At 43.5% G+C, this 72,089-nt stretch overlaps 1 long non-coding RNA gene across 1 annotated transcript; it reads left to right on the top strand.

Annotated features, from left to right (window-relative positions):
* Nucleotides 1-32,389: 32,389 nt before the first annotated feature.
* LOC137201609 (uncharacterized) lies at nucleotides 32,390-58,996 on the top strand. Its single transcript, XR_010932264.1, has 4 exons — nucleotides 32,390-32,508; nucleotides 53,853-53,987; nucleotides 57,134-57,189; nucleotides 58,653-58,996. It is a non-coding gene; the product is annotated as an uncharacterized lncRNA (long non-coding RNA).
* Nucleotides 58,997-72,089: the final 13,093 nt, after the last annotated feature.

Raw genomic sequence — 72,089 nt, 5'->3', positions numbered from 1 at the left:
GGGCCGGTCCACCCTACAGGCTTCTGCCCGATGCCTCGGCCCCACCGCAGGCCCACAGGGTCACAGCCAAGCCCACCTGTGCCTCTGGGGCCGAGTTAAGGACTTCTGCTTCCAGAGCTTTCCTCTGCCTCTCACAAGCATTAAATTCACATCTTTTCATCCCCATTTTCCAAAAAAGGCAGCAGACTCTCCTCCCCCACAAAGCAAATAGAAAACAGCACATTCTAGGAAGGCCCTCCCTGACCAACGTTTGCGCCCATGTCATTACTAAATATTCCCGCTTCCAAAGGCTGCTCACCTCTCCTTAATGACTGCTCTATTTCAGCAGCCGGCCCTCCATAAATCCTTCCGGGCGTTCTACTCTAAACAGGCCTCTTCTCACGCTGAGGCCAGCCTCCTTGCCAGCCGTGTAAACACTCCCCAGCTCCCGGGGGACGCTCTGACGTGCCCAGCCTGGCCTGGGCATTTACGATCAGATCATGGCAGCCAGCGACGGGGGTGGGGGGTGGGGGGCTGGTGGGGGGGGGGGGGCTGCCTCCTGCCCAGGGCTTAGAGACGAGCAGCTCCAAATGGGAAGAGTGCCCCAGGCAGGCTTGTAATGAGGCATTTATGGTGTGGAGCCGGCCCCAGGCAAAACTGGGCAAAAGGTGTGGCCCGAGACATTTCTGAGGTATTAATGTATGTTTCCTTCTCTGTGTTTTTCCCTCCTCCACCTCATTTCCAAGCAAGTAGTCAGGCCTTTTGTAAGTCTTTACCTCAGGGATTTTTGCTCCACTGAAAGCTCAAAGCATGTGTGTCTGGGGTAGGAGGATCTGGTCATGAAACCCTCCCAGCTCACTGGACGGGTTTTGCTGGAGGTCTTTACGCAGGAGCAGGAGAAAGGGCAAGGCTCTTGGGGGTCTCAGAAAGCTGGATCTCCTCCACTAAGGTTTCCAGACTGGACAATGCTACTGAAACTGAAAGGCCCCCTGCAGAGATGTCACAGCTTGAGTGATGCCATCATTATGATGGACAGGAGTGTAGTGGGCCTCCCGTCATGCCCCTGGGGCCCTGTGGGCCTCTCTGATCTTTGTGAGGCAACGGGAGGGAGCTTCAATTCTGAGTTGGGTGAAATGTCCCCTCAATTCCACCAGCTGGGGGGTCAGAACTGTATTTAAGTTTATTAAAAGATGTTGGCAGAATTACAACTCCTCCAAAGATGTCCCCATTCTAATCCTTGGAACCTGTGAATATCCTGTTTTACTTGCAAAAGATAATTAAGGTTGCAGATGGAACTAAAATTGCTGATCATCTGACCTCGAGATAGGGAGTCTATTCTGGAGGATCTCAGCGGGCTCAATGTAATCGTAAGTGTCCTTAAAAATGGAAGACGCCTTCAGAAAAAGAGAATCCTAAAAAGATCTGAAGATGTTATGTATTGCTGGCTCTGAAGAAGGAAGGGAACCACAGGCCAAGGAATGCAGGTGGCCTCTAGGAGCTGGAGAAGGCAAAGATAGTATTCTCTCCTAGAGTCTCCAGAAGGAATGCAGCCCTGCCAACACTTCAATCTTTGCCCAGTGACATCCAGTTGGATTTCTAACCTAGAGAGTTGTAGGAGAATGAAGCTATTGTTTTAAGTCACTAAGTTTATAGTGACTTGTTACAGCAGCCATAGAAAACTAATACAAAAGATAATAAGCGGGATTGATATTTATTACACGCTGGCGCTCTGACTTGGCCCCCTCTTGCAGGTTCTCCCCTCCCTTGCTATGATTCCTCAGGACTGGCCAGGTTGCTCACGTCTCTCTCAGGAGCCCCACCAAAATTCAGTTCCATGTATTTCAATTCCATAAACATTCTCTGTGTGCCAATTATGTGCAGAATGCCACAAGAGTGCACTGGGGATGGAAACCGGGTTACGATATGGCCACTGCCCTTGGGAATGGTGAGCTAGAAGGAGAGATAGGCGCACATGGAACTGGTTCAGGCATGGGGCAGGCTGTGGCAAGTATGGTTCCAGAAGTATGAACCAAGTGCTATGAGTATAGGGGAAAGAATGAGATAAATATCAGTGGAAAGAATCTGAATTACTCAGCTCATTTGAAGAAAAAGCCAAAGGCAGGATTGAACTCAAGCAGGGATGAGAGCTAGCTGGCATCCATACCTTAGTTACCTATACCTTGCTCATGGCAGACATCACTAATCAATCACTAATTCCTTTTTTTTTTTTTTCTTTCTGCAGAGAACAGATTTTGTCTTGGAATTTTTCTCAATTTAGTGCAATAGCAGTTGAATGGATTTGGCACTCATGGTGAAACCTATTTGCCACATCTGTGGTTAGGGTATTTATCACACTGAGATGGTGTCAGGCAAATAATATAGAAAAGAAATGTTTGAACTTCAGTCACTCCTTTCCTCTTTATTGTTGCATGGAGATGCCCCACTTGGGTTACCTGTACTCTCTATCCATCCTTAGTCATCCAAGATTGTCTGGTATCTGGGGTTTCTACCCCTAAAACACTTCTGGCTTGTATTGCAATCCCTCAGAGCAAGGACAATTAGGAATGTTCCTCCCGGGGCAATAATGAAAGAATTCGATGACTCTTTCTGGACCTCATGTCCCAAGCTAGAGGTGACAGAGATTGGCGTGAGGTATAAGCAAGAAGGTTCAGGAACTAAATATTCAAAAATGAGCTTCCAAAACTGAGGTCCTTTCTACCCACATGTGCCCTGGGGTACCAGGGGGAAAATGACCCAGCATCCTAAAAATTCCACAAAGGTGGAATGAGCAGTGGTGAGGTGGACCATGGATGCTAGCACAGCCCTGCCTGCACTACCTATCTTTAATATTTTAATTGTAAAGTAATACCTTCTCACTTTTTAAAAATCTAAGCAGTAGAAGGCTGTGAAATTCAAAGTGAAAATTTCCTTTTCCCCTACTTCATTCCAACTCCCCAAAGGTAATCTTGAAGTTTTGGGGTTTTTTTAATCCTTCTAGAAAAATTGAATGCACAGAATGTATATGTGAATATGTTTGTGGTTAAGTGCCTTTCCCCGCTGTGAACATAAGTGGAGTCATGATCACGCTGAGCCCACTGTTCTGCAATATCTTCATCTTCACTCACTAATCTTTCCAGGAGGGCACATTTGGGGCGGGGGCCAGCCTGGCTCTGGAAACAGGCCTCCTGGGATGAAATCCTGGCTGAGCACTTCCCCTTGAGTGCCTCTGGGCAAGTTCCTTAACTTCCCTGTGTCCCTGCTACAAATGGAGAGACACCACCAGAAATACTACTGAAAATACATTTTCCTTTACAAGGTTATTATTTGGAGCCAATATAATATGGTATATTTGTTCATATAATAATTTTTAAAACTCTGTGATATCCAGTACATGTCACTATCTCAGTTTGGTGCAGGTTCAAAAGAGATGCCAGGCACTGGGGTTATATGGCTCCTCTTGAGGGTCGCACACTTTCCCAGTTCTCCCTCCCGGGGCTGGATTACTGACCCACCATGGCTACTGTCTCCAGTGCCCCAGGAAAATCCCCCTTATTGGTAAACTCATTGGCTGCTGTCACCCCCCGAGACCCAGCTCAAAGAACTCCCCTCTCCTAAGCATCACCACTCCTCCCCTCCCAAGAGAGGTGGTTGTCCCTTCGGTTGGGCACGGCTGGTCCATCAACACACCTCTATTATGTCACTGATCACCCATGTCATGACCCTTTTCCTATATGTCTGCCTCCTCTACTAGACTAGGAATGCCTAGAAAGCAGGGACTCTGGCTCATTTATCTTGATGACCCGAGTGAAAATGTTTGGTGTCTAGAACAGAGGGCACAAATTTCTAGGAGAGTCGAATGGATGAGTGAGTGAATGAATGGATGAGTGAGTGAATGAATGAATGAGTGACTGACTGACGGACTGAATAGATATCTCAGATTTAACGTGTCCAAAATAGAATTCTTTTTTTTTTTTAAATAAATTTATTTATTTTTGGCTGCGTTGGGTCTTCGTTGCTGTGCATGGGCTTTCTCTAGTTGCAGCGAGCGGGGGCTTCTCTTCGTTGTGGTGTGTGGGCTTCTCATTGCGGTGGCTTCTCTTGTTTCGGAGCATGGGCTCTAGGAGCACGGACTTCAGTAGTTGCAGCACGTGGGCTCAGTAGTTGTGGCACACGGGCTCTAGAGCACAGGCTCTGTAAGTGTGGCACACAGGCTTAGTTGCTCCGCGACATGTGGGATCTTCGCGGACCAGGGCTCGAACCCGTGTCCCCTGCATTGGCAGGTGGATTCTTAACTACTGAGCCACCAGGGAAGCCCCAAAATAGAACTCTTGATTCCCCACACCTGCTCCTTCTACCCTCCTCCCCACCCTGGTAAACAGCACAGCCATCTATCCAGTTGTCCAAGTAAAGAACTTTGGGGTCAGGTTTGATTCCCCTCTTTCATCACCCTCTCCACATTGCACCCACCATTGCATCCTGGGGCTCTCACTCCATAGTATGTCCCCAGTCACGCTTCTTCCTGCCACCTGCCTCACCACCGTCCAATTCAGAGCCACCACAGTCTCTAGCCTCCATTATGCAATACCTCCCTAACCTGTCTCCCTGCTTCCTGTCTGCCCTGCTCCCAGTCCCACCTTCACTCACCTGCTAGAGTGACTTTCCTGCACAGCAAAGGGCATCTTGCTACTAGCCTGCTTCATGCCCTCCCTCCCCCCAGTGACTTTCTGTGGCTCTTACAATAGAATCCAAATGTTTTGCCATGGGCTACAGGTGAGCTAATCCAGATCCTGACCAGCGGTCACCCCATCACATACCACACTCTTCACCGAGATCACACTCCTGCAGACCCCCAGCCTCCTCGAAGTGCCTTCAGCATGACAAGCTATGTCCTCTCTTACACCCTCTCTCTGGAATTCTCCTGACCTCAGCTGCTCCCTTCTCTTCATCTGGAGCTCGGTGTAAATTCACCTCCTCTAAAAGGCCTCCCTGATGCCATTCTAAGAAGACCCTCCCCAGGCACTCACCAGCACATCACCCTGTTTTATTTACTTCACTTACTACTTTGAAATTATCCAGAAGGTCAGCCCCAGAAAGTAGAGACTTTCCCTGTCCTGTTCAGTGCTGAATCTCCTGTGCCTAGTGCAGGGCCTGGCACAGAGTAGGTGCTCAAAAAATATTTGTGGGATAAAGGAATCCATGGTAACATGTTTGGGCCACATTTCTGGAGAGGTTGTGCACTGATTTCAATGAGCTGCAATCCCAGTGATGCTTGCTAGAAGGAACGTTGAATTTGAAGAATATTTGATATGATGGTTTTTAAAGCTTATGGTTTCTGCAGTGCTTAATATCACTTTTCCTATCTTTGCAAGTGACAGAAAGATTGGAGGAGGTTAAAACAGTGGAGAAGCCTCTTTAAAGGATGGAAACATGTTAGAGCCACAGTCCCATCCAAAAGCCACTTTGAATCCTTAATGCTTCGAGACAATCAAGGGAGCAAAAAGTGCCTACATAATTCTCCTTTCTAAATCAGCAGTCTTAGGCTTCAAAGCATTGATGGTGTTAACAACTAATTAAGAAATCTTGACATTACTCAAGATAGATAAAAGTGAAATGGTATCTGAGAGGCTTTAGATATCTATATCAAGCTGAAAGTCAAGGACTAAGAAAAAACGTTCCTGATTAACAGTCTTCCCAAGGAAAACCAGGGGACATTCAAACTGATGTGTCCTCAAACCATTTCAGTAGGGTTGCACTGCCACTAAAAATAACAATCATCTGTCTGCTTTTAAGTGTGGAATTATTCACAGCCAAAAATATGGTCATAGTATCAAGGGAGGCCAGGGCACCCCTTGGGTTTGTAAATTGCTGAACTGCACTTGAAAAACTTTATCCAGGGAGCAGTGTCTGGGTTTAGTGTCTCAGTACTGTTAAGACACTCTTTGTGAGAAAACCAGGGGATGGGCCTGAGGTGGTATGTTCTATAAAGTATGCTCTCAATACCATCTTATCTGGTATTTGGAACATAACCAAAAATCTGAGTTCTGTCTAGATAACTGCCAAAACATCCAGTTGAAAATAGTAAAATACAATATCTATTAAGCTGATTATTAAACCCCAGCAAGCTCAGAGGTTTCCTACCATTTTCTGCCCTAGAATACTTGAAGAATAGCCCTTATCCCTGACTCTAACAGTGGCCCTTATGGGGGAGGGTTGGAGGAGGAAGGGAGCATAATCCTTGAGGGGGTGTAGACTGCAAAGCCTCATAATTCTTGTATCCTCTCCGGGGGGATCATGGCCTCCCCCGCCTTTGCCCTTTGACTCCCCACCAGGGAATCACTTCATGTATCATTTTATTGAACTTATATTTTTAAAAGGGGATCTGACAGAAAGCAAATCCGTGATTCCCTAGAGCTAGGGGTGGAAGGGAATTGACTATAAATGGGCATGGGGGAACTTCCTGGTACAGTGGAAGTCTTCCCAAACTAAATAATGGTTGCACAGCTATGTAAATTTACTAAAACTCATCCAACTGTACACTTAAAATGGATGAATTTTATTGTATATGAATTACACTGGAACAGCACTGCTAAAGAAATGGATCAAGCCAGACTGTGTGTGCAGATATAATGTTTGGGACAATGTATCCAAACCAAGCTTGCCTTCGTCACCCAGCTTCTCTAGCACTTCCTGTCATCTCAGGGAATAGTGTCACATCCGTCCACGTTCCTGGGTGTTTGCCATCTTTAGCCACTTCTCTTTTACCGCCTCCACCTGACCAGTTCTACCCCTCTAATCTTTTGAATCTGTTCACTTCTCCCCATCCCTGATGCCACTGCCTGTCATAGTTTCTCCTGAAAGGCTGTCATCACCTCTTAATGACGCCCTGCCCTCACCTCCCAGTGCATTTCCTTCCCCCTCTACCTCAAGGATGAAATTCCTTCATTGGCTCCCCACGGTCCTCAGGATAACACTCCAGCTCCTCAGCAGGGCACAGTTTACAAGATCTCCCACAACCTACATTGGTTTATTTCTCCAGCCCGATCTCTTGGCAAACCAAACTCTAAACCGAATTGACCTACTTATCTTTATCTATTCCCTTGAAACAATATAAGCTTTCCTTCCCTCCTTTGGTCACAAAGCCTTCTCTCCACCCACAATTACTGCTCTGGCAGAGACAGCTGGTTGCTTCCCAATAGCTCCTTTTCTTCCTTACTGACAACCTGACTTTACCAGGGCATATTGCCAGATACAGTTAAAGACCTCATTCCCTAGCCTCCCTTGCAGCTATGTGGAACAATGTGATAAATTTTGATCAGTGAGGAAAGTATGGCATATCAAGAGGCCTCCTTAAAATGAGAAGGCCTTCCTTCTTTCTACCTTTATGCTGCCTGGAATGAAGCTGTCACAGCTGGAGCTCCTGCAGCCATCTTGGGCCAAGAGATCAACAAAATAGAAGGACCCTGGGTTAAGAACACCATTGAGCCTCCATATCACCTTTGGACTTTGTTTATGTGTGAGAGAAACTAACTTCTACCTGTTTCAGCCACTAATTTTTTTTTGATCTTGGTTATTTGTAGACAAATAAGATCTTATATAAAAAATGCTTTCAAGTGCCATCTTAACTGACTGACCCACTTTTCTGTCCATTGACCTCTTGTTTTTCCTCTAACACTCAGCAGAGGTGCCGCCTACTCTAGGAAGCCATCCTGACCTTCCAAAGGCAGGTCAGATGCCCCTGCTCAGGCTTCCATAGCCCCTGGCACTGCTTCCCATCATGGCACTGTTATAGATCAAATCTGTTCACATTTTACCCTCATCACCAGATTCCTGAAGGAGCACTAGGTCTGGTACTGTAGGTTCTCAGTGTGCTTGCTGGATGAGAAAATATTTAACACCCAAGTGATTAACCCACAAGGAACAATCATGCTGCAACTTTGAAAGGGAGCCAAGTGAGCAGTTATTTCAGTTTTATATCAACATCACCTCTCTGGACATATCTGTAAATGACAGGTCTGGATATATTATGTACATCAATAATTGTCACAAAAACAATCAAAACTTCACCTCCAATATTAAGAAACATGAGCTGTGCCTTTGAATTTGTAAAAGCTTAGATAAATCAAAATCTTTCTATCAGAGTACCTAAGGACATGCTAAAAAAAAGTTACTGACCCAGAAGGAAAATACCGAGATGAAAAGAAAAAATATGTGACTGCTCTCTGACAATAACTTGAGAAAACAGAGAATACATGTTCAGACACAATATTGATTTAAAATAGATTCCTATCTAGTTAAAGATTCCACCTACCTGAAGACACATTAGGCACACAAATCTCAGTATTCCTGATTGGATTTTAAAACCAGACTTGTGGTTTCATAATCCAACTAGCTTTGGGGACCAAAGTGGAAATTAAAGATCTTAAAGGCCAAGTGAATCTAAGATGGAGGTGGGAAAAGAATTAAAAAATAAGGGCAACTATGAAATAAAACTGAAGGCTGAATCAGAGTCAGGTTGGAGAGCGGGAAAAAAAGAAATTGTGAAAAAGACAAATTCTGAGAAATAAAATCACCAGCTCAAAACTCATTCTGTGTATACTCCAGCAGTTAAGAAGCCTTGGACGTCACAGTGCTGCTCACAGCAGCAGTGATCTCATTTGGAAGTGACTGTTTTGATACTGACTTGCAGTTGGATTTCGTGGGAAAGAAGTTTTTCTTCCTTACAGAATTTCAGCATCCATGTCAAAAGCCTGAGTGCATGCCTCACGTGTGAGCTGACGCTGTGATATTTTAATGCACCTAAACTCCATTGAACATCCCGGAAGGCATCGCGGCAGGGAACTGAACCCCAGGGAGGCTATTAGCAATTTAGCATCTCATTTCATATGGGAATGTGAATGCCATGTGCTCATGTACCAACAGTGGTGTTCGGGGCCACAGTGGATTCCATATTTCTAATTATCCACCCTGATTATTTGACTGCTTCCTCCCACCCCCCGACTCCTGGCCCTTTTCCCTTCTATGGCTCTCCAAGCAGCAGGGAGTCTCTAGGAGGGCTTGGTAAAAGCAGGTGCAAAGGTGTGACTTGCAGCCCTGTTTGCTGAAAATACAGGGGAAGCTCTTTAGGCATGAATATCACCCATTTAGGGGCCCAAAGGGGGCAATGTTAAGCCTCAGATTGAAGTTTCAAAGATCCATTCGTTCTATGGATATCTGCCCTGGATGGAGAGGGGGCGGGAGCCCCGGTAGGAGTAACTTACCTAACACTGGCCCTGTCCCCAACAATTGAAAATGTCGGTTTTAAAAAGCAGGAGAGAGACTGAGGGAGCCAACTCAGGATATGTATTTCACAAAAGCTCTAAAGCGGCATCTCAAATCCTCCTGGTTCTTGGGCTGTGACTATTAGGCTCATAAACAACCATGAAGTCCAATGCACTTTACCTATTTGGAGTAATTAGGAGAAAATGCTTCGGAATCAGAGAAAAGCGTGAGGTTTAAGTGCCTATATTAAAAAATAACAAACAACGACAACATTTCCTACACACTAGGGTGGTGAAAAAGTTATTTTGCATTAGATGTCAGAGGTATTGGGTTTGAGGACTAGCTCACCTGCTAAATAGCACAGTGGCCTTGACCATTAATAATAATGGCAATAACATGACACATACGCAAGCCTGATGTGAATCATGGGGCTTTCATACATTATGTATAGTTTTCATGATACTGCAGCAAAACAGACATTGGTACCATTTCACAGATTAGGAAACTGAGAGAAATTTAAGATTCCACTGCTAACCAGTGGTGGAGCTGGGGTTTGGATGTATCCAGATAGTAACACCTGCTTACAGGAATGCTGGCCTTCCCAGCTCTCCACACAAATCTATCTGCCTTGCTGACCTTCGTTTCTCACCTGTTAGGTGAGGTTTGGGCCTGTCTCCGTGGTCACCTCCTGCTGTAAAATGCTTGATTTCCAAATTCCTGGAGTGAGCCACCTTTGGTTACTAATTTGAGGCGCTCATGTGTTTCATCATGCACAAGGATGGATGTTATGATTTCTAATGAACAGGAACGTTTGTAAATGCGTGCTTCTACAATCCCAGAGCATTCTTGAGAGGAGGTTGGTCTTCCTGACATCTTGTTCACACTATTAATTTGTTTGGTAAACGTTTTTTAATGGAGGAAAAAATGTAACTTGCAGCCCCACCCCCGTCTATAACAGTGGTTTGACAGCATGGGCAAAACTTGGTAATGGGCAGTAACGCACATTCCCGGGGCCCCTCCACACCTACTGAGTATAACTCTGGGGGTGGGGCTCAGCACTCTGAGTTTAACACACACACACACACACACACACACACACACACACACACACACACACACACACACACACACCGCCCCCTCGAGGGCCTTCTGAGGCGCACTCAAAAAAGTTTGAGGACCACTGGTCTTGGATCACTGATTTTCCACTTGAGTTAGTGAGCGGTTCCTAGATGTTGGTTTGGAGGCAGGGCAGGCACGCGGGACATACATTAGTTTAATAGTCAAATACCATTTTCAAATAATAGTGCTTTTCTGGGTTCCATCCGTTAAGCAGAGGAGGACTGGAAAGAAAGGGAAATTTGAGTAGACTAGGGAAGGCGGAGGGTGGGGCTTGCGCAGCGAGGGGACGGTGGGAGGAGGAGGAAGCTGCCGGGCCTCACAATCCATCTGGTTGGAAACGTAGTGCAGTGCCCCGAGCCGCAGGAGCCAGAGCCAATTACAAGTTTATATAAGAGACCAAGTCTCTCCCGCCTCCACGGCTCCGCCCCGCCCTCCCCGCCCCAGTCGGCGTTGGGATGGGGGAGGAATCGCTCTGAAATACAGGATTGATCTAGGATGGAGGGTGTCTTTTCTGGGTTGACAACTCGGGCCTATTCCCTGCGTGAGAAACTTCTTGGGTCCAGCTTTTGTGCTCGGAAAACCTCAGATGCCCCGCAGACCTTCCTGTGAATCCGGGGAGGCCGGGGAGTCCGGGTCGGGGCCTGCCCCCACCTCGGGCCTGAGCTGAAAGAGGAGGTGTCTGGGTGGCAGGGTTCACGCGGCGTCCCCACGGCGCGGTGCGAACTCGCTGGCGTTTATGTAACTGCTGCCCTTCGCGGAGGACCGTGTGATACACTGAGTCACGGAGGACGGGAGAGGGGGCGGGCCGGCCTCTCCCGTCCACGTGACCCGTCAGATGACTTGTTCTGAGTCGGCACGGGCTCATTTACCGTAATAAGGCTGAAGGCTTCTAATCAGCATCCAACGTTAGTCATCCCCGAGTGACATTAGATATGAGCAACAGCTCAATACTAGGACATGACCGCGTGGATGGCGATGGACTGGAGTAAATGCTGCTCCGGTCGCCTCTGATTTTTGCTGCAACCGGAGGAGTTTATGCTGAGTCAAGGAAACCTACTGCGAAAATGCCAGGGGAGACAAGTCACTCTTCTAGACAGATTCTTAGATTCTTCTGCACTAGGAGCAGGGAGTCCGGGAGAAACTGTTTATAGGGTGGCTGGCAGGCAGCAGACCACGCAAGCTCCGCTTCAGGTTTGTGGGTTTGTTTTAGAGGTTGAGGGACCCCTCCCGGTTTAAAGGATACAACTATCACGTGGATTATCCCTCGCAGCTTCTGCAGTCTAGCGTGTGGCTCTGGGACCAGCCTCGCCCTCACCTAGGCCTCCAGAACCCGAATCTGCATTTGAAAGAAAATCCAGCGTAGGCGCCCGAGGAGCACGTGAATACGGAGAACACAGGTGTCCTGGCTCTGAGTGAAGAGCATGGTAAACACTGCAGCGTCCTACACGCTTAGCGTTGGGGGTCGGGGGATGCAGAGTCACGGTCTTTGACCTTTAGTTGATGCAATGGAGACATATCAAAAGCCTAAATTCTATCCAGGACTGTGAAACAATCAGCTTCTGTTGATAAAGGAAAACAAAACTAAACTAACCTAAAATCTAGAGCCGACCCAGTGTGAAAACAGGACTGAATCTGGCATTCCTGGTTATACTGTGACCTTGCCCTTGATTGCAAGCACACTCCAGCTTATGCACAACTTACTTGTGAGAAAGGAAGGAAAGAAGAAAGGAGACAAGGTGTTTTAACAGTTAGAAGGGAAAAAAAAAACAAAACTTGTTGCTTTCACTGGCAACAGTTAACTCCATAAGCAATTTCCTCACTTAAAAACAAACGAAGTTGGGTGGTAGGCTTTGGAAAGGAGGAGCAGAGGGTTCGGATGAGTGGGAACCTGGCTTTATTTACCTGTAGGGCCTTGTTAAGACACATTTGCCTTGAGATAAAAGGTTTTCTTTTGGGACAATCCCAAAATAACTTTGCTTCATTCAATTAAGCAAGGCCTAATGAAAGAGAATTCCAGCTTAGAGATATGCATCATCTCACCAGGTGAATTGTAAATACATTCTGACCAGCTTTAAGAGGCAAGCTCTTGAAAATTTAATATATTTTAAAAATGCATATCCTTGCCACAAATCGCTTTGAAGAAGATCCTGTGCTGATTGCATGCTGAGATAATTATTCTGTATCACCACTTAGGGAACAAGATTTTTTGATAAAGACTACAGTGTCAGCCTTTGTTAATGACTTGGGAGGGGAAGGAGAGAATCAGATACAGCTGGGACTGTTTTTTTTTTTTTTTTTCTCCTGCCTCCTTTTCATGAACTCCTTCCCTTCAGACTCAGGCTGTGGGAAGCTGGGAGAGTCTTGGTTTGTGAACTTTGAACCCCCTGTCCCCACATGAAGGTGAGAATAGTAGTGAAACCAAAGTCTTCACCCTCTTGAATCTGAGCAGCGCCCTACTAGAGCAGCAGTCACCATCCCTCCTCAAGGGATAGCTCTGATGTGCACCCCTGAGGGCCTAGCTCTCCATCTCCAGAGAGAGAGCTGAGGAACCCCACCAGCGAATGAGCCTATGCTCGTGTGTTGATGGGTGCTGATGAGGGGAGAGCCCTAGCCCATACCTGTTTCGGATAACATGGCAGTATAGGGCCCACACATAGAGGTGTGCTGCCCCTCCCCACATCCTGTGCAGGCAGGCATGGCTCATCTCTCACAGTACAGTCCCATGGAGCCTGAATGTGACCTCAGAATCTTTCTTAGCACAACATTACTAATCCTTTCATATTATCATTATTTACATAACTTAATAATAGTTTTTAGGAACCTATTATATGCCTGGCAGTGATCTGAAAAGGGAGGGAAGGAAGGATGAAGATAAGTAGATAGACACAGACAATGAGCAAAATCAATGCTATAAAATAAATGAAACAGGGCAATGGTTAGTGATTGTTTAGTGGTTGGAAAGTGTAACTTTACATATTTAAAGAGGGTTTCTTTGAGGAGATAGCATGAGAGTTAGTTATACCAAGAGCAGGGGATGGGGGGGAAAGACCCTGAAGCATGAATAACATGGCATGGTCCAGGACCAAGTCTGGAGGAGGATGAATCCAATGAACTGCCCTGGAAGCAGTGTCCTTGGCATTTGCAGTGTTGCCTGCTTATGATCCAAATCCTTGGTGATGAGGTGAAGTGTGAGTTTGACTCACAGGCGTGTAGATCAGGGTTCTGTATCCCCATTGGCCATTCATCTTCAACTGGGCAGCATTTCTGGTGAAATTACAATTGGATGGCATTTCCTGGACAACTTTAGTTTTAGTAGTAAGTGTGCAAAGAAGGAATATAATATCACGGCTGAGAGAGTGGCTGTCCCATTAGAAGCTTCGGGGTCAGATCCCAGCTCTTCTTACTGGTGCTCTGACTGTAGGCAAATTATTTCACATTCTGTACATCTCAGTTTTCCCAAGGAGATAAATGGAGATGACACTGTCCATCTCATAGGGGTGAAGACAACTCCCTGAGTGGCTAACTCACCAAAGAATTGATTCAAAAATTTAGCAATTTACCACAGCCCAGCACTGAAAAATATTTCTCCTGGATATTTTAAATAAAAATGAATATTCTTCAAAAATATATAACCTTATTATATGTTCAACATACATTCAAAATATTTAGGAATATAGTCAAAAACATATGTAGCCCATTAATATATCCTTCATGAATATTACTAATTTAATCAAATAGAGTGGGGAATATTAGAAAATAATCCCCTCCTCTATATGACTAAATTACTTTCAGCAATAATCACAAAATCAAATGAATAGCAAAATGGCCAGCAAAGAAATGCAGACACTGAAAATTTCCTTGTATTCAATATTTGTTTACATAATCTTGCCAGTAAAAAAGAATAAAAATAAAGTAGATATTTTGCAAAAAGGAAGAATCTGATTGTCCATTAGTTTTTATATCTATTTGAGATTAAACTTTGATCCTTTGGTTACAGTCTCATATAATATTATTTTATGTAAATAATTGTTCTGTAACTAATAAGTGAATTTTAATAAAACCATAATGTCTGTAAAAGGTACAACTTAGGCAACTACCATATGGTAACACTGTTGTAACCATTTAATTTTCTTGATTTGTTCTTTCGTTTAAAACAAACAAAAATTAGAAATGAAGAATACATTTCAGTGTCAAATTCAGTAAAATATTTCACGTCTGAACTAAAATTTGCACTCACCAAACGAAAATATTACACCTTGCTTCTCACTTTCATTGTTTTAAATTTTAAAACACAAAAACTTCAATAGAATTGAAGTACTGCAAGTTCTGTTCCTGTCTTTATAATCAGTGTGCTATCTGTGTTTATTTTGAATCTATGGTTTAAAGGTAGGTATTTGTAGTAGCACAGGGCTGGAAACACCAACTGAGCCATTTGGAGCTGTTACAGTGAAAAATTTATCTCAAAACGAAGCCCTGCAGCTGGGTTCACCTGTGGGGGACTGGCTGTAATTGGCAATTCTCTGAATTAACTTCCACATAGAATACAATGTTTACTAAAGGATAAGTAGTAAGAATGTGTTCATTTGAAGCTTACACATATATCACTTAAACTCAATAGTCATCCCTGATTGTTTAGCACTTAGACCAAAAAAAATTGTTTTTTTGGAGTGGGGGATGTATTTTATCATTGACATTATTTAGAACTGCCAGGGTATGGCATAGTAAAGAGATTAATTTTTAGTTGGTATTATTATCGCTTTTAAATTCTCTATAGATGTACCCCTCCCAGCACCTTGCCCTCAGTAAACCACTGCATTTAATAACAAGTGACACAATTACTCTTTTTAATTGTGATACCTGTCAACAGGTATTAGAGGGTCCTCTGAGGCAGTAGGTGTCTGATGTAACCAGGAAGACTTCCTTGAAGAAGGATCTTTTTTTAAAAAAATTATTGAATATAATTCACATACCATAAAATTCACCCTTTAAAGTGTACATTTCAGTGGTTTAGTATTTTCACAGAGTTTTGTAACCATCACCTCTAATTTCAGAACAATTTCATCAAGCCTAAAAGAAACCCTGTGGCCATAAGCAGTCACCCTCTGTCCCCCACTCCCCCAGCCCCTGGCAGCCACAGATCTGCTTTGTGTGATCCGCTCTTGAGCTGAGACCTGATGGATAAGTAGAAGCCAACTTGTTGAGCAGTTAGGGGAAGAGGATTTCTGGACGACAACAGTATGGACAGCATCCAGCAGAGGGACAATGCACAGTCAAGGAATTAATGAGGGACCTGTGTTGTCAGAGTACAGAATACAAGGGTGAGTGGCTGGAGCCAGAGTGTGCCAGGCTGGTCATGCAGCCCACTCGAAGATCTTGGCTTCTCCCCTAGTGCCGAGGGACCCGCAGGTCTGACACAGAACCTTCCATCCAATACATGCCCCCAAAATGTTGAGTGAGCAAACAAGTAAATTTGGCTCTCATACCCTTTTAAAACATCATAAAGGATTGCTTTATTTTAAGTATTTATAACATAAAGCCAGACATACAAGAGACATATATATGTGTATTCCCACAGTCATGGTGTAATCTTACTGTTTGTAGAAATCTGGTTTGGGCTTTTATACTAAGCAAATAGCTGAACTAAACTTGGAAATCAGCTGTAACTTATCTTCTCAGGAAACAGTAACTCCAGACTTGGTGGACTTTCTTATTGACGTTTGACAGAATGGAGGATGGAACTCAGACTAAAGATTTGGGCTAGCTGGAGATCAGAGCAAGTTCTTTCTCATTAGAATTTCTTCCTATTACCTAAAAAAAAAATTGATTTTATTTGAAATTTAATACATCTGCTTGGTTTCCCTGGGAAGGTTTTGAACACATGTCATTTGAGGGGCCACACCCAGACTAAAAGGCTCAGTCCTCCCACCTCTGACTACTCTATTCTACTCCATGTCCCCCATAAGCACTTTTACTAGTTTCCCGGGTAATCTTCAAATGTTGTTTATGCAAATACATGTCAATACGGATAGGCAATCTTATTTACCCCCCCCACCCCCCCCTCCCCATTCTTTCAGGAAAGGTAGCATACTGTTCTAAAACTCGCTTTCTCCACTTACTATGTTATGGAGCATTTTCCATTTTAGAATATAAAGAGCCCCTTGATTTTTTTTAAACAGCTGCATGATTGTCCCTGGTTTATTTAACCACTTTCCTATTGATGGACACCTGAGATATTTCTAATTTTTCCCCCTTACAAATGATGTTACCATGATGAATCTTGTTCATGCATAATTTTGCACATGTAGTGAAATTTCCAGAGGTGGGATTGCTGGGTAAAATTAGTGCATTAGTCATTTTGATAGATTTTGAGCACCAGATTGCCCTCCAGGAGATTTGAACCATTTTGCATTTCCACCAGATATGTTTGCCCACAGCCTCACCAGTAAAGTGTGTTCTCAAACTTTTGGGTTTTCCCAGCTAATGGGTGAAAAGCGGTATCAGTGTAATTTTAATTTGCCTTTCCTTCATAAAACATTTTTCATAAATTTAAGATCCATTTTTGTTTGTTTTGGTGAACTCTCTTCAAATCCTTTGCCCATTTTCTATTAGATTATTCATTTTTTCATAATTCTCAATTTCTAAGAACTCTGTATATTAGGGAGGTATGAGTTGCAAATATTTTTTCCCATTTGTCTTTTGTCTTCGCTATGCTACTTTTCCTTTCTAAAAAGTTTTTGTTTTATATAATAATTTTTTTAATGATTTTGGTTCTTTAAATCATAAGCAAGCTCTTTCTACTCCATGTTTCCATAGAAATTTGTTCATGTTTTCTTCTTATGCTTTTGTGATCTCATTTTCACATTTAAATTTTGATGCATTTGGAGCATATCCTCATGTACAATTTGAAGTATGGATCCAGCTCTATCTCTTTTGGATGTTTATCCATTTGTCCTAAGACCATTTATTAAAATGGTACCATTTACCTCCACTGAAATGAGATACCCCTATTATCAGAAGTGAACTGCCTGTATGTGTCTGAATCTATTTCTTTCTTTTTTTTTTTTTTTTTTTTGCGGTACGCGGGCCTCTCACTGTTGTGGCCTCTCCCGTTGCGGAGCACAGGCTCCGGACGCGCAGGCTCAGCGGCCATGGCTCACGGGCCCAGCCGTTCTGCGGCACGTGGGATCTTCCCGGACGGGGGCACGAACCCGTGTCCCCTGCATCGGCAGGTGGACTCTCAACCACTGCGCCACCAGGGAAGCCCCTCTGGATCTATTTGTATTATTCTGCTGGTATGTCTGACTATTTGGCCATTTCCATACTATATTAATTATTGAGGCTTTGCAATATGTTTTATCTGGAGGACTAGTTCTCTCACTGCACTTCTTTTTGACAGTTTTCCTATCCATTCTTGCTAGTTATTTTTCCCACATAAATGTTAGAACCAGCTTGTCTAATAGCAGGATGAAGAAGTAGCTATCTTTTTCAGGCTTCTATTAAATTCTACTGTTTTTTCTTGATTCATTCACCCCTTAGTTGCAGCTCTCTGCACACTGGGGCTCTCCATCTGCTCTGGTGAGCCTTTTTTCCTGACCAAATCCATTTCTTAAGCCAGGTCTACACGAGGTCCCCCCTCATCGTCTTCCTTCACCAGTTTACCATATTCAGGGATATCGGGTATCTGCAAAGCCTGGAGACATAGACACTGTTCTTGCTGTGCTCCCAGCATCCCCTTTGTCACCCTCTCAGCTTTGAGAGAGGATGATGACCTCTGCTTTGCCACTCTGTAGTGTGGGTTGATTACACTGAGCACAGAAGATGGCGAATGACCTGGGCAGTGTGTTTTAAGGACCAACCCAGCATAAAGACAGCATCCAAAGGATGTTGGATCTGAGGCCCAAGGCAGAGAGGAAATAGCAAGTTGATCAACAGCATCTGTCCCTCCATCAGTCACTTTGGGGAAAGTAGTTAACACAGTAGCCTTCCACTAGGAAGGCTTGGGAACTTCCCTCTGTTAGGGAATCAGACCCAGGGAAAGAAAATAAAAAAGAGGGAGTCTCCTGCTCGGCTTTCACTAGAAGTCATGTGCTTCACATTTTCTGCCTGCTAGACGCACCCCACCCCCCAGCCCCATGAATCAGGAGAACAGAGCACAGATGCTCCTGAGAAGCTGGCATTGTGAATTCCAGGGCCCCCTCTAAATCACCAGGAAAACCACGACAAAGACATTTCCTCTTTCCTTACCAGAGTGAAGTTGATAGACAAACTGAACATGATTAGAAAACCTTAAATGGAGAAGTCTGTGAAAAGAGAATTATTATGAGATCCTTTTGATGACAGAAATCTTTTATGGCTGTGTTCTTTCAACAGCTACTCTTCTTTTTCTCTTTTTAGATACCCACTTGGGTCTCTAGACAAGGTGACACCCCAGGGATAGAGCTTGATCACAGACTGTCTTTGGGTTTTCTTTGGCTTGTCAGTCCATAGTCACTGCCTGGACAAGCACATTTTCATAAGCCCTTGCAGGCAAGATCTGGTTAGCTTACCTCTCCATCCCCCCAACTAGCACAGTGCTCAGGGCTTAGCAAGTCCTTCCTTTGATTGATCTATAGATGACAACTCATTTTAGGCAGGCATTTTCTCGAATTAGGAGGAATCTCATCAGTAATCCCATTTAAGAGAGTCCATGTGGTCTGTTAGTTGCTGACTTAGTTCAGAAACTTCTGCTACAGACATGTCCTGAGCCTGCAGCTATAAATTAGCTCATGCTCTGGCATATTCTCCACCATCTGTGACGTCACCTCCACCTGATGGCTTTGCCGTCTCCATAGAGATCTTGCCCCATCTCTCCTCCTCCCCTTAAATCCTGTTTTCAGAATTGTCTGATGCTTAAGTCCTTCCTGGGAGCAGTCGTCTCAGAGAGCTTGGGCCGTCTGCCAAAGCCTGCCCCACCTAACAGGACAGCGGTGCACAGGACCCAGGAACATGGGACAGGTGCCTGGCTCCCACCTATGGAGACCTGTTGGTCTATTTCAGTGAACACATCATAATCATCACTTGTAATATTAGTTTTCTGAAGTTCACATGGTTTCAAAGTTCTACCAGCTTGGTGTTCGCAGGTAGCTCTTCCTGTCCAGGAAATGGGGATGTAAGAGGGCTGAGCAGGGCAGCCACACGGCTCTCTTTTGCCTTTTGCAGGCGAGAGGATAAAACAGTTGACATCTGTTTAGGGTGTGGGAATCCCACGATACTGGAAGCCTCTGATAAAGTAAACCAAAACATTTCATTAAAATTCATTTCCTTTTCTCACATCTTACTGAAAACAGAAAAATATTTCAACCTTGGCATAGCCACTGAATTATTCATCTAAAAATTAAAAACAAAAACCAAAACTTTGATCCAACACAGACTGGATCCCCCCCTGCCCTTTGTTCCTTGTCACCCTTCCTTTAAAATGAGGCAGGGGTCCTTGTTCTTCACTGTGGCCAGTGCCAAGGGGAGCATATCCTCTCTCATCCTCTCATGGGGGCAGTGCCTGAATGCCAAACGTGCCTCCCAGGTACCCAGCACCACATCTTGCCGTGAACCCTGGACCTGCAGAACTTAGGGGATGGGGGCATGGAGAGCCCAGGCTGGGGCATGCCAGGGAGGTGCAGGCATTAGCCAGAGGAGAAAGCCTCTCATGGCTCCCCAAAGCAGGGGTGAGGCCAGAAAGAAGGCCCTGGACGTGCCCAGAGTTCCACTGTGAGCTTACAACTCCTGGACCGTCCTCCTGTGCGGCCTGTGCCCCCCACTCTCCCTGGGGTTTGATGCTGAGAGAGTGATAGAGACCTGGGATGCTCTCTCCCATGCCCACACTCAGCAGTGTAGGAAGTGGGCAGTTGGGACTGATGGCTGTCCTCTGGATGCCCTCTCTTGGGTTATCCATTTGGGACTTCTCTTCCATTTCAAGGTTGCCTTAGATGCTCATTTTAACCAGATGGCACTTGCCTCACAGCTTGGGGGAGGAGACCCTTGACTGCGTTTGCCCGGGTGGGCCTTTGGGATGGCCGCCCACTCCAGGCCTGGCTGTTCCGTCAGGTTGTGACCCTTCCTCAGAACGTTGGCAGCACCCTTCAGACCCCACCTTCCACTGTGCCCTCTGGTAAGCCTTGGCTCTATGGCAGCCATATTTTTGGAACTCCAAATCAAAACACATAGGTATGAGAATTCTTAGGTTGTTCGGGGAAGTGAATCGTTGAAATCAAGGCTGCCCTGGGAAGCTGGGGCATGTGGCAGTTGCCCCTCTGCTTGGATGGCCTGGGAGCTTCCCAGTGATGGGACTTCCTTTTTGGAGATGGTCAGGCTAGTTGTGTGCCTTTTCATTTCACTTGTTTCCTAAGTGTCTCCCTCATGAAATTCACCGATTTCTGTTGTCAGAAATTACTTTGTGCTTTCTATCCTGTTCCATTGATCTATCTTTCTGTTTTTGTGCCAGTACCATACAGTCTTGATTACTGTAGCTTTGTAGTATAGTCTTAAGTCAGGGAACCTGATTCCTCCAGCTCCGTTTTTCGTTCTCAAGATTGCTTTGGCTATTCGGGATCTTTTGTGTTTCCATACAAATTGTGAAATTTTTTGTTCTAGTTCTGTGAAAAATGCCAGTGGTAGTTTGATAGAGATTGCATTGAATCTGTAGATTGCTTTGGGTAGTAGAGTCATTTTCACAATGTTGATTCTTCCAATCCAAGAACATGGTATATCTCTCCATCTATTTGTATCATCTTTAATTTCTTTCATCAGTGTCTTATAATTTTCTGCGTACAGGTCTTTTGTGTCCTTAGGTAGGTTTATTCCTAGATATTTTATTCTTTCTGTCGCAATGGTAAATGGGAGTGTTTTTTAATTTCACTTTCAGATTTTTCATCATTAGTGTATAAGAATGCCAGAGGTTTCTGTGCATTAATTTTGTATCCTGCTACTTTACCCACACACATATGGTCACCTTATCTTTGATAAAGGAGGCAGGAATGTACAGTGGAGAAAGGACAGCCTCTTCAATAAGTGGTGCTGGGAAAACTGGACAGGTACATGTAAAAGTATAAGATTAGATCACTCCCTAATACCATACACAAAAATAAGCTCAAAATGGATTAAAGACCTAAATGTAAGGCCAGAAACTATCAAACTCTTAGAGGAAAACATAGGCAGAACACTCTATGACATAAATCACAGCAAGATCCTTTTTGACCCACCTCCTAGAGAAATGGAAATAAAAACAAAACTAAACAAATGGAACCTAATGAAACTTCAAAGCTTTTGCTCAGCAAAGGAAACCATAAACAAGACCAAAAGACAACCCTCAAAATGGGAGAAAATATTTGCAAATGAAGCAACTGACAAAGGATTAATCTCCAAAATTTATAAGCAGCTCATGCAGCTCAATAACAAAAAAACAAACAACCCAATCCCCAAATGGGCAGAAGACCTAAATAGACATTTCTCCAAAGAAGATATACAAACTGCCAACAAACACACGAAAGAATGCTCAACATCATTAATCATTAGAGAAATGCAAATCAAAACTACAATGAGATATCATCTCACACCAGTCAGAATGGTCATCATAAAAAAATCTAGAAACAATAAATGCTGGAGAGGGTGTGGAGAAAAGGGGACACTCTTGTACTGCTGGTGGGAATGTGAATTGGTACAGCCACTGTGGAGAACAGTATGGAGGTTCCTTAAAAAACTACAAATAGAACTACCATATGACCCAGCAATCCCACTACTGGGCATATACCCTGAGAAAACCATAATTCAAAAAGAGTCATGTACCAAAATGTTCATTGCAGCTCTACTTACAATAGCCCAGAGATGGAAACAACCTAAGTGTCCATCATCAGATGAATGGATAAAGAAGATGTGGCACATATATACATACAATGGAATATTACTCAGCCATAAAAAGAAACGAAATTGAGCTATTTGTAATGAGGTGGATAGACCTAGAGTCTGTCATACAGAGTGAAGTAAGTCAGAAAGAGAAAGACAAATACCATATGCTAACACATATATATGGAATCTAAGAAAAAAATATGTCATGAAGAACCTAGGGGTAAGACAGGAATAAAGACACAGACCTGCTAGAGAATGGACTTGAGGATTGGGGAGGGGGAAGGGTAAGCTGTGACAAAGCGAGAGAGTGGCATGGACATATATACGCTACCAAATGTAAATAGATAGCTAGTGGGAAGCAGCTGCATAGCACAGGGAGATCAGCTCGATGCTTTGTGACCACCTAGAGGGGTGGGATGGGGAGGGTGGGAGGGAGGGAGACTCAAGAGGGAAGAGATATGGGAACATATGTATATGTATAACTGATTCACTTTGTTATGAAGCAGAAACTAACACACCATTGTAAAGCAATTATACTCCAATAAAGATGTAAAAAGTAAATAAATAAATAAATGTTTGATAGAAAAAAAAAAAGAAATTACTTTGTAAATAGCAATTGAGACTTCTCACATTGATGGCCCGGATATCTTGGAAGTTCTCGCTTAACTGGGTGGCACAAAAAGCTACATCCACACATCCTAGAGAGGAAGACTGAGAAACCACTCCTTGCTCTGTTTCTGGCAAACATCCTGCCCCCACAAAGAAAATGGTCTGCCTAATTATTCAGTGTGACCGTCAATATAAATCAGATTATCTGGAAGATACTCAACACTGTTTCATTTTGTTGCACAAATAAAGCCTAAGGGGAGGTGAGAGTTTACTCTCTGGCTGTAGAAGTTTTCGTGAGAGGAAGATTCTTAACGTGCATGTGTGGTCCTTGAATACTGAGATCAACACCAGCTGTGTTGGCAGCAATGCCTGAAGGGTTTCAGGGACAGAGACCTGGAGCAGCAGTGGGAGAGCAGATGGGCAGATTGGGGGTTGGTGGGGTGGGGCTGGAATGGGTAAGGCTGAGGGCTGGGACCAGCTAAGGAGCCCTCGCCTAGAAGGTTGGAACAAGGCTTGGCTCAAGACCTGATGGTGAGCTGGAGCCAGAGCAGGTGTATTCGTTTCCTCAGGCTACCATAACAAGTACCCGAAGACTGGCGGGTTTAAGCAGCAGAAAATTATTGTCTCATGGTTCTGGAAGCTAGAAGACCAAGATCAAAATGTCAACAGGGTTGGTTCCTTCTGAGGGCTAAGAGGGAGAATCTGTCCAGGCCTCTCCCCCAGCTCCTGGGAGTTTGCTGGCAGTCTTCGGCATACCTCAGCTTGTAGACATACCCCCATTTCTGCCTTCATGTTCGCATGGTGTTTTCCCTGTGTGCATGTCTGTGTCCAAATTTCTCCTTTTCATAAGGGTACCAGTCTTTAGGAGCCCATCCTACTCACTATGACCTCCTTTTAGCTAATTACATCTGCAACGACCCTAATTCCAAATAAAGTCATATTCACAGGTACTGGGGTTAGGACCCCAACATACGAATTTGGAGAGAATGCAATTCAACCTGTAACACCAGGGGCAGAGGATGAGGGAAGCCTGGATGTAGCCTGGGCAGTCAGGCATGAATGGGACATAAGGTGGGAGGTCCCAGGCTGCAATAAGAAACCTGGGGTCCTCAGGGCCTGAAGGATCAAGAAGACAAGAGGGAGTGTTTAGATGGATGAATACAGGGGCCATCCTAGGTGAGTTAGCCTCAGTCCTGGAGGTAGCTGAGTTCCCACATACTCTCCGATGGATGGCACCCAGTTCCTCTGATGATACACTCATGGCGACAGTGGTGAGGCCAGTGTGCCTGGTAGTAGGACTGAGATTACAAACTGCCTGTCACTCCATGGTCCTGCCTAAGGACTTTGTCTCTGGTTGCCATTGCATCTTTTTTTGTTTTTTTAAGTTACGCGGGCCTCTCACTGTTGTAGCCTCTCCCGTTGCGGAGCACAGGCTCCGGACGCGCAGGCTCAGCAGCCATGGCTCACGGGCCTAGCCGCTCCGCGGCACGTGGGATCTTCCCAGACCGGGGCACGAACCCATGTCCCCTGCATTGGCAGGTGGACTCTCAACCACTGTGCCACCAGGGAAGCCCAACCATTGCATCTTTTAAACCAGGGGGTTCTGCCCATTCCCTGAGAACTTAGCAGCCATGTAAAATGAACCTTGCCCAGGTTGTTAGTGAATGTGACAGAAACTATTAGTTGTCCCTCAATATTCATTCTCCTTTTCTCCCATAGTAATAAACCTCTGATTTTTAGCCAGTCATATGAGTCTCTGGAATAAAAACTACACTTCCCAGCTTCCCTTGCAGCTTTGTGACCATGTGACTAAGTTTTGACCAATGGGAAATAAGCAGAAACTTCTGGGAAATTTATGCTTTGGGGAACCTTCTGCTTCAAGGAATCTTCTTTTCCTTTCCCCTCCTCTTCCCCCAGCTCTCTACTATTGAACATTTAGTATGAACCAGGCACTCTTCTAAGCATTTTGCATATATCGACTCCTTTGCTTCTCACAGCCCTATCATGTGAGCTCTTTCTCCATCATCTGGCCACATGCAGAGGATTCTGAGGCTTTAGGGAATGGCAGGACCACAAGATGGAAGGAACCCGTGTCCCTGACTCCTTGAATACATTTCTTAAATAGGTTTATTTAACAAATACTTACTAGAGCCTACAATACACTGGACCCACATGGAGGAAAGATGCCTGAAAATCAGGAACACTTAGACTGGAGCATTAAATAACCAGGGGAAACAGCTTTTATTGTGTTAAGACATTAACACTGGGGGGCACTTTCCTGTCACTGCAGCTAGAATTGACCCTAAGTTAGTCCTCAAGACCGTTGTGGACCAGATTGGCCATACTAACCCTAAACAGCCCACAACGTTTCTTCTGCATGAGAAAGAAACAAACCCCACTTTGTGCACTTTCTGTGATTTCTGTAACTTCCATAATTCCTATTTGTTAATTGGAATTTTCTGCTAAACACATGTGAATCTAATCTTATAACAGAGCATGACGATTGCCTGGTCCTCTAGATGCCTTCCTACCTTTGCTTTTTGCCCCTGTTTTATTTCAGTGTGTATCTGCCTTTGACCCTTGGGGTTTCTGACAATTTTAGTTTTGCCAGCTTTGACCCTCAGAGCCTCCAAAATGCCCCTCACTCCAAGGATGTACTTTGATGCCTCCAGCCCAGGTTATTTCGGGTAACCAGTCCTTCTGCCTAGAAAGGCTGGGTACCTTGACTTGCAAAAATCCACACTAACCTGACAGATGATTCAGCAAGAGGGTGATGACTTACATTCAGCATCTATGACAGCAGCCTTTCCTCTTGTGATCTTCTCAGTAGAAAATTAATAACCTCGATCTCTGCAATTTCTTAGAACTCCACCTGGCCCATTTGAACTAAAAAACAAATGAACTAATCTCAGAATGACTCTTTCATGGAGTCTTCAACACTCCATATGGTTAAAAGGTGGTCTTTCTAGTGTACTATGAGTGGAACAATTGGTATGAAGCAGGGTATTCCTTACATCCAGGCCCTAAAAATCTCACTTTTTCTTTAGTTTCTTGGGAGTGTGGAAAGGACCTTGGAGCTAGCAGCTTCGACTGAGCTCTTCAGTGGTGTTACAACCCCCAGTTAGCACTAATGCCACAGAAACAACTGTTAACCATCTAACAGATTCTGGACGGTTGCCATGATTAGACCTCAATTCTTGGGAAATCTTGCCTGGCCCATATGTGGAAATAAATGCTCATAACTCTAGAAATAACCCAGGAACAGGACATCACGGAAATCTGGAAGGGTTAAGGGTGTCCCTTCATCCTCTAAATCAGCCAATAGTTGGAGAGTTGGGAAAAAAAACAAGCTGCAAATCAAACAGATCTGAGTTCGAATCTCAGATATGCCATCTACTAGCTTTGTGAGTTTTTCCAAGTTGTATTATTCCCCCAATGCTCAGTTTTCCCTATCTTATGAGGACTAGATGTATTGAATGTAAAGCCTCTGTAAATGTAATTATTTTTGAAAGTGATGGAAGTGCTCTTGCCTTGCAGAGCTCTGTCTTGATGCTGGGGGTTCTTCATTTTCCTTCATTCTCGTTCCCCCTCTGAAACTATGGGCCTCAGAATCCCAGCCCTGCCACTTAACAAAGGATGTAACTTGTCCACATAATTGAACCTCTTTGCACAGTTTCCTCATCTTTAAAATGGGGATAGTAACAGTCCCAACTCCATAGCACTGTTGTGAGTACTGAATTAGTTAAAGTAAGTGAAGCACATAGAGCAGAGCTGAACACATGAGAGTACCAGGTAAGTTATCAGTCTCATGGGGGGGATTACTTGCCAGCTCATCGTATCTCCCCTTTTGGACTGAAAGCTCCTTGTGGCTTGAAACCTTCTCTCTTTACCTGCTTCAAACTCCCGTTGGCTGTTAAACTTTATCTGTGGGATGCTCAGCCCCTTCCCAAGGACTCATTGGCTGGGAAAGGGTAAGATGTGACCAGTGCCCAGGCTAGTGAACCTTTGGCCACAAACTCAGCCCCTGAGCCTCAGGTCCCATCTCTAAAGTGGACGGAGCCCTGTGGCATTGGTCCAGTTCATTACCAGAAAGAAATCTTACTGTGAGAGTCTAGAGGGGGTGCAGGATCTATTTTTTAAATGGTCTTTTTTTTTTTTTTTGAGTTTGCTATTAGTCCAGAGTTTGCCTCAGATGTGTGTCCATGGGTCCATCCTCTCTGGTCACGCTCCCTCATTTTCCTCCTGCAACATCCTCTCCCCACCCCTTCTCCGTTAACCCTGACACCGCACTATCCCTCTCCCACAAAAACTTCCCAGCTCGAGGCCAGTCAGATCCATCAGGTTTTCCTCCTACAGAAACTGGAGGGAGGTGGCTTCAGACACCTGAGGGTGGAAACCCACCCAGACACAAACCTTTCTTATTTTAGCTTCAGTGTGAGTATGTAACACAGGTCTCCAGCTCGTCTTCTATCCTATCTCCCAGGAAAAGGGTGCTGGGAGGAAACCATCCTGCCTGGAGTGTGAATAATGCTGCTGTCAGGGCTTCCCTGGTGGCGCAGTGGTTGAGAGTCCGCCTGCCGATGCAGGGGACACGGGTTCGTGCCCCGGTCCGGGAAGATCCCACGTGCCGTGGAGCGGCTGGGCACGTGAGCCATGGCCGCTGTGCCTGCGCGTCCGGAGCCTGTGCTCCGCAACGGGAGAGGCCACAACAGTGAGAGGCCCGCGTACCGCAAAAAAAAAAAAAAAAAAATAATAATAATAATGCTGTCAGAGTATCAGGTAATCTACATGACATGCAACCACATGACGTAAGGCACTCATCGCTGCGCCCAGAGCCTGGCTGGCACTCTGTGAATGTTCGGTCTCATCCTTGCTCCAGACCCCTACCCAGCTGACTCTGGGGGAAGACCACTCTGGTATCTGGCTCACAGACCACAAACAGGTGCTCCTCTCCATCCCCCAGAGTGGTAGGATGCCCACCACTGGCTGCCCCAAGGAGTGTGAGCAAGACCAGGCATGGCTGTCCCAGAGGAAGTGCCCAGTGTTGAACCAGAAGGCTGGAGAGGGGTGATGAGTTCCTTCTGCCCTGCTTGGGGTTTCCTCTGTGCAGGTGGGGCCATCTCAGGGGTCTGCATCCACCACCACCTAGTTTCCCACCTCTCACAGCATCAGGAGCTGGAATTTCCCTCCTCATTTCCTAGTGTGAGGACCCACCAGCCAGTCCTGCGTCAGGACCCTGGACATTTAGGTGGGTTTTCCCATTATGTGCATTCTGCTTTCAAAGAAGGAAACATGGCCAGGTCTCCACAGTGTTTTTTCAACATGACGGTTAAACATATTCTTTCTCACAATCTCAGATACACACCTGGAGCCACATCATCTCAGGTTTGGTCACTTCGAGAACTACTTGATAAGTAATTATAAGTCAACACCCCGACGTAACCGATAGCTAACCAGCCATCAGATGTCACTGAGGAGACCTGATTTATCCTTTTCATTTGCACTGGGAGAGCAAAGGAACAAGGAGTTAGGAAAAACCGCCAGAAACAGCCACAACACATATCATTAAATAAAACTGTGACAGGCCTTGATTACAAGGGCTGCCAGCCTCCCTGAACAGGCCCACACCCGCCCTTGCATTAACCCCGGGCGGCTGAAAGCAGCTTGTCCAGCCGAGGTGCTGGGGATTTTGTCAGCACCGCCGCCGTAATTAACAAGGCAGGGCCACCTACGCTGAACCTTTCTCTCTGACTTCATTCTTCAGCAGTGCTAGAGTGTAAATAAACTTGTTTACCAAGATCAGAATGGGGGTGGTAATGAAGTCTTATTTGTGTCACCACAATGACAAGTCTTTGTGCACAGTGGAACTCAGGAGAGCGGAGAAAATAACCAGAGAAATTGTGTTTCTGTTCTACGGTTGCCATACAGATGTCTTGGACCAAAGTTACTGCAGTCAGTATTCTCTTTTTCTTTTGATTGTGTCTCCGTAGTAGAGGAAAACCTTGTTACTGTGTCTAATGTGGTAAACAAAATTATACCGTGTGCAGCAAGAAGAGAAGTGAGACAAGAAGCACTGATGAATGTCCCAACGGGTGTGACCTTAGTGGCCAGTGTGTGGTTTTTTATGACATGAAGGCATGAATACAAGGAGCCTAATTATTGCTTTCAATTGACAAAGTGTGGTGAATTGGAGAATGTTGCAGGACAACTCTGGCTGTGTCTCAAAGCAGCTTCAGAAGTAAATATAGAAATTCTTGTGTATACGGAGTTACATAAAAAATCATTTAAAAAAGCAAGGCCAGTTTTTCATACCTTATTGAGTGGATCTGGTAGATGATGAATTTTGTTTGCTTTTGTTGTTCTGTAGCAGTGATCCACAAACTCCAGCCCATGGGCCAAGTCTGACCCACTGCTGGTTTTTATAAATAAAGTTTTATTGGGAAAAACTACATTCATTTGTTTATGTGTTGTCTGTGGCTGCTTTCATGATAAAAGAGCAGAGTCGAGTAGTTACAACAGAGACCGTACAGCCCGCAAAGCCTAAAATATTTGTGATTTGGCCCTTTATAGAAAAAGATCACTGACCTTTGTTCTTTTGGAAACTGTTATTTCAGAGAAGGTCCACAGGCTGTTGGCGAGGTGGTGGCCAGATGGAGAGGGGAAAGAAAAAGTCACATATGGGAAGAAAGAAACAGAAAGAGTATATGCAGGGGAAATTGGGGCCCTCGGTTAAGATCTGGGTTCCAATGTGAACAGGGAGAGGAGAAGGTTCTGTGGGTTGTGGTTCCATCTTTTAATAAGCAGTCTATGCAGAGTATAAATCTAAATGCAACAGCTTGGGTACAAAGAGAAGTTACCATGTAGGTTTTTATAGAGGCAGTAAACATTTTATCAAGTTATGAGATCTCTGACTCCCAAATAAATTTCATCAATATCAGAACTACAGTAGAGCCAAACATTTCTTTGGAAGCTCAAAAACGGGAGGGAAGGATCCTAACTTCCTCTTGCCCATTGTTGGGGGGTATTTAAAGCAGTTGCGTTCTCTCATTGTTAGGACTTTGTATGAAGGTCATCACCACATTTGTTGCTGCAAATTGAGAGAAAAGAAACATGGAGCATTTTTCTCATGCTGGAGGGACCTCTTGCCCAATAGGGTTCATTATATTAGGCCAGTGCCTACCTGTTTAATAATTTTGTTTGTATACTCAGAAGCCAAGTGGGTTGTAAGGCAAGTACTGGCCATGGCTTTTACTGGAGATGGGGATCTTTGAATCCCAGCGGTGGAGAGGTGTGGGATCGCTCTGGGTAGACGCTAAGTAATGTGACTATTAATACAGTAAGAACACGTTAGTAGACAGCCCAACGTCTGGGCCTTCTTAGACAAAATATGACTTCTAGTTCAGAAAGTCCTAGTAAAACTATAACTGCTGCTTTCCTTTCTTGTTCTCTTGGTGAGAAAGACAAAGCCCTGTCTGGCAGTAACCACGTGCTCAGCAAGAGCAACACGACAACAGAAATAGTAGCTAACACTTGGGGCACAGAGAGGGTAAGTAACTTGCCCAGGGTCACACAGCTAGAAAGTGGGGGAGCCTGGCAGTCTGGCTCCAAAGTCCATGCTTTAAAAAAATGTTTCAAAGGACTTCACGTACATAGAATTGGATTAATTATAATCTTTGTATGATACACTCTCTCATGCATAGCCTCTCTTTTACTTATTTAACTAATGAAGTTACAAATCACTGAATACACACACGTATGCATGGTCTTAGTTTGGGCTCCCACGGAAGCAGACCCTGAGGGGATTTGGGTGCAGGTGGTTTATTTGGAAGGTGTGGGGAAATCAGCAGGAGAGTGGGGGAGTGAAGCAGGAAAAGAGGCAGCAGAGAAAGGGTATGTTCTTAAGCAGCAGCACAAAAGGCAGCTGGATCTTACCCTTGGGGGCAAACTGGAAAACACACAGCTCAGAATCGCCCAATGCACCCGAGGGGTACAAGAGTGGGGGCATTTACACCCCAACCCCCGTCAATTGATAGTTTACAGATGCTGAGGAATGGGGAAAAGGCTTTGAGGACAGAAATGCACATCCTGGTAGTTGGTAGGAATCTGGGGCACATGAAAAAGCAGGGTCCAAAGCAGTGTTTCTCAATCTTTTTTTTTTTTTTAATTATTACCACTCTAAGGAGACTTTTATTTTTGTTTTTTGTTTTTGAGGTACACGGGCCTCTCACTGTTGTGGCCTCTCCCGTTGCAGAGCACAGGCTCCAGACGGGCAGGCTCAGCGGCCATGGCTCACGGGCCTAGCTGCTCTGTGGCATGTGGGATCTTCCCGGACCCGGTCACGAACCCGTGTCCCCTGCATCGGCAGGCGGACTCTCAACCACTGCACCACCAGGGAAGCCCTAAGCAGACTTTTAAAGCAATTTTTCCTAATTGCCCCTGCCCCGTCAAGTTTTAATACTGCAAATATATTATCTGTTTATGTAATGTTGTCCTTTGGAGGGGGGTGTTGCAAACCATTAAAATATGCAAGACTTTTTTTTGTCCCCTGTGTTAGTCAGTGTTCTCTAAAGAAACAGAACCAACAAGGTGTGTGTGTGTGAGACTTCATTCAAAAGTATATAAATATATATATTTATAAAATAAGGAATTAGCCCCTGTGATTATGGAGGATGACGAGCCCCAAGATCTGCCGTCCACACGCTGGAGGCCCAGGAGACCCAGGATGGCGTAGTTCCAATCCTAAGGCCAGCAGGCTTGAGACGCAAAGAAAGCTGATGCTCAGTTGAAATCCCAAGGAAGGAGAGAAGTGACTTCTGAACTCAGGATAGTCTGGCAGGAGGGAAAGTCAGCCGTTTTGTTCTATTCAGGCCTTCAGCTGATGGAATAGCGCCCACCCACATTAGGAAGGGCAATCTGCCTTGCTCGGTCTACCAATTCAAATGTTTATCTCACCCAGAAACACCTCACAGACACATTCAGAAAATGCTTGACCAAATGTCTGGAGAGCCAGTGGCCCAGTCAAGTTGAAACAAAATTAACCATCACCTCCACCACCACTTGCCCTGTACCAATTTCCTCCCAATTGGGGGCGCCATTGCCCACGTTGAAGACACATGGTACAAGTGACCTGGACAAGGTACAGACAGCATCTGGTACGTGTATAACTCAGGCACACACTGTCCTGCTCTGGTCTCTGTCCCTGCTCTTTGGGGTGACCCATCATGGTGCTGGAGTGGTGGGCAAGTCCATGGGAACAGAGAGAGGAGTATGTCACATCACTTCATCATTCTAGGCTAAGGAATCCCCGGGGAGGAGAGAAAGAGACAGGAGAGGGTAGGACAGATTTGAAGCAAATGATGAAATTTGATAATCCATCACAGCAGAAATGAAGCTCTGGTTTTCATTATTTTCTGGGATTCTTTTGCAGTTTCGATTTCCCCAAAAGGAGCCCCGGCACAAAGCAATTAGGCCCTGCCTTGGTATTTCGCTGCTATTGAAATCAGATCCTAGAGAGGATGTGAACATCCTTCTCAGAGGCTGAGTCCCACCACAATCTCGCACCAATGTCAAGCTAACTCTCATGTTCCCGAGTTGAAAAGCAGTTGAACAGATGGTGGCTGACACCTTTTTCAGGAATCCTGGAAACCCACCAGTCTACCCACTGAGGTATGAAAAAAAAAAAAAAGGGCGGTGAGGGGGGTATCCAAAAATGTGGTGAAGAGAGAAAATGACTGGAGTGGGATGAGCCCAGGAGAAGACCATGCTGCATGGGGTGATGGAGGAGGCGCACCCTCCACCAACAGCCAGGAGCTGGGTAGCAGGGCAGGGCACTGGCTTTCTCCAAGGTGGGACGTGAGGCAACCAGGAGGCTGAGAACAACCTGACCAAGCCTGTCCACTGGGGACACTCCTTCCCCTGAACATTCCAAAGACGAGTTAGAGTAAAAGCATTCCAAATTTTTATGATTGCCTTAAAATAACAGAATTTCTCCCAGATTCTAAATGGAACCTTAAGTTGTGAAAACTAGATGGTAGAAAATGTGAAGAGAAGAAAAGGAAAAGCAGTGCAGTGTGACACCTACTTTTTTCTTGAGAGAGCACAGCACACTACAAACTTGTGTCTAGACTTTATCCCTGAAAGGCAAGCAAGGAAAATGTCTGCTGTTTCGTTGATAGGATAAGAAAAAGAAATTTAAGCAAAGACTGTCTTTGGGAGGGGGAGGAAAAGAGCAGCTTTAACATGAAGTAATACCTTGGTAAGGTGTATGTGCCTGTTATTTTACCAAATTATTTCAAATTTTTTTAAAAAGAGGGGCAGTGATTGTTGGACATAATCCAAGACACGATGCCAAATTCTTTCCCCTTTTATTAAACTTGAGATGTAATATCTATGTGACATTTGTCCTGGTAGCGCACTCATCTTTCAGCCTCAGTGACAGCTTTGTGGCTGACCACATAAAACTTACTAGAAATTAAACTAACCTAGCAGAGTTGCTTTGATTTTTCAGTTCCTACACCTTTAAGGCATTATAGAAACCCTCATAGGAATGGGAGAGAATCCTAGAATATCAATCCATGATGTATCATTGTTTGAGGACTAGAGTGTTAAAGAACATCAAGCCAGGGCGTCCCTGGTGGCGCAGTGGTTGAGAGTCCGCCTGCTGATGCAGGGGACACGGGTTCGTGCCCCGGTCCAGGAAGATCCCACACGCCGCGGAGTGGCTGGACCCGTGAGCCATGGCCACTGAGCCTGCGCGTCCGGAGCCTGTGCTCCGCAACGGGAGAGACCACAACAAGTGAGAGGCCCGCGTACCGGGAAAAAAAAAAAAAAAAAAAAGAACATCAAGCCAGATCACTCCCTTCACTTTACAGAAGTAGAAGCTGCATCTGGATGGGTTGAGCAATTTACTGAAGGTTACCAGCAGGTCAGCAACAAACAGGTGGGGAGAACCCAGAGTTCTTGCCTCAGGGCAAGCCTACTTACTCCTCCTAACACAAAATGAGGGAACTACACATAGGTTCACTGAAAAGCCCACTAAATGGGAACCTAAGACCACTGCTTGACATGTTAGAAACTGTGAGGTGGGAAATTTACTCGTCACCACAAGAAGGGGAAATAGCTTGACAGTGGCAGCACAGAGGTTAGCTTTCCATCTGACTAGTAAAAAACTGTCCAGTGGAGTCATCAGAAGGATACTGGGAAATCCCCATGCCAAAACCTTCAAAAAACACACCTGTTTTCAGATGCCTGAAGATCAAGAATAAACATTTTCTTTCATTTCACAACTTAAAAAGGGGCTTTCTATGCAAATGGAGGTGACATGTTCGTCCCCAGTAAAGTCAAATTGTAGCATTGCAGGCACACTGGAAAGCAAGGTTAAATGTGCTGGCCTAGAGCTCCTGTAGCAAAGGAAAGAGCTGGAGTTGGGAAGACCAAACATCAGTGAAAACAGACCAGTTCTTGGAGCAGGTTTTGATAGAGCCATAGGACCCCTGGGTTTGCAGAACCCAAATTCAAAAAGGGATACACAAGATGATCTTTTGGGACCATAGAAAGGAAATATTAGACTTTTTGCTTTTTATTTTTTATGTAAAAATGGAGGAAGAAATTACCTTTAATGAGTATCTAATATGTGGATAACATTACTCCTCTCTTTTGGTCAAACATCCCCAGTGTGTAAGGTACCAGGAATCCTGAGGGATAAGAGGAAGTCTCATCCTAATACATTGCAGTCTAAGTACCAGATTAAGTGGCTTATATGATAGTATCTAGTTTTACATAAACTAGCTCTAACAAAATGGACAAGTGGAATCTTTGGATGTGTTAATGATGAGCTATTTGGACTAATGCTCCTACTTTCATTTTCACATCTAAAAATGCTAGTTAAAATAGATTTTTAAAAATCTTCTTAAAATATCAAGGAATTGGCAGCATAGTTAGGAATTACAAGGTAATTGAAAATTGATGGAAAACTGAAACCCTGAAAACCCTTTTTCTTAAGGAATTCACTGATCTAGGCACATTAAGCATTAGATTTTACAACCTCTTAGGGCAAGATGTACAGAAATCAAGCCATAATAAACCTCCTCCAAATAAACTGGGACTCCAAAAGGATACTCTCTCAAGTTATGGGTGATCTGGAAGTGACCCAACTCTTGCATGGATTTGCAGTTCAAAGTAACATCATTTGGGAGGATCAAAACGCTGCTGTGAATTTCATTTGAAAGAATCTCAGACTGTAGTGCTTTGAGGTGTACGCAGCAGAAACAAATGCAAATCCTCCTGTAAAAAATGCTCCTTCCTTCTAGATTTCTAGTTATTCCTACAAATAATTTTTAATGACAAAAAGCAGCACATAACTAAGAATAATCAAGTACATAAGAAAATAAGTGCTGTGAATGAGAACAATAAGAAACAACATAAAATAGAAACATCTCAAGACTATATGTATTGGAACTGAAAGTATGCTTCTGTGTTTAAAGACAATCTACAGAAACTAGCACAACATTGTGAAGCAAGTATAGCCCAGTTAAAAAAAAAGATTAAGGACAATCTAAAATATATATACAGGGAATGAGAAACTGTAAAAGTGACATAGAGGACTTGGGAGAAAAACCAAATAAGATTTCTACAGATAAAAAGTTCAAGAATTGAAATGAAGAACTCAGTGGATGCACACAAAAACAGACTAGACATAGCCGGGAAAAGAATCTAATGAAATGGATGATGTATTAGAGGACAATTTCCAGGATGCAGTACAAAAAGGCAAAAAGATGAATACAGAATAGAGGTTACAAGATATGGAAGATAACATGAGAAGGTCTCACAGCCATTTCAGCAGAGTCCTTGAAGGGGAGAACAGAGAGAATGATCTGAGGAAGTATTTGAAGAGATAATGGCTGAGAATTCAACACTGAATCACTCCATAATGAATTCAGTTTTAAGTAGCATAAATAAAAAGAGATGCAAATGTAGATATATCACAGTGAAACAGCAACACATGAAAAATAAGTAGAAAATTATAAAAAGAGCCAGAGTAAAAAGATATACTGCCTTGGAAAGAGTGACAGACTTATAGCTAACTTATCAGTTCTAACAATGGAAGTCATGAGGCAGTTGAATATCTTCAACAGGATGAACAAAAATGGCTACCAGTCTAGGATTCCATACTCAGAGACAATATCTTTCAAGGGCAAAATAAACATACTTTCAGAAACAAACAAACACAGTGACTTTACCACCAGTAGATTCTCATTAAAAGAAATTCTAAAGGCAGAAAGAAATTGATCCCAGAATGAAGAGGAAGAAGGAATGAAGAGCCAAGAAAGTTAGAAAATATGTGGCTAGTTCTAAGCAAACATTGACTGTATAAAATAATAATAGTGTCTTGTGAAGTTTAAAAAAGAGACAGAGATTAAGGGAAAATTGTAGTGGTGGTAGCTGTTTACTTGCTCTGAATCTCTACATAACATCGGACAATGTTTATAACAGAACTGGTGACAAGATATCCCCAAAACCCTAAAATAGAAGTGGGTGTGGAAAAACCACCAATAATTCCAAGATCTTCATGGTATTGGAGTGTGTGTGGGAAGAAGAAAAAGGAAGCAACAGAGTAGCATTTGAAATACCTAAGAACAGCAGAATCCCAACTGGAATGTACAGAAAACCTTGGAAAGCCAACTGAGAACAGCATTTGAAACTGAGAGGGGCCAGTACTAGGTGAGTATGAGGCTCATGAACTCTAAAAACTGTCTCTCTAGGGCTTCCTTCCAGACCCAACACTGGAGGGAAAGTACTGCAAAGTCAAATTAAAATTAAGCCACATAGAGGCAATACAGATGAAGAAAACAGAAAGCCCAGACCAAAATAAGAGAGGGGACCAGAGACAGGAAATCTCAGAAAGTAAGCCATCTGATTTTTCACATCACACAGAAACAACGAAAGAGGGAGCTTTATGATGTTAGAAAAAATTCCTGAACCCCACGTCTTAGCTTGGACTAATATAAGAAAAGAATAGAAGTTTATTTCTCACAGTTCTGGAGGCTGGAAGACTGAGGTCAGAGTGCCAGCATGTTTGAGTTCTGCTCAGAGCCCTCCTCCAGGCTTCAGACTGCTTGATGTATCTTCAGGTGGTGGAAGGGTGAGAGAGGTTTCTGAGGTCTCTTTATAAGAGCACTAATCCCATTCATGGGGGCTGAGCCCTTATGACCTAATTATCTACCACAGACCACACCTCCTGATACTATCACACTGGGGTTTAGAACTTCAACATATAAATTTGAGGGGCAAAAATATGCAGTATGTTACACCCTGCTTTATTCTCAAAGTCAGGAAAATGAATTTCACCTAAAAATTAACAGTTAGAAAAAGCAATATGATCATATTTGACAAAGTTAGAATTTTTAAAAAAAGGAACAAAGACATTAAAAACATAAAAAGCCATGCCCACAAAATAGATAAAAATGTAATTTCCTATTTCACATGAAGCTAAAAAAAATTAAGAAAATGATAAAAAGTCATGAAAATACATCAGAATGATAAAAACTTAGACATGAAGTGACAGAAATAGGTAAGAAATAATTAGAAATAAAAGGCGAAAAATCATTTCAGAAATGAGGACTAAACTAGAAGGAACACAAGGAAAAATAAACAAGTAATGCCTTAAGACAAACATAAGGTGAAAAAAAGTTTTTAAATAAAAAAGAAACAAAGAAAAGGATAAAAAAATTGGGGAGAAAGTGACAAATGTTAAATATAACAAAGAAGACTAAACATATGGATAATAGAAGATCTGAAGAAGCAAGCCATATAAGGGAACAAAACAAATATTAAAGACTATAATCCAAGAAAACTTGTCTAAAATTAGAAAAAAAAAAGAAAAATTACATGTCAAAAGAGGATACCATGTACCTATGAATATCAACCAAATGTTACTTTCACCTAGAGACATTCTACTGTAATTACTGGACTTTAAAGAAAAGATTAGAAAATTATTTTGAGCATCAGTAAAGAGAGAATGGAATTTTTAAGAAAAGAATACTAGATTACCATCAGACTTTTTGACAGCAGCACATCATGCCAGAAAAATGACATGTGTTTGTGAAAACACCCAGGATTTGATATCCAGCAAAACTGAATTTCAAATATAAAAACAGTTATCAATGTGCAAGATCTCAGTGAATATCGTTCCCATGAGAATTTTATGAGAAATTTACTAAAGAATAAGCTTCAGACAACCAAAATAACCCTTATGGATGTGAGGGCAGATGGTGAGGATTAAATTTATAGTAACCTGTAGAACTAAGACTGAGTGATGGCTTAGAGGGGGTGAGTATAGGCTGTAATGTCATGGGCTCTGACAATATGTACTACAACTACTAAAAAATGGAGATAAGATGGAAAGGGCATATGCAAAAGGATTTATTTTAATGTTTTAAATAATCATATTAGTAATTTATTAGTATTTTTATTTCAAGTCTATTGTTAGTATAATTAGGATAAGACAAATGACCAATTATGGGAAATTATAAATATATCATCTTTCATATTCTTGAGAATCAGGATTCATGGGGTAGAAGAGAGGAGCTAAGGGTGTAATAGAGAAGTTACATAAAATTTTGTTTTGAATTAGATTAGAAGTATCAATATTGATTCATGTGATATTTTATCTTTAAATATATATTTGTACATTTGTGTACAGGACATGAAAAGAATGATATAAATCAGATTTAGAAAACCTCAGAAGTGTGTGTGTGTGTGTGTGTGTGTGTGTGTGTGTGTGTGTGTGTGTGTGTGTTTAGCTCCACTGAAAAGAAAACGGTGACCAACCTAGAGCAACGAGTATTCCCAGTGCTGAGATTGTGGTTTTAAAGTTCTATTTCTTACTAAAAGGAAGCAGGACTTCTTGAAGAAATGCCTGAATCCAGGTCTGGTGCAGAAAATTCGCAAGGTGAACCTGGAACATCTTGTCATATCAGGTCATAATGAAGCTTTTAAAGACTCCTAGTCTCATGTCAAAAGGACTCAGGAACCAACCTGAAGAGGCTCCCACTGGGACAATTTGAGCTGTAGTAAAAATAATGTTTAAATTCATGAGTTCATAATAATATTGAGGGGAAAAAAAAGAACTGGTCTCCCTCAGAGGATGATTGGAAACTAATTTATAATCTTGAAAACTGCTGAATAAAGATTCCAGGATTTTCCTGTCTTTCCCATATGAACTGTACCTCAGGGTAACAAGATAGTAGATGGAGAAGTGTCTTCTTATAATAGTATTACAACTAATAAAAAACAAGAAAAAAAAAGATAGGATATCACCATTTTGCAACCCCCAACAAATTAATAGGTTTAGCATTAAACATCAATGATTGCTAACATCAAGAAGGGTGACAGCTGGACACTATGTACCTCTATAGTCTTGCCAAACTCTAACTAGAGTCTTGCAAAAGGGGTCAAACCCAAATCTGATCCAACCACTTGATTTTCAGAGAAAGGGCAGAGAAAGATGTTGAACCATGAGGATGTGATTTAAAAAAAAATACTCCTGTGGGAAGCTAAACTACTCATCACACAGCCCAGGTTCTTCAAGGCATGAACTGTAAGGAAAAGAAAAAGATGGAAAAGAACTTTTAGATTGAAAAAAAAATCCAAAAAACTTAATGGGCAATGCAATGCTCTAGTGTCTAGGGATGCATATTTGGGTGATAAAACTACTTTTAAAAGAAATGCAAGAAAATTGTAAGTACAGAAATGAAGGTAGTGACCATGTAAGTGGTGAGGAGAGTGTTTTAATTGGGAAGAAGCATACAAAGGTGCTTCTGGGTGGCCAGCAAAATTTTACTTCTGACCTGAATGGTCTTTTTCTTAAAATGTTCATTAAGCTATACATTTGATGCATGTGGCTTTCTGTCTCCCAAGTTTTATTTTACAGTAAGAAGATTATTTAAAAATAGATTGAATACATGATAATAATGTTACATAAGGTTGGGAGAAGGGAAGTGGAGATAAAGTGGTCTAAGGTCCTTGCATTGTCTGGGAAGAGGGTAAAGGTGGTGATTATCTTTACACTTAAGTATACATATTGTAATTCTTAGAGTAACAGATAAAATAATAGAAATAGAATGTAGAACTTTGAATGTAGTGGGAGGAAAAAATGGAATGATGAAATTAATCCAGAGATTGGTTCAAGATGGCGGAGTAGAAAGATGTGCGCTCACTGCCTTTTGTGAGAGCACCAGAATCACAACTAACTGCTGAATAATCATTGACAGAAAGACACTGGAACTCACCAAAAAATATATCCCATATACAAAGACAAAGGAGAAGCCGTGATGAGATGGTAGGAGAGGCACAATCACACGAAAATCAAATCCCATAACTGCTGGGTGGGTGACTCACAAACTGGAGAACAATTATACCACAGAAGTACACCCACTGGAGTGAAGGTTCTGAGCCCCACATCAGGCTTCCCAATCTGGGGGTTCGGCAACAGGAGGAGGAATTCCCAGAGAATCAGACTTTGAAGGCTGGCAGGATTTGATTGCAGGACTTCGACAGGACTGGGGGAAACAGAGACTCCACTCTGTAGTGTGCACATCAGGACCCAGAGGGAAGGAGTAGTGACCCCACAGGAGACTGAACCAGACCTACCTCCTAGTGTTGGAGGGTCTCCTGCAGAGGCAGGGGGTGGCTGTGGCTCACTGCGGGGACAAAAACACTGGCAGCAGAAGTTCTGGGAAGTACTCCTTGGCATGAGCCCTCTGGGAGCCCGCCATTAGCCCCAACAAAGAGCCTGTAGCCTCCAGTGCTGGGTCACCTCAGGCCAAACAACCTCACCCAGCCTCACCCATAAGCAGACAAGCAGATTAAAGTTTTAATGAGCTCTTCCCACCGGAGCAACACCCAGCTCTACCCACCACCAGTCCCTTCCATCAGGAAGTTTGCACAAGCCTCTTAGATAGCCTCATCCACCAGACAGCAGACAGCAGAAGCAAGAAGAACTACAATCCTGCAGCCTGTGGAACAAAAACCACATTCACAGATACACAAAATGAAAAGGCAGAGGACTATGTACCAGATGAAGGAATAAGATAAAACCCCAGAAAAACAACTAAATGAAGTGGAGATAGGCAACATTCCAAAAAAAGAAAAACTTTCAGTAATCAAGAATCAAGAATAATGATAGTGAAGATGATCCAGGACCTCAGAAAAGAATGGAAGAAAAGACTGAGAAGATGCAAGAAATGTTTAACAAAGACCTAGAAGAATTAAAGAAGAAACACATAGAAGAATTAAAGAACAAACAAACAGAGATGAATAATACAATAACTAAAATGAAAAATACACTAGAAGGAATCAATAGCAGAATAACTGAGGCAGAAAAACGGATAAGTGACCTGGAAGACAGATTGGTGGAATTCACTGCCACGGAACAGAATAAAGAAAAAAAAATGAAAAGAAGTTAAGACAGCCTAAGGGACCTCTGGGACAACATTAAATGCACCAACATTCGCATTATAGGGGTCCCAGAAGGAGAAGAGAGAGAGAAGGGACCCAAGAAAATATTTGAAGAGGTTATAGTTGAAAACTTCCCTAACATGGGAGAGGAAATAGCCACCCAAGTCCAGGAAGCTCAGAGAGTCCCAGGCAGGATAAACCCAAGGAGAAACACGCCAAGATACATAGTAATCAAAATGACAAAAATTAAAGACAAAAGTTATTAAAAGCAACAAGGGAAAAATGACAAATAACATACAAGGGAACTCCCATAAGGTTAACAGCTGATTTCTCAGCAGAAACTCTACAAGCCAGAAGGGAGTGGCATGATATACTTAAAGTATAGATGCAAAAGTCCTCAGCAAAATAGTAGCAAACAGAATCCAACAACACATTAAAAGGATCATACACCACAATCAAGTGGGATTTACCACAGGGATGAAAGGATTCTTCAATATACGCAAATCAATCAATGTGATACACCATATTAACAAACTGTAGAATAAAAACCATATGACCGGAACTTCCCTGGTGGTCCAGTGGTAAAGAATCCGCCTTCCAATGCAGGGGACGTGGGTTCGATCCCTGGTCAGGGAACTAGGATTCCACATGCTGCAAGGCAACTAAGCCCACGCACCACAACTACTCAGCTCACGCGCCTCAACTAGAGAGTCCACGTGCTGCAACTAAGACCTGACGCAGACAAAAATAAATTAAATAAATAAATAAATTAATTAATTAAAAAAAAAAACCATATGACCATCTCAATACATGCAGAAAAGCTTCTGACAAAATTCAATATCCATTTATGATAAAAACCCTCCAGAAAGTGGGCATAGAGGGAGACTACTTCAACATAATAACAGCCATATATGACAAACCCACAGCAAACATCTTTCTCAATGGTGAAAAACTGAAAGCATTTCCTCTAAGATCAGAAACAAGACAAGGATATCCACTGTCGCCACCATTATTCAACATAGTTTTGGAAGTCCTAGCCACAGCAATCAGAGAAGAAAAAGAAATAAAAGGAATACAAATTGGAAAAGAAGAAGTAAAACTGTCACTGTTTGCAGATGACACGATACTATACATAGATAACCATAAAGATGCCACCAGAAAACTACTAGAGCTAATCAATGAATTTGGTAAAGTTGCAGGATACAAAATTAATGCACAGAAATCTCTTGCATTCCTATACACTAACAACAAAAGATCAGAAAGAAATTATGGAAACAATCCTATTCACCATTGCAACAAAAAAGAATAAAATACTTAGGGTTAAACATACCTTATGAGGTAAAAGACCTGTACTCAGAAAACTATAAGACATTGATGAAAGAAATCAAAGATGAGACAGATGGAGAGATATACCATGTTCTTGGACTGGAAGAATCAAGATTGTGAAAATGACTATACTACCCAAAGCTATCTACAGATTCAATGCAATCCCTATCAAATTACCAATGGCATTTTTTAAAACACTTTAAAAAATATTTATTTTTAATTTATTTTTGGCTGTGTTGGGTCTTTGTTGCTGTGCGTGGGCTTTCTCTAGTTGTGATGAGTTGGGGCTACTCTTCGTTGCGGTGTTCAGGCTTCTTATTGTGGTGGCTTCTCTTGTTCCAGAGCATGGGCTCTAGGCGTGCAGGCTTCAGGAGTTGTGGCATGCAGGCTCAGTAGTTGTGGCGCACAGGCTTAGTTGCTCCACAGCATGTGGGATCTTCCAGGACCAGGGCTCGAACCCGTGTCCCCTGCATTGGCAGGCAGATGCTTAACCACTGCACCACCAGGGGAGTCCCTCCAATGGCATTTTTACAGAACTAGAACAAAAAAACTCTTAAAATGTGTATGGAGACACAAAAGACCCCAAATAGCCAAAGCAATCTTGAGGGAAATAAATGGAGCTGGAGGAATCAGACTCCCTGACTACAGACTATACTACAAACTTTCAGTAATCAAGACAACATGATACTGGCACAAAAACAGAAATATAGATCAATGGAACAGGATAGAAAGCCCAGAGATAAACCCATGCACCTATGGTCAACTAATCTATGACAAAAGAGGCAAGGATATACAATGGAGAAAAGACAGTCTCTTCAATAAGTGGTGCTGGGAAAACTGGACAGCTACATGTAAAAGAATGAAATTAGAATACTCCCTAACACCATCCACAAAAATAAACTCAAAATGGATTAAGACTTAAATGTAAGACTGGACACTATAAAACTCTTAGAGGAAAATGTAGGAAGAATACTCTTTGACATAAATCACAGCAAGGTCTTTTTTGACCCACCTCCTACAGTAATGGAAATAAAAACAAAAATAAATAAATGGCACCTAGTGAAACAAAAACTTTTCCACAGCAAAGGAAACTATAGACAAGATGAAAAGAAAACCCTCAGAATGGGAGAAAATATTTGCAAACGAATCAATGGGAAAATGATTAATCTCCAAAATATATAAACAGCTCATGCAGCTCAAACAACCCCATCCAAATGTCTATTTAGGTCTTGGGCAGAAGACCTAAATAGACATTTCTCCAAAGAAGACATACAGATGAAGAGGCACATGAAAAGCTGCTCAACATCACTAATTATTAGAGAAATGCAAATCAAAACTACAATGAGGTATCACCTCACACCAGTTAGAATGGGCATCATCAGAAAATCTACAAACAACAAATGCTGGAGAGGATGTGGAGAAAAGGGAACCCTCTTGTACTGTTAGTGGGAATGTAAATTGATACAGTCACTATGGAGAACAGTATGGAAGTTCCTTAAAAACTAAAAATAGAATTACCATATGACCCAGCAATCCCACTACTGGGCATATACCCAGAGAAAACCATAATTCAAAAAGACACATGCACCCCAATGTTCATTGCAGCACTATTTACAATAGCCAGGTCATGGAAGCAACCTAAATGCCCATCGACAGATGAATGGATAAAGAAGATGTGGTGCATATATACAATGGAATATTACTCAGCCATAAAAAGGAATGAAATAGGGTCATTTGTAGAGATGTGGATGGACCTAGAGACTGTCATACAGAGTGAAGTAAGTCAGAAAGAGAAAAACAAATATTGTATATTAACGCATATATGTGGAATCTAGAACAATGGTACAGATGAATTGGTTTGCAAGGCAGAAATAGAGGCACAGATGTAGAGAACAAACATATGGACACCAAGGGGGGAAAGCGGGGTGGGGTGGTTGTGGGATGAATTGGGAGATTGGGATTGACATATATACACTAATATGTATAAAATAGATAACTAATAAGAACCTGCTGTATAAAATATAAAATAAAATAAAATTCAAAAAAAATTAATCTAAAAGAAGGCAGGAAAGGAGAGGAAAGGAGGCATGCAATAGATGTGTTATCTGTGTCCCCTCAAAAGATATGTTGAAGTCCTAACTCCTGCTACCTGTGAATATGACGTTATTTGGAAATAAGATCTTTGCAGATATAATTAAGATGGGGTAATGCTGAAGTGGCATGGGTCCTAATCCAAGATGACTGGTGTCTTATAAGAGGAAAAAAGACCCAGACACAGAGATAACAAGGCTGTGTGACAACAGAGGCAGAGACTGGAATGATGCAGCCACAAGCCAAGAAATGCCAAGGCTCAACAGCCGCCACCAGAAGTTAGGAAGAGTCAAGGAAGGATTCTTCCTGAAAGCTCAGAGAGAGTGTGGTCCTAGCCAACACCTTGATCTTGGACTTCTGGCCTCTAGAAATGTGAAACAATACATTTCTATTGTTTTAAGTCAACCAGTTTGTGATACTTTGATATGTAGTGTGATGGTTAATTTTATATGTCAACTTGACTGGGCCATGGGATGACCAGATATTTGATCAAACATTATTCTGAGTGTTTCTGTGAGGGTGATTCTGGGTGAGATTTACATTTGAATAAGTAGATTAAGTAGAGCAGATTGCCCTCTCCAATGTGGGTGGGACTCATCCAATCCGCTGAAGGTCTGAATAGAATAAAGAGCTGGGTAAGAAAATTCTTTCTCTTTGCCTGTCTTTGAGCTGGGACATTGGTCTTCTCCTGCTTTTGGACTTGGACTCAGACTGAAACTTATACCATCAGCTCTCCTGTGTCTCCAAGCCTCTGACTGAAGATCTTAGACTCTCAGTCTCCATAACTGCATGAGCCAATTCATTATAGTAAATATAAATACAAACAAATTCTTTTGGTTCTTTTTCTGTGGAGAACCCAGACTAATGCTGACAGCCCTAGGAAACTAATACAAGAGAGAACTATTAGAAATCACAAAATAAGTTGCTAAATTTAACACAAATACATCATAAAATATAAATGGTTCAATGGTTCAGTTAACTGAAAAAGATAGACTGATTTTTTCCCATATTTCAACTTATTCTTTTTTTAAGAAAAACATTGAAAACAAAAGTTAACAAAAATTGAAAATGAAAGGTTGGAGCAATGACAAAAAAAAGCTGATGTGGCCATATTAATAGCGATAATATATGCTTTAAGGCCATGAGTCTTAGCAGAGATAAGATGATCACTTTACAGTGATAACAGACTAAATACATCAGAAAGATACAATAATTTAAAATGTGTATGAGCCTAGTATTACATCCTCAAAATATGAAGAGTAAAAATTGACACATTTTATAGAGAAAGAGACAAACCCTCAAATCAATGTGGGGAATTTTTAGCAAAATGAATAAGCAGGTTAAAAAGATTCCTGGAATATATTAAAAGGTTATACTATATACTATATTTAGTATATACTATAATAATGCAAGTATGAGCAAATTAAACAAATTTGCAGAACTGATCTCTCTCCTACCCTTAGTATGATCTCTTAGTCATAATGCAAGTTAAAAATAATGATGAGATAATGAGATCAGAAAAGATGTTCAAACAATGTTATAAATTCCAAGAATAGTCTTTTAAACAGGGGTTTATATCCACTGTCCTTCAAGATGAACATCACCCTAAGTGTGCATTGCTCCTGGAGGCACTTGCTAATGGTAAAATAAAGTCACTGTGATTTGTTTGACACTTGAAAACTTACATCCACTTTTCAGAAAATGGTGCTGGAACAACTGAATATCTACATTATGGGGAGGGGAAAGAACCCTGAGCCCTGCCCCAAAAAATGAATGTCAGATGGATCTTAGACCTAAATGTATAAGCTAGACCTGGAAAGTGTGAAACTATAAAACATAGGAGACTATCCTCGTGACTTAGAAGTAGGATAGATTTCCTAAATAGGACACAGAAGACAATCCACGAAATAAAATCATTAATAAATTGAATTTTATCAAAATTTAAAACTGCCCATCAAAAGGCACCATTAAGGAAATGAAGAGGCAAACTGTAGAGTGAGATAAAATATTTGCAGTACATTCTAACGAAGAACAGATCCAAAATATATGAAGAACACCTGTAAGTCAATAAGAAAAAAAACAACCAATTTTTCTTTCTTTTCCCTTTTTAAAAAAATTTTTATTGGAGTATAGTTGATTTTCAATGTTGTGTTAGTTTCTGCTGTACAGCAAAGTGAATCAGTTATACAAATACATATATCCACCCTTTTTTAGATTCTATTCCCATATAGGTTATTCAGAGTATTGAGTAGAGTTCCCTGTGCTATACAGTAAGTTCTTATTAGTTATCTATTTTATGTATAGTAGTGTGTTTATGTCAATCCCAATCTTCCAATTTATCCCACCCCCCCTTTCCCCCTTGTTAACCATAAGTTTGTTTTCTACATATGTGACTCTATTTCTGTTTTGAGAATAGGTTTATTCATACCACTTTTTTTTAGATTCCATATATAAGCAATATTATATGATATTTGTCTTTCTCTGTCTTACTTCACTCAGTATGACAATCTCTAGGTGCATCCATGTTGCTGCAAATGACATTATTTCATTCTTTTTTATGGCTGAGTAATATTCCATTGTTTTATTTATATATATATATATACACACACACACACACACACACACACACACACACACATACACACACACACACCACATCTTCTTTATCTATTCCTCCATCTATGGATTTTTAGGTTGCTTCCATGTCCTGGCTATTGTAAATAGTACTGCAATGAACATTGGGGTACATGTATCTTTTCAAATTATGGTTTTCTCCAGATTTATGCCCAGGAGTGGGATTGCTGGATCATATAGTAGCTCTATTTTTAGTTTTTTAAGGAACCTTCATACTGTTCACCATAGTGGCTATACCAGTTTACATTCCCACCAACAGTGTAGGAAGGCTCCCTTTTCTGCACATCCTCTCTAGCATATACTGTTTGTAGATTTTTTTATGATGGCCATTCTGACCAGTGTGAGGTGATACCTCATTGTAGTTTTGTTTTGCATTTCTCTCATAACTAGTGATGTTGAGCATCTTTTCATGTGCCTCTTGGCCATCTCTACGAAAAAGACAATGAATTTTTAAAAATGGGCAAAATATGTGAACAAGTACTTCACAAAAGAAGATATGCAAATGATCAATAAATATATGTGCCATATTACTCATCAGGGAAATGCAAGTTAAAACACAATGTGATATCAATAGACACCAACCAGAGTGATTAAAATTTAAAAGACCAACGTCAAGTGTTAGCAGGGATCAGGGCAACTGAACTCATCCATTTCTGGTGGGAGTATAAACAGGAAAGTTGTTTGGTGGTTTCTAATAAAATTAAACATACACCTACTCGATGAAACTTATTAAAGAACTTTTATAGCAACATTATAATTTCCCTGAACTGAAAACCAAATGTCCACCAGTAGAAGAACAGATAAACAAATATTGATTTATTAATATATTTGTACATTGTAATAATACTACACAGCAATGACAAAGGATGAAGTATTGATATATGCAACAACTGGGATTTATCTCAAAAACACTGAGCAAAAGAAGGTAGACACAGAAGATGTATGATTCCTTTTATATAGGGTTCAAGAACAGGCAAAACTAATCCATGGTAGTAAACGTCAGAACAGCAGTTACTGCTGCAGGTTTTTTGACAAGAAAGGGAAACAATGGAGCTTTCCGAGGCTCAGGAGATGTTTTGCATCTTGATCTGGGTCACGGTTACACTGGTAGATACATAGGTAAAAATTCATTGTGCTGTATATGTAAGACTTGTGTGCTTTAGTGGATGTAAACAAACAAAATCTAGAACACAAAGATACACTCTACAACTTTCCCAGCAATCTTTAATAAAATTATCTATCCAAACTTTAAAATATTTCATTAGGTGTAATAATAAATGTTTAGAAGACTCTTCTAAGGTTTTTTGGTGCAGAAGTCCAAAACTCACATGCCACTTATGAATATTTGTTCTTCTTCTCACATAAAAATAGCAGAAATAATACAAAGAAAAATAAAGACAAGCTAAAATACATTCATTTGTCAGCAAACACTGCTGGAAGTCATAGAGCATATTGCTGGAGATTTTAAAGTACAAGTATTTAAAAGTACACAATATGGGATACTTGCTGTACAGTTGGATGAAAGTACTGTGGTTTTATACATGTATCAGTTCATGGTGTTTGCTAAATTTTGTTTTAACGTTGAAAAGATAAGGAATTGAGTCATTTGGAAACTATTAAAGGAAAGGTGTAGCAGAGAAGACATATTCTCAATAGTATTATGACTTTATTAAAGATGATGTTTTGTGGGAAAACGGTACAGATGTAACTGCAGGAGGGATGGTTGCATTGATTGCAATTTTTAAATAAAAGTTCCAGGGTCAGGTTTCAGAGCTAGCTCTGCAAATGAAGACCATTCATTGCATCACCCACAGGCAAAGCATTGCATGAGAGAAGTGAAAGGCAAAGATACACCAAGTGATTCAAGGTGCCATCAGTGTGTTTAATTTTATGAAAAGGAGTTTAAATGTAGTCAAATTTTTATACAAAGGTATAATGCCAGGTGGTGACCTTAAGAAACAGGTGTTGTCTTTTTTTAACAAAAAGAAAAATACTCCAGCTTTTCTGACCTTTTCTGGGATGACAAACGGCTTTCAATAATATAGGTACATAGCAGGCATAATTGAAGAAAGAAATGGATTTCATCCGTACCTTCAAGGAAAAGTGCCACTTGGAACAATGAATTAGAAATTAACTGCTTGTTGAAAGAAACATTCTGCAAAGAGATCATTTTGAAACAGATGTTTTAAAATGTTTCCAACATGCTGTGATTTCGATTTTGTTGCAAAAAAAATTATACGTGTGGTCACAACAAATTCCTCTAGATATGTACTTTAAAATCTAGAAACAAAATGAAATATTTAATTGGGTTTTGTGCCCAATTATTAAAATATAAAACTGCATTATAGTTTAATGGGTATAGAATTTCAATTTTGCAAAATGAAAAATTCAGGAGATTGGTTGCAAAACATGTAAATGTACTTAATGCTACTGTACTGTACACCTAACAGTGGTTAAGGTGGTGAATTTTAGATTTTGTATATTTCATCACAGTTAAAACAATATAAGGGGACTTACCTGGTGGTCCAGTGGTTAGGAATCTACCTTCCAATGCAGGAGATGCGGGTTCGATCCCTGGTCAGGGAACTAAGATCCCACATGCCACGGGGCAATTAAGTCCGCACGCCACAGCTACTGAGCCCATGCACTCTGGAATCTGCCTCTCACAACTAGAGAGAAGCCTGCATGCCGCAACAAAGAGCCCGCATGCTGTAACTGAGACCCGATGCAGCCTAAATAAATAAATAAGAATATAACCAAACCCATGACAATGTAAAATACACAACATTCAGCATTCGAACAAGATTTATATATATATATATATATATATATAACTGCAATACCTTCCAATTCCATTTCAAGAATAACTGATTAACATCAAAGGAGATATGGAATTACTAACCACATTTCATTTAAAATGTTTAAACCAATTGATGGGTGGGGCCGAAAAACGGAAATAATGATTCACTAACTGCTAACTATGGCCAATGCTGTCTGCTGCTTGGAACCAGGCATCTTTTAAAATTATCTTGTACAACTCAACCATTATTAAAACCAAGTATTCAAGTAAACTAAATTTAGAACCAGGCTTTCATTTTACAGAGTGGGAAACCAATAAAACAAATAACGAAATATTTTCAATCACATTGCTCTGAAATATTAATAATTAATCTAATATTTTGTTGATAAAAGATTTTTAGTTTTGCTAATAAAATGAAAATTAACTTAAAACAACTTTATTTCATCTGTTGCTCATCCTTTTAAAAGTCTATTTCGTGATGGTTTATTGTAGGCATAGTTATAATCATATTGGTAGAACGATATTCGTTGGAATGAACAAGCACAGACATGTAGATATTGGAGATGCAGCCTCAAAATATTTTCTTGATGGGAGTGCTCAGTCAAAACACTTCAAGCCCCTCACCTGGTTCAATCACCTACTATGCTTAGCTTTCTCCTCTGCATCCGTCCAAGAGTGTGGCCAGCTGACTCTTAAATGAATCAGGTGCCAGGGAATGGCTGCATCCCAATGGCCCAGGTGACCTTGGAAAGTGTTGGAAATTTCTGTCTTACACCAAATCAAAATCTGCCGCCCTGGAGCTTCTGCTCATTTGTCCTTAGGGCACACAGCACATGCTGGCTCTTGCTTGGCCGGACTGTCCTTCCACGGGCAGCCTTTACCCTCAGACTTGTCTTCTTAGAGTGGATTCTTGCTCATTTTGGATCGTCCAACATCCCACCCCATTCCTAACAGCACCGACTCTCTTGTAGGGTGTTCCCTGGGTGGGCTTTCTCTGGGAGGGGGTGGCCAGTGCCCAAAGGTTGGGCCTCTCTGTCCAGCCTGAGATCAGCTAGGGAGCGTGCAAATGACTTTGGATCCTGAGGAAGGGACACAAAGATGTGGGATTGTTGGAGCATATATCTAACTCCAGGGATCCTTCCAAAGGTCTTGTGTGACTTACCATGACACCAACACATACAATCACAGCTCTCGATTCCCCAGCTGTCCCAAGCCATCCCCATCTCAGTAAATGGCATCTCATTGGGCCAGAAACCTAGGTGTTATTCTTGACTTCTCTCTTTCCTTCAAACATGAATCTGTCAGTACTGTCAGCTCAGCCTCCAAAGAAAGTCTTGAGTCTGGTCACTTCTTACTTCCTGCTGTAATAGCTCCCTCACCCCCATCATCTGTTGCTGGGATCCCTACAGTAGTCTCTTAACTGGGCTTTTTCCTTGGGCCTCTATGATCCATTCTCCACACAGAAGTCAGAGTGATCCTTCCAACGTGTAAACCAGATCGTGTCAGCCCCCTGTTCAAATCCTGCCAGTGGCTTGCCATTTCACTCAAAATCCACAATCCTAACCTCTCCTGCTCCATCAGGCCAGCAATAGCCACCCCAGCCTCTGCACTCCTGCTGCGATGCTCTTCCCCCCGCTTTGCTGCCTCCTCCCCCTCTTCACTCAGACGTTCCTCTGAGGGCTCCACTGGAAAGGACTTCCCTGTCCCCCATCTAAAGTGGAACACATGCTCTACACATCCCCGTGCCCTCCTTTACCCTTTGTTTTTGGCTGCCCTGGGTCTTTGTTGCTGTGCGTGGGCTTTCTCTAGTTGCGGCAAGTGGGGTCTACTCTTCGCTGCGGTGCTCAGGCTTCTCATTGCGGTGGCTTCTCTTGTTGTGTGCAGAGCATGGGTTCTAGGCACGTGGGCTTCAGTAGTTGTGGCACGCAGGCTCAGTAGTTGTGGCTCGCGGGCTCTAGAGCGCAGGCTTGGTAGTTGTGGCGCACAGGCTTAGTTGCCCCGCAGCAGGTGGGATCTTCCAGGACCAGGGCTCGAATCCATGTTCCCTGCATTGGCAGGTGGATTCTTAACCACTGCGCCACCAGGGAAGTCCCCTCCTTTACCGTTTTCATGAGCTCTCCTCACTTGTCACGTTTATTGCTCATTTCTCCCATAAGAATGTAGGCCTGAAAGAGGAGGGACAGTGCCTCGCACAATGCTCTATCCACAGCGCTTGCACGATGCTTGGAATGTAGTAGGCACTCAGTAAGCATTTGAGGAATGAAAGAATTGGGGATTCCTGCTGCCTGGAGCCCGTTTGGTCCCCGTCCATTTCTCAAGCCTGGTCCCTCCACCTGCACAAGTTTTTGGAGCTCTGAGAGCATTCTAGTGAACGTCTTTCTGGCTGAAGTTCCTGTCTGGCATTCACTCCCGGGAGCCCTAATTCATACACCCCTTAAAAGCAAATGCCCTCGTTTCTTTCTGGTGTTCTTCATAGGCCTCATCCTGCTCTTGAGATGGGAGGTCAACAGGAGCGGGTCCAGTGAAGGTCCACCACACCCTGTCCTTGGCGGAGGTGTGGGGGGATTCGGGTGGAGGAAGCAGAGAGCAGAGGTCCTGCTGGCTTTAACCGTGTCCCCTCCAGCTCAAACACCACCTCGCCAGGCCCGCTAGCGTCGCCTCTCACCCGGACCACCCAAACATACACAAAAGAACCTCCTACCCAGTTTCATCTGTGACCCTCTCTGAATCATACTCCACACTGCAGCCAGACAGGTGCCCCTAAAAGGTGAGCCGCCCACCACCTGAAAGCCTTCCCCGGCCTCAGGTAGCTCCCAGCCTCCCAGCCTCCTCCCACAGCCCGTGCACCATCAGGTCAGCGCTCTGACCTCCTCTTGGTTCTCAGACTCTGGGCTCCCTCCAGCCTCTACACCTTTGCATGGTCTGTTCCCTCTGGCCTGCCCTCTTTGCTCTTAATCAAGTTATGGGATTAGTGCAGCAGGTGCTGTCAGTGCCGCTGAGTCGAGTCCAAAGGCTTTGGAGAAAGGGTCCCTATGGGCTGACAGCTCCCTCCCTCCAGTGCCCACCTCTGTCTGCCTGAAGGTCCCCTCTGGCTGCTTTAAGATTCAGCCGGCTCCGCATGCAGGTTGGAAGTGCTGGACAGTCAACACCCCTACGAATACCGTTCAGTCAATGAGGTACAGGAGCTGGAGATAAACCCCCAGCCACATCACTTGGTCTTGGGGCGCTGGTGCTCTACACCATCTCTCAGAGCGTCCCCAGGCACACTGAGCTCAACTACCCACAGGCAGCAGTAGCCCACTGATTTGTCCTTTACTGGTTTCCTGCCCTGACCCACTCCCTCTCTACATTCCCCCCAGATGAACAACTTGCACCCAAACGCTGTCTCAGGATCAGCTTGTAGGGGAGTCCAGGTGAAGACAGATCTCCCCGTTCCAGGCATCACACTCTGGGCACCTCACCTTCACAGCGCCACGCATAACTTGATACATAGTATGCTTTATGATGGCTCTACGAAGTCTGTCTCCTGGTAGATTCTAAACTCACTGAGGCAGTCTGTTCTCCTCCTCAAGGAATTCCCAGGCCCCAGCACCCTGCCTGGCACCTAGTTAATGCCCAATGACTACTTGGTAAGGGAACATATGGATTACTTGGGATGGGACTAAATCTGGTCTTGTTTTCTTCCTCTCTGTGTGATTTGGAGCAATGACAGCAGAACCTCTTGAAGCCCCAGTTCCCTCTGTGTAAAAATGAAGCTAATAATGTTGGCAAGCCAGAGAATCAGGAGAGACAATGGGAGGAGGGTGAACACTTTCCAGAGATACAGACACCTGTTCAGGTGGGTTTTACCTGCTTCTTGTTCTTGTGGTGGACATGACATTGAAGTGTTCCTGGACTGACACCTCTGATTGACATCAAGGGCAATTTCGCTCCTCTGAATGGGGTCCAGAGCCTTCACTCCAATGATGGGGACAGTACAGGATGGGGAGTGGGGATAAGGCCCAGAGGGGGAGTGTGGGGGCTGGGAGACCCACTCCAGGCAGAAGGTGGGAAGCCTGCCCAGTTTCCAATCCTGTTCCCGGGTGCCCGAAACATCCGGGCCTCAGTGGCCTCACCCTTGGCTCAGGACACATTCAATGGCAGGAAAGCAGTATGTTGTACTTATCCCGTGAACATTCTCAAGCTTGACTGTTCGAGAAGTGACCAAAGGTCCGTGACATCTAATAATTTTCCAATTCGCTCAGGCACCAGTTTGAATTACATCAGATTGGTGCAAGGAACAAATCATCACGCATCTTGTGACCAACCTAGTCAACAGCCCGGCATCCACCCTGTGGATTGTAATGTTTTATTTATAGTTGTGTGCCTGGTGACTCTCATTAAGGGTCTGCAAGGATCTTTATTGCAGTTAGTTCAGTAGGACTTTACTGCATTTTTACATTAACTTATATATCATTATATTATAATAGTATATATGTACACATATATACTTTTACATATATTTGTATATATTTATATTGTAATAGCATTTTATTATGTATATTTATATTACTATATATTATATTTTTAAAGCATTTTGCTACAGTAGGACACTAAAGACCTTCCAACACAATCCCTATGATATCAAGGTTTTACTCTATCACTAAGAATTACCTAGCCTGACTTGAAACTGGAGGATCCTGGGTGCTCTTGGGTCCTCTGTGTAACTGGAAACAGTTCTAATTACCCCTCCCCTGCCTGTTTGACTTATGAGTGTCCTTTATGTCAGAAATGTTCACTATTAATGTGTTTTCCCTATCATGTTTCTGATTGATGGTGCTACATAGTAGGCAGGGTTGAGTGGACATCTATTGTTCTTGCCTGTCAGCATCTCTACCCTCTTTTAATAAAGAGAACCATGATTTTTTCTTTTAAGGACCCAAGTTTACTTGGGTCTGACCAATGAGGGCCAAGAAAAGTCAGTGAGAGAACCAACCTGAGAATAAAGCCAACATGGAGGAAACTAGAGCTGAGTTATGGATAAGGCTAAATCCAGATAATATTGAACTCCTGGACCAAGCCATGCCTGAAGCTGAACCTTTCCATTATCAGTTTCATAAGCCAATTATATCTCTGTTTTGCTTAAACCAGTTTGGGTTGGGTTTCTGTCTTTGCAGAAACAGAGAGTCCTGATCAGTACATAGAGCCAGTACACAGATCCATCTCTAGCCTGTGCTTAGAAGGGCCCCACGAGGCTTTGGGAATTTAGGCAGAGGGCAATCAGGAGACCCAAAGGTGGCTGCTGTCCACTGGTACTTATATCTATCCATGTAATCAGCATTATGTCACTGTCTTCCATAGTCACCCCAAAGATACAAGGATAATCTCAAGTTATTCATATTGATTCAGTTATAACTCCCCTTCCCATAAAGATTTTTCAGCTCACCACACAAACAGTCGTTTATAATTTCTTCCTTCTCCCTAGGCTGCCTATAATCAAAAGGGTACATACTTTGGAGTCAGACAGATTCTGGCCCTGCCACGTACTAGCTGTGTGACTTTGGGTAATTTACTAAACCCACCTGTACATGTAATAATTTTATCTACATCTTAGGTTTTCCATGGGATTCAAGTGCATATGTAGAGTTCCTTAAATGGCAGATAGCTGAACCTCAAAAAGAGGTAGCTGATTATATTACTCACCGAACATTTATTGAGCCCTTTCTGGGTGCCAGACCCTGGCTAAGGATTTTACAGGCATCATTTCATTTGATCCTGCCAACAAACCTGGGAGGTGTGCCCTATTCTGTTCCCTAAGTCCTGCATATGAAGAATCATTAAATCCTCACAACAGCTGGAGCACAGGAGTAAAGGAGCATGGTCAAGGCTGCATAGCTCTGTTCCCCAAGTCCATTTTAGGTGGCTGGGTGCCACTGCCCCTCCAAACAGGGCAGCCCCTTTGATGACAGTGGGTACCTGCCTCAAGGCATAGTCAGGGAGCAGAACCCAGACAACAGAATGGAACCAAATCAAGATGTTGGGGAGAATGAAGTGCAGAGTGAGGAGCAGAGTGAGGGCTCAGAGGACACCACACTCTGGTTTGCCAGCACATCTGGGAAGGACAAGGCAACAGCCATGGCTGCCATATTCCTCATCCAGAGAAGGACTCTGGTTCCTGGGATGGGGACCTGGGCTCTGGAATGTCGGGGCAAACCCAGACAGTGCTGATTCTCATGGAATATGGGAACCAATAAAACAATGACTGGAAAGCAATGATCTGAAAGATATTCTTGCTGTAATTTTTCCACAGAAATATATTATGTAGCAAGCTAAGTAAATTCTTGGAAACCTGGAAACCCCCCAAAACTGGTAGAAGCAACTTTTTTTTTCTTTTTTTACTATTTCATGAGAAAGAGAGAGATAGAGAAAAACCACATTTCTTGGATTTAACTTTGTTCACACAAACTTTGTTTTTTTTAAAAGAAAAACTGGCACCGGTTAACCTAAACATGAAACTGGCACGCCAGTAACTCTTTAAAAAGTTGCCTATAATTGTGTGGCTTGGAAAATTAATTTCTTTCCGGATGAAGAAACCCGAAACAGGTCTTCTAAGTGAAAATTATTGGCAGCCCCCCACCTCCATCCTCACGAGGCAGATGGAACAATGGGCAGGGGCGCGGGGAGCGTGTGGGACGCTCAGCCAAACAAAAGGGCTGCCTGCAACTTGCCTAAAATAAAAGCTAGTACAGCTTCCCGCCTGGCAGGCCCCTCTTTGGAGTGCTCTGTGGAGTAGCAGGTACCTCACGGGATGCCTCCCTGAAGAAGTACAGCGCCCCCGAACCAGTTAAAGCCGAAGCTCCTGCCCCCTGGCTCCCCTGACCTCGGGTTTCCTTCCCACCCGGGGGAGCAGGTTCACCCTCCAGAGTCACCTCCACACGCTCGTGGCTTTTGTTTTGCTCTGCTGAGGAAATTCAAATCACGTTAATGTTCTGGTTCTTTTTACAGAACTTTGGAGAATGATACGTATTACAAGAGCTTTATTTGGAGGACGCACTGGAGAGGTAAGGTGCCCTTCATTGTGGGACAGCCTTGGCTTTGAAGTGTGAAGGACAGGGGTTCAAATCCCAGCTTTGCCACTTGCTGTCCGCGTGACCTTAGCCTCTCAGAACTCCGTGTAAAATGGCGAGAGTCAGTCCTAGCTTGCGGGTACGGTGTGAAGGTCAGCAACGGGGGTCAGCAAGTGCCGGCCTGCGCGTGCTTAGTACTTAGGGACCTCTGCTTCCGTCCTGCTCCGGCCGCGAGAAGGCAGGTGGCTCCCTCCACCTCCCCAGCTCACCTGAGAGGCTGGCAAAGGGAGGCAGGAGGAGGGAAGGAGGAGGTGGGGGTGGGAGGAAAGAAAGGAACTCGTACTAATCCTCACCTAGTACCTTATTAACGTCCCTAAAGGAATTTGCATTCCCACCGCCCGGCTAATCGTAAACCTGAAGCCCGCATGCCCTCGTGCACTCGCAAAGGGTTCACATGAAATCCACACGGCAAAGTCACACCCTTAAACTGAAGCCGATTTTCCGATTCTGAAAGCTTGACTGTCGCATTTAAAAAAAGGCTTTGTTTTCTTCTTCTCTCGCTCTTCCTCCTTCCTCGCCCGCCCTCTCCTCCTCCCGCTCCCTGTCACCCCCACCTCCCCCACGCCGTCGCCCCCGGCGCGCACACAAAAGAAGACCCCGAGACCGAGGTACCGGAACCTGCGGGTTTGTTTACGACTTCGGGCATCTCCGCGAGGCGCTGCCCGGCGCCGCCACCTACCGGCGGGAGTCGGCACTGCTCCCGGGCGCGGGCCAAAAACTGCCGGCCGATGACCCAACGCCGCAGGCATCTGAGGATAACCTTTCCCCTTTCTTTCCAAGACCAAATAAGGGGGCGCTTCCCTCTGCGTGCCGGGCCTGTGGCGGTTTGGCCAAGGGGCGTGGAAAGGAGGATCCGGGAACGAGGCTGACAGTCCGCAAAACACCGACCACATTGTTCCCGTGGCGGCCGGCCTCCTCCCTCCTCCGGGCGGGCACGGCCCGTGCCCAGGCAGGGCGCTCCCTGCAGCCGCGGGCGCGGGGAGCCGGGTGGGCGGGTGGCCAGGGCCGCCATCCGAGGTACACCCAGCCCCATCGGCAGCACCGCCAAGCCGCTCCCCCCACCCTAAGAAGTGTAGGGCCGGGTGCCCCGGGCCCCGCCCCCTTGCCACACTCCCTGCAGACCCTCCCGGCCAGCGCGGCCGCGGAGCGGGCGGGTCCCTGGGCCCGGCGGGGCACGGGGCGCAGACCGAGGGGAGCCAGACCCGGCTGCCAGGCCTCGGAACCCTGGCATCACCCCCGAGGGAGGGACTCACTGGTGGTTGACAGTGTTTGGTAACCACAGAAACCAAGATTTGACCTATATTTTTGAATATGGCCTCAACTCTAGTTTTCCTTCTAGAAATCAAAGGGAGTCTGACCTGACTTGCTGTTAATTTTCCTCCTGCTTTGTATTCCAGAATGCCACCCAGAAGGTTGGGCAAGTCGGGAGACCTCACTGGCTGGTTTGCTGGTGACTCGTGAGGGTGACTGTGCTCCAGGCCAGGAGTCAGTGGCTGCCCCTCTCACTGCCTCCTACCAAACCCAGGTCCCTGCCCAGCGATGGTGGGGACATTTCTGGAGGGCAATTGGATGATGTTTATCAGGATTTTAAATCTGTTTACTATTTCATCCATTTCTAAGTTCTATCCTAGGTAGGTAATGGGGAATATGTATTCAGATGATGGCCACAGCGCTGCTATGATGGCAACAACAATTGGCCTTAATTGAGCATTTACTACGTGCTGGAAACTGTTATAAATGTTTGACAAATATCTACTCACAACATTCCTCTGCAGTGGGTATTCTTAGTACCCCTATTTTATAGAAGAGGAACCTGCAGTCAGAGGATAGGTTCCCACTCAAGATCACCCAGCTGGTAGTGGAAGAGCCAGGATGTAAGCTTGGATTGTGGGGCTCCTGAGTCTGTGCTCTTGTCTGCAACACTAAATGTTTATCAATGGGGATTTGATTAATTTAGAGTATAGCCATATGATGGAATACTCTCCAGCAACTTAAATAGTGATGTAGATTGGGAATAATTGGCATGGAAAAATGTCCATGACATATTGTTGAGTGAAAACAGCTGGTTACACAACAGCATGCAGTGTAGCAGCATAGCAGGATCACACAGCTGTGCAGAAGAGCACTCGTGGCAGTGCTAACTGTGGTCACCTGTGGCTGGTGGGGTTGCAGGTGGCTCATTTCACAGGTATGTTTTCTGTATGTTGCTGAACCCTTTCTGGAAATGAATGTATGTTATTTTCCAATAAAAAAGCTATTTTACTTTTGAAAAAAACAAATGGATAAAGGAAATAACATTTCTTGATACACACACACATGAGACCATGGTCATGGCTGTTCTCAAGTCCAGAAAGCCTTTCCTGATCCCTAAAATTGGACGTTACAACTCCCCAAACTCCTTACAAGTGAGAACTTGTGTCCAGACAGATATTCAGCTACGTGAGCACATACCTATGTCACCAACTAAACTGTAAATTCAGGAAGGGTGGTGCAGATTGTTCAACTTTGTCAGTATGTCTCTTAGTATCTTGCACAGCAGTTTACCCATTGTGGGGTTTGAATAGTTATCAATAGATTGGTATGAACTCATGATGATGGAACAATCCACAGAAGAATTAATGGCATGATTAGTTGTTAGATATCTGCTGCTTGACACAGAGAAGTTACTCCATAAATGTTTGCTAGGTGAATGGGCCCAAGGCTGCTCTGCCCCAAGCAGCGTTTCCCCTTGAGAAATCAAAATGAGAGCTGCTTCCTCCTTCGGGGACCTCTGTGTACCAGGTGATTAGCCATCTATATCTGGCAGACCCCTCGGGAGGAACAGACTCTGGTTCACTTAGCAGGAAAGGGAAGCTCTTGGAATTGATGGAAAGGCAGGGGAAGGAGGCTTGGAAGTTGGGCAGGAACAAAGGAAGTCAGGTAGAAGGAAGACCTGGCCTAGGTCATGCCAGGGGTCCCCGGGCACTGCCACCCTCCCCCGCCAAGTAGACACCCCTGCTATGGCCAGAGGCCACTGCAGGAAGTGGATTCTGTCTTAGATCACCTGCCCGAGATTCAAAGCCTCACATGGGGTCAGCTGGCTCAGCCTAGGTGATGTGCCTAGCGGTGGGCTGGTAAATTTTTAACAATCTGCTCTCCGGTGAGGAAAGCTCTGATCTGTGGCAATCTGCTGACCTCTATGGTGTCAAAATTCCCACCATGACCAATTTTTATCTAACAACCATTTAACACCCAGCTCAAAAGACTCCTGAGAATTTAAGAATCTCGGCTCTGGTGGGTTGGTGAATCTTACTCAGCACATCCTTGCATGTGCCCTGCTGACTGAGTTTCCCATGGTGGGGAACCCCCTGGAAAGGAAGGAGGTGAGATGCCATGCAGCCCAAAAGAAAATGGCACGTATCCATAGCCCAGAGCAATACAAGGCGCTAACCAATCCATAGGTTAATATGCTGTCCCTTCTATGGTCAAGAGCAGCTTTTAGAGTAATACCCAAAGGAGGGCGAATGATGGAACTTAAGAAGGTGGCGGGGGAGGATGTTTGGAGGCAGAGATGGGTGGTGGTAGAGATATTTAGATCTGTTCCCTTCAGATCTCAGAGAGTGCCCCTGTTGTGCTTGTGATGGCAGCTCTCCAAGAACAAAGACACAGCCCTGAATTATCCAATAAGTAGTCATGAAGCAGTGAAGCCTTCTCCAGGAGGGATTTACCCCTTTACCAAGTCTCAAGTCCAAAGGGCAAGAATAATTACAATAATGGCTACTATGGTGGACAGAGAGTATCCTACGGGTGCCAGGCACTGTGCTGAACCTAGTCTTTTGTCTAGGTAGTTTTTCTAAGGATAGATCATTAATAAACAATCCTACCAGACTTTGATCTCTTGTCCTCAAGATTTCCTGAGCAGTCAGTCTACTGGCTCCCCTTTATGGCAAGGGACTCATGTCAAGCATTCCATGTGGTCCCTTGGAAGACCCTCTCTCGATGGAAGGAAGGAGGAAGCAGCTCCACTCCTCCCCTCTTGGGTGGGGGTGTCCGTACTTTTAGCTCAGTCTTCTCCAAAGAGATGTTCTTTACAAATCTTCTCTAATATCCAACAACTCAATCCTTCTAAACTCTCAAGTGGGCCCTGGTTTTGAGACTCATGTGTCTGGTTTTGTGCTCACCACTTAGGAATGCAGCCTCTATGGGCCTCCGTGCCTCAGTTGGAAGTTCCAATTTAGCATCCTGTAAGAACTTACCAACTGAGTGATAATTACTGGGGTCTTGGCCTGATGATAATTTGCTAAATTGTACACTTGGAATTTTGGCATCTTTCTCTATGTGAGTTTATAAAAACACAGACCAAAAGCATTTAAAATTTTATATATTCATTGCCACAGGAGAGGTGGAAGGCACTAGTGGAAAGGGATTGATTCTTGGACAGAGTGCAATAAATGTCAATGCTAGTTTCAGTGATGATCTGGGATCTTAAAGGATTAGCTAAGTTCTTGCATGGTGGTGGGGGGTGGGTGGGTGCTGCTGTGAGTCTGGGAGTGGATCCCAAGGGCAGGGAACTGTGACATTGGCTTGTGGAGGTAAGATGAAACAAAGCATCCTTTGACCACCTCCTATCCTGTCTTGCAGCCTAGCCATGTTCAGTCACGTGTTCCACACTGACTCCTCTGAAGTCTTTCCACCAGAGTGGTAACAACTGTTGAACAGGCCCCCTTGTGAGGCTGTGCTTCCCCACCCTCCACCTCTGCTTCTGTCTCGCAGGATCCTGGAGGGGAAGGCCAGTCATCAACCATTAGCCATGACCTGTGCGTTTCTTCTAATAATAGACTCTCCACTCTTGAAACCCAGTCTGCATCAGTCAGTTTGGGACAGGTCCTGCTGTGGTAACAAACAACCCCCAAATTTCAGAGGCACAAAACAAAAACAATTTATTTCTCAATCATGCTCATGCCCATTGTTAGGGGTCTGGGGGCTCTGCCCTGCATCAATCAGCCTCACTCCAGGACACAGGTTGACAGAGGAACTGTTAGCTGGAATGTTTCCAGCTGCATGGCAGAGGGAAAGAGCTTGGCCAGTGGTTTACTGGCTCTTAAAGCTTCTGCCTGGAAGTGACACACATCATTTTCACTCACATTTTATTGGCCAAAACAAGTCACATAGCTAACTTCATGTCACAGGGCAAGTCACATGGCCAACTCCAATCCTATCATCGCCTAGAAAAAGAACTGGAAATATTTGATGGACAGCACTAAACACTACCCCAGAGCCCTTCTCTGAGCCCTGTCAATTGCATTTGGAGGACAGCCATTGGGGCAAGGAGGGATGGGACAGAGCCCAGAAATGGGTTAAATATTTGGGGTCAAAAAGAAAGGGCCAAGGAAAAAGTTATGCCTGCACGAAGGTGATGGCAGCAGACCCTGCAGGTTGCTGAGAGGAGAAGTCTAAGAGCAATAGCTTGGGTAAGTTGGTGGGAATGGAAGAATGAGCATGAATCCAGGAAGGATAAGAGATGAATGAGGACATTCTCATTATCAAACTCTTAGCTTTTCTGGATTCCCAACAATGGGGCTTTCATTGTTGGTTTAGTGGATTCAGCTTGGAACCTCAAGGCAGATCTTCTGTTTGCTGAGAACTTGATAAACCTCCTGCACACGGGGAGGAAATATTGGCTTTTCTGCGTCACTCCCTGCACTGCCCTCTCCATCCCTTGCAGACCTGCCGGAGCCCTAGTGGGGCTTCCACCTCCTTTTCCCTTAGAAACAAGTCCTAATGCATCATTGAGGTACCTGTAAAGATCCCTTTATTTAAAAAATATTATAAAATTTCCAAATACTCAAAAGTAGAGAGACTAGCATAGAACCCCCTACAAACATTCTGAAAGACATTTCCTGCAGTTGCTCTGTTATTGTAACAGGATCACCACGCTAAACCCCACAGAAATCTGGGCTCATCCAATCTGCACAGTAAGCTATATTATTTGTCCCATTTTACAGATGAGAAAGTTGAGACTCAGAGATTTGGTCAAGGACGCACAGTCAGTGAGGACAGAGCTGATGCCACACACCCCTGTGGCAGGGCTGCTGGAGCTGCTGGAGCCTCAGGGGTGAACAGAGCTTAAATAGAGGCCATGGCGGGGAAGGAGATATATCTTTCTTAGCAAAGGGCAAGGTGCTATGTGAGCTTGGCTCCCCTGCCAGCCTGCTTTGCTCTGAGCTGGATTCTCAATTATCAGGGGCTAGAAGAGGAGGCAAAATATGAGAAATCAGAAGGGTCCTTATTCCCCAAGGAGGCATCACCATGATATAGAATAGTGTGGGCCCTTGGACAATCATTCAGCTATTTACTCTTTTGCTCATTCATCTAGGAGATATTTACTGAGCACTTACTCTGTGCCAGATCTGGGAGCACAAAGATGAGCGAGTCAGCCTGGAATCTTGCCTCACAGAGGAGAATCCTCCCTCTCTAGCTGGTTGACTAAATGATCTCAAATGACATAATTGGAGCCTCAGTTTCCTCACCTGTGAAATGGGGCATACTAACAGTTTCTACAGAGTGAAACTGTGTGAAGGTTAAGGAGCTCATGCACATGGATGACTGGGACCTATTAGCTTCTTCCATGCCCATGGGCAGGGGTAACTTTCAAAGTATTGGATAACCTGAAAGGCACAGGCACCAACAAGTCAGAGGGGACATCTGACTGATAGAACTGGGTTAGCCACTGGACTGCTGTGTTTTCATTTTTCAATGTTTTGGGAGCCCCAGTAGCTGGTTCCCATGACCTACTGAAGGACAGTTGACCAGAGTTGGCTGTCCTCTTGACCCCTGCTGGCTCAGGCCCATCTCTGTGCTCTTAGTCACCAGGGGCTGGCAAGCACATGTGGATGGACCCCATGCCTAACTCCCACGTCCCTTGCCCCCCAGTACATCCATTCTTGTAAATGCAGGGCCAAGAATATTTGGAGAGTAACAAAAGAATATAGAAGTAACCAGATCCTCATCTTGTGCTTAAAGCCCATGTTGTTTGCTGCAGTGGGTACTGGAAGAGATGGGAGAATACCTGGCTCCTTTCTCCTTGGGGATTATGAGCCCTTGCCATGCCTTCAAGTTCCCACAGAAGAAAGAGTCAGTCCCAGTGTATCTGCTGGAAGGATGGAGGTGTAACCAAAAGCTTCCCCCAGCTGCTGCTAGGAACCCACCTGAAATAAATTAATTTGTTCCGCACTAGTTACAGACATGTTACAAAGCTTCATCTCTTAAAGTGGCAGCAAATGTCTTTTAATATTAATGAGTATGACTCTGGTAAAAAATGTCTCTAGAAAGGTTGTTTTGTTCTTTCAGAATGTTAGGCTCTCCACATTTCACTACCCAGTGAAGACCCCCTGCTCTCCCTCTTCTACATGATTAAAAACCAATTTGTTCCCATGTTTGTGTGGGACTATGTGTTTAGACCACATGCAAGAAATCAGACAAAGGTTGGAATTGGAATTGAGGTCGGATTGGGGAGATAAAAAATCTGCCACCTCTGTTTGGAGAAGCCTACATGGAAAGACAAATTGCAGTGAGAAACACTGACAGTCGTGTGAAGTATTAATGCATCATCGTGAAGTATTTTAAATCATGTTTCTCAAAAGCATTTTTCCCATTCTGTTACCAGAAAATGGAGACATTCACGTACGGGAGAGTATGGAGTAGTGCAGAGGGGTAAACCTTCTCTCCTCCTAAGAAGCTCACCGAAATGCTAATGAGTTATGTGACACGTGACTCTCTGAAGATGCTATTATTACACCTACATTACAGATAAGAGACTGAATCATCAAAAAAAAAAAAAAAAAATTTCAGTGATCTGCCTGGTGTCAACTTGGAAGTCGCCAGTAACAGTTTTGAAGGATCCCCCTGCTTTACTACAGCTGATGTGAAATCACAGTCGCCACAGACCAAGGGTAACAGACAAGAGGTGTGGGTGGGCTGGTGGCTTCCTCAACTCTCGGATATCTTTCTCCATCGTGAGGGAGAGGGAAGACCTCCCACACCTGCTCCCCCAAGACTACACACACCTGCTGTTGGCTGACCATTGATTGGGGGTGGGGGCGACATGGACAGATTCCAAAGGAACAAATGGATGTCACGCAGCATTGCTCCAGGACTGCAACAGGGACCACTTCCTCAAAGTTGCCTCAAAAGCCTACGCCTTCCAAATATTGGCCCTGGGAAGCTCGTGGAGCCGGTGGGGATACAGGGCCTGTTTGCACTGCCACCTCTCCAGTTCAGCCCCCATGTTGAGGCCAGGAGCCTGGAGGAGCTGCTTCTCCCAATACTGCTGAGTCTTTGCATCGACATTGCTCATGTTGGTTTGAGCTCAGACCAAGACAGGGACCACAGTCTGTGCAACTTTGAGACAGTGGTGGAGCCTGAAAATATTGCCATTTCAAAAATGGGAGTGATTTTATGCTTGCAGGAGGTGGAGGCCTAAGTGGATCTTTGGGAAGGTGTTACCTAGGTTCTGGAAAAGCCATTTAAACAAGCACTCAAACATTTAGTGATGCAAATGTTTGAACATCTGCCCCATGCAAGAGCAGGATCTTGAAAACAAGAGATGCAAACCACAGACTACATCCAACTTTCTAATATGATGTGTTTGCCCTGCACAGTGTTTTAAAAAGAAACAAGTTCACATTTTAAAAGCTGAATCTCCTATTTAAAAAAACAACTCTGAAAATCTAGCATCACTGCCCCTGCATTTGCAGGTGGCCCCAGCTGTCCCTTTGGATGGGGCATGACTTCTTCCGGGCTCCTCTCCCCCCACAGTACCCATGTTACCCATGGCCCCCCAGCACAGAAGCTGAACATCAGTTGTCACTTGTCACTGCATTTGCATCATTGTTTTTATTACAACAGACTCAAGTTTTTCTAGGTACCTGGGCACCTATCAAATGTGAAAAAAAAGAGCTAACACATTGATATCACTGCTGGCTCCCTGGAGACATTTGGATTTGCATATAGAAGGTTGCCTCTCCTGGAGGCCTGATGCCAGCAAGGTTCCCTTTGGGTAATATTTTTCCTAAGGGAAGATCTAGGTCACCTGTGGCATCCAACTATTGTTTGTTTGTTTTTTTAAGAAAAATTAATATTAAAGCTAATATTTATTGAGCACTTACTCTGTGCCTGGCAATTTCCAAAGCTCTTTACATGAATGAACTTATATAATTCTCTCAAGAATATGCAGTAAATACAATTATTACTATTTTATAGATGAAGAAACAGAGGCATAAAGAGCTTGAGCAACTTGCCCCATGTCTCTCAGCAACAACATAGCAGAGCCAGGATTCAAATGCAAGCCAGTGGGTCCCAGGGGCGGTGCAGTAACAACTGTGCTACCCTGCCTGTGTGTCCACTGTGCTACCTTGCCTGTGTGTGCTCTGCTTGTCTTCCCCAGAGAGGTTTTTACAAGTTTATCTGTCAGGGTTGGCTGGACCATGCCACAGTAGGAACCCTCAAATCTCAGTAGCCTAAAGCAACAAAGGTTTATTTCTAGCTTATGATACATGATTATTGAGGGTCAGCTGATGTGTCACAGTCATCCTAGACAGACAGAGCTGACCCATCTGGAACACTGTCAGTTGCCATGGCAGAGGGGAAAAAGCACAGCAATTGTGCCTCCGCTCATAAAGGCCGCCTCTAGGAAATGGACTTTATCACTCCTGTTCACATTTCATTGGCCAAAGCAAACCCATCTCTAAGGGGCCTGGGGAGTGCAACTCTCGTGCAGAGAGAGGAACTGGTGGACTCCTCAATCTGCAGGGGAGACATCCATGAGCCTCTGTGGGGCCCCAGAGGACAAAGTTTAGCACAGAGTTAGGAAGGGGGCTTTTCTAGTCCTACTTCTGCTCCTGCCCCTTGGGTGGGATTGATGGCTTTGGGAACCCTGGGAGGCCCACCTATCAGGACTATTGGCATGGAAAGGAGCACACTCCTCTCAGGGCCTTTGCAAATGCTGTTCCCTCTGCCTGGATCTGTCTCCCCCCCCACCCCCCCACCCCCAAGACCTACCCAGTTCCTACTGATCCTCCGTATCTCAACAAGAAGTTCAGTTCCACTGGGAAGCCTCTCTCACACCTGCGGCTGGATTAGGCCCTCCTGTTATTCTCCTTCACGACACCCTGTGGTTTTACTTTTCAGCACTTCTTATCGTTGTGTGTTGATTTGTGTGTTAATGTGATTTGTGCTCGTCTTCCCTAAAAGCCTGGAATCTTCCTGAGGGCTGGTTCCAAGTCTGTCTCTCTCACCTTTGTACACACCCCCACCCCTCCCCGCCCAGTGCCTGGCACAGGACTGGGTGCATCCTTGAGTCTCTCCTTAATACCAACTGAATGCATGACTGGGACACACACTGGGATGACTATAGCTGGTCAACGGGGCTGTGAGCCAACAGGAGGTTCCCCTTTGAGAACTAATTGAGGGGGAATTTCCAGGGGTCCTGAGGTCCTGTAGTTGAAGTGGAGTCAAGACAGGAAGGAGTCCATGGAAGGGGGAGCACTGTCATTTTAGGGGTCCCCCAGAAGCAGAACCTGAGCCAAGGATCAGAAGCGAGTAGCACATGTGAGAGGTGATCCCTGGGATCCTGGTAGCAGGGTAGGGAAGTGAGGCAAGGATGGGGAGGGGCCAGTGCATTGTCAAGTTGCCACTGTGGAGAGCTCTGGGAGTGGTGAAACACAGCACTGAGTTAGCCCATCTGGGGGGTGGGGAGCTGGGGTATTGATACACCAACTGCAGTTGATCATTGGTGAGAGCTGCTCCCAGGGCCTGCTGAATGGACAGCAAAGCTGGCTCTTGCAGCAGAAGAAAACCTCAGACAGAAATGCAGGTGCCAGCAGTTGGGAGGAACAGGGTATATGGGCAGGTCATAGGCGGCATCCTCTTCACTAAGAAAGAGCTAATTCACCTTGTTCTCCCTGTGGCATCTTCCATAATGGTGAGAGATCTGACTCCAATGTCCTCAAAACCTTTTTCAGGTTTTCTGGCCTTCTAGGAGTGGGCTAGGAAGTCCTTGCCATAGACTCAGGCTAGCCGTGTACAGAATTTGTTTATGGCTTGGCTATAACTCTACTACCCTTTCATCCATCATTCACCATTTCATTGAATAGGCCCTCAAACATTTATTGGGTCTCTTCTGTCTGGCAGGCACTGAGCTAGAGGCTGGGGTACAAAATCTGATAAAATACAGTTTCTGCTCTGCCGTACTTTATAAAGCACTATTCCAGTATTTGGAGAGGTGCTAATGCCAAACAAGATACTGTGTTAAATAAGTTTGGAAAGCTTTACAAAGTATCAACTATTCTTAGATAATCGCAAAACACATTGACATACTAAAGGCTTTGAGAAGGACTGCAGAAAGGAAATCTGTTTAAGTATTTTGCCCAGGATTTTCCAAACTTACTTGACATTGGAACTCTTTTATACCAAATTGTCTGTATGAACAATGTCTAATTTCTATTCCAAGGAACTAAAATTCTGTGAACACGCTTTGAGAAAGCTATTGGATTTTCATCCAATCCATTGAAGACTCAATAGAAAAAAAAGAAAAAGGCTGAGGAAGGGAGAATTCACTCTCACAGTCTTCTAGCTGAGGCATCGATCTTCTGCCTTTGAACTTGGACTTGGACTGGAACTTACACCATCAGTTCTCTTGGGCTTCCAGCTTGCTGACCTCAGATCTTGGGACTTCTCAGCTTCCATATTGTGGAGAAATTTATTATAAGGAATTGCCAATATACACACACACGTATTTATATATATATAATTATATAAATACATTCCATACTGGTTCTGTTTCTCTGGAGAACCCTGACAAATATAGATTGTGGTACAGATTTTTGGTAGGATGGTCCACAGGGTCTCATAGTTTATAGACTGCTTTGTGAATGAATAGCTATGACAGAAATCTCAAGTCCTTCACATTAATTTCCTGCTCTGGGATAGAGCTACCATCTCCCTCCTTGTTGAGTTGGAGTTCTTTGTTCTGGGAAACATGTAAATGGTACATTCACTAAGAACATTATTTATAAATTCTAATGGGAAAAAGTGCAAATAGTGGAAACACTGATGCAGTAATTACACTCAGTTTTCAGGGTAATTTTATTGCAAATTTTTCCTTAAATTATGTTTCTTGACTTTGTCCATGATCATTATGAGTTAAACACTTACAGGAAATCAGCATACGGCTCTTTAATGAATCAAAAGTACATGACCAAGAAATGTGCAGGTTGTTGTTTATTTTGAGATCAAAGGGAGAAAAACTAAGCTCAGAGATACTTGTTTCCTGGAAAAATCAGACCTGTGTTGGGGGATGAAAATCTTCTTAGCAGTTTTCTCCTGATTGTCCTATTTTTTTTGCAGCACGTGAGCCTTTCACTGCTGTGGCATCTCCCGCTGCAGAGCACAGGCTCCGGACACGCAGCCTCAGCGGCCATGGTTCACGGGCCCAGCCGCCCCGCGGCACGTGGGATCCTCCCGGACCGGGGCACGAACCCGTGTCCCCTGCATCGACAGGCGGACTCTCAACCACTGCGCCACCAGGAAAGCCCTGATTGTCCTATTTATTCCCACCACTAATCTGAATCTGTAAGAGAGGGTTTAAATATTGCCCTCCTGGCTATTTACTACACAGTCAATTACGTACTTTTAATTAGGAGATTTCCAGAGAGCGTCATTCCATTTTACCCTTGCAGCCAAAAAACGGAGGGTGTGGCCTTTCCACAAAGAATGACTTTCTGTAATTCAGGTCCAAGAGAAGACACAGAGACAGGAAGAAATTAAGGGGACGTGCCTCTCTGACTTGAGGGAAAGCCAGGCTTAAAAGGTGATGATAATTTCTTCCTAGAACTTTACAAAGATGTATGCTAACTACATAATACAGTGTGAGGCCAAAGCCTGGCAGAATACCTGGTGGCATCATGGATGCCTCCTACTTCACCTTCCGAAAAGAGTTCTGCAGAAACCTGGTGGCTGAATTACTGTCATGTGGACAATACCCCATCTAGTGGTTAACAGGATAATTGCAAAAAATAGCTTCACAAATCCCATGACAAACTATTCCAAAACTGGGCATCAGCCTAAGTTACCCATGCCAGTGGTTCTCAGACTTTGCTACACATTAAAATTCACCCAAGGAGCCTGTAAAAGTCTGACGCACAGGCTACACCCCACACCAATTAGAATCTCTGGGAGTGGGGCCCAGGCATCAACATTCTTAAATTTCCCAGATGATTCCAATGAGAACAGTGATCCTTGAGACTGAAAGAATGCATTAAAAAGTAGGAAAACATCCTGCAGTAATTTCGCATTACACATTTCATTTAAAATATTTCATATATACAGGTTTCTTTTTTCTTTCTTTTTCTCTAAAATTGGATTATTTTAAGAAATGGGATCAACATGCAGAATTCCAGAGAGGTTACAAACACAGACATGAATTAGAGGCTTGGGTTCCAATGCCAGCTCCACCATACACCTGCTGTGTGACCTTTTGGTGCTACATCAATAAACCAGGATGGATGGGGGCACAGCCTCACTGGTCCTCATGTTTCCATGAGTAAATACATGCGAATCACTTACAACTGATCCTACTGCATAATAAATTTTATTTAAATGTATGTTATTAAGAGTCTATGACATTACTTTACAACTTGCTTTTTCAACTTAAATACGTTCTAGACATTCCATATAATCCATGCAATAGATCTAACTTATTCTTCAATAACTGCAAGAGGCCACCTGTGAACATACATACTTTCAAGTTTAACATCCACCAAATGGATCTGCTGGGTTCAAGAGATATATTTGAAATTTTAACTGATGCTGCCATTCAGCTTGCTTTACCAAAAGGAAGTAATTCACCGTCCTACAAGCATTGTATAGGATAATCTGTTTCCTCTATGCCTTCATAAGCACTAAATGTGCTTTTGAAGCCTTTAAATTCTTACCAGTATGAATGGTGATATGATATAAGCTGTAAGTTCCCCGTCTAAGAGAGAGTCTGGAGAGCTTTTCGAGGTTTTGTTGGCCATTTTTATTTCCTCTTCTTTGTGTTGCCAGTCATACCATTTGCTCATGTTTCCACTGGGTTGAACTTTTTAAAAAAATCAGTTGCAGGAGCTCCTTGTATATTAGGGACATTCACTTATCAGTCAAGAAAGTTGCAAATACTTTCTCCAGTTTGTTTTTGCATTTTAACTTTTTATACTCAAACTTATCAGTCTTTTCCTTTATGGATTCTAGATTCCCTGTATTGCATAAGTACGTCTCTCCTCCCCAGTCTTGAGGCTATGCAAATTTCCTCCTAAACTGATTCTATTATTTTTCGTTTTATGTTTTTTTGTTTGTTTCAAGTTTTAATCCATTCATAATGATTTTATTCATGGTTGAGATTTTTTTTTCAGATCAATAACCAATTATACCAATAACATTCATTAAATAAACCACCTTCTCTGTATGGAGCAAAAATGCTCTTCATTATGTAGTAGATTTGAATATATACCCAGATCTTTTTGACTTTTTGGTCTTCTGACCTGTGAGCTTATACGTGAGCCAAACCATACAGTTTTTAAACGTTATTACATTTGCGTTTTGGAAAGTAATATCTGGTAAGGTAATCCTACCTTAATATTCTTTTTTGAAATTAAAGTTTTTTGTTGTCAATTCTAAAATATTTAGAATTTTAAAAATATAAGTGCTAAAATGCTTTTGTTTAGCTCTAGAACAACACCATTGATATTCTGATTAGAATTAGCTTAAGGTAAATTTTCTTTGAAAATCACTGACACTTTAATGATGATTAACTCTTCTCA

The sequence above is a fragment of the Pseudorca crassidens genome, chromosome 1, assembly GCF_039906515.1.
Source record: "Pseudorca crassidens isolate mPseCra1 chromosome 1, mPseCra1.hap1, whole genome shotgun sequence".
Lineage (NCBI taxonomy): Eukaryota > Metazoa > Chordata > Mammalia > Artiodactyla > Delphinidae > Pseudorca > Pseudorca crassidens.
The sequence above is the reverse complement of the archived record's forward strand: the minus strand, read 5'-3'. Positions and strand labels throughout refer to the sequence as shown.